The following is a 72089-nucleotide window of genomic DNA, read 5'->3' on the forward strand; positions in this document are numbered from 1 at the left end:
GGAGACAGTTATTATGTGGGAACAGGTGGTCTTGGTGGTGGGGCACTTCATAAAGACTTTATATTATTTTATCAGGATGTCAGTGTGATTGACTGTGTAGAAAACATCCTCAGCCAGTGTAACATCTTCCTCTTCTTCAGGTGAATGTGTGAAGGTAGTGCTACAATGATTTATATCACTTCTAGTGGTACAAAGTGGTTTTACGAGGCTTGATGGTCTGTCCTCATGTGACACCACATTATTTTCAGTCTTCTATCAACACAGGGGGCAGACTTATGTGTCCTTAACATAGTGTACAAATGGTTGGTTTTTTTATATACTTTTTTATTTTGCATATAAATATTTGAATGTTTAATTTCTACATATGGAACCTTTAACTAAAAGCGTTCAGGTAAATTATACCACGCTTTAGTAAAATTGTCTGTCCCAGCTTGGCAACTTCTGTATACATGTACATTTAGACAAACGTGGAAAAACTTGTTTATTTTCGTTTGGTGGCTTGTTTTTGTTTCCAATGCCGTTTTAGACATTTACTTCTTGTCCTTTTTATAAATACAGCAAAGGAATCAAGTTTGGGGTTTGTATAATTCATAGAGCCACAATGGCCACTTTAATTGGTAGGATGACTAGTTTAAATGTAGTTTCAACATATATTTTATTGTATACATTTGTTACTGTTTCACCTAGGGTTGCCAACTCCCTGAAAAATAAATAAGGGACACCTCATCAGCAGGGCCGGCCAACCCGACCGATTGCCTTCACCCTTCCTGGCGTGGTGAATTTTTTTAGTCCCTTTTTTTGTGAATGAAACTCTTTTTTTTAACAATTTGACTAGAACCTGAATTGAATTAGATGCATATTTTTGAATGCCATGAACACATGGAAAACAAATTATTATCCAGCAATTCACTTTAATACAAAATAACAAAATGAACTGAATAAAATAAGTATCTTTCTTAAACAGAAACATGTCCTGCTTAACTTAAAATTGTATAAATGAATATAAAACAATAGAAAGAAAGCAGAACATCCATTCTGTAATAGTGCACCTTTTTAGTGCAATAACAAAAATGCAAACAGAAAGTCTGTAGAAAACTTGTAAACATATTTGTGCCTCAAAAGCCATGACTGTAGGCTACAGTTGTAGTAAAACAGAAAAAAATAACCTATGAACTCAATAGCTCAATGCCATTTTCCATTGGCATTTTATGACTATTTTTTGACTCTCACAGTAATACGGGACAAAGTGCGTCCCTTTTCAGCTCAATACGGGACGTACTTTAGTTTATAAATACGAGACAAATCTGTTTTTCAAGGGACGGTTGGCAACCCTAGTACCAACATATGTTGTTGTCTTTAATATATCCTGTCCTTAAAACAAACATATTCAATTAATTAATTAACAAACATTGTAAAAAAAAAAACGTGGAAAAACCTTTTTTTTTCATTTGGTTGCTTGTTTTTGTTTTCCAATGCCGTTTTAGACATTTACTTCTTGTCCTTTTTATAAATACAGCAAAGGAATCAAGTTCGGTGTTTGTATAATTCACAGAGCCACAATGGCCACTTTAATTGGAAGGAACTAGATGACTAGTTTAAATGTAGTTTCAACATATATTTTATTGTATACATTTGTTACTGTTCTTCTTCTTCTTCTTCTTTTGTGTTTCCAGCAGTTTTGACGCATCCAGGCGTATTACTGCCCTCCTCTAGTAGTTTGGGGCTGAATTAGTTCACAATGGTCACTTTAATTCTCGAGTAAAGCCCAGTGGCATGCAGAAGATGTATGACTGCCCTTGCTATCAGTTGATGGTCCTCATGTTGGCCGAGTAATATTCTAACAGAAAAACAAGATATACCTAGATCTAACAAGGTTCTATATAAAATACTCCTTTCTGCAGAATACTTTCTACACTCCATCAGAACATGTTGAACTGTTTCCGGCCTCCCACACTCACACAACCCACTTGGATGTTTCCCTACCACAAATAAGTTCTGATGTAGCCAACAGTGCCCCAGCCTCAATCGGGTTAATTTAACCACGTCAACTCGACTTCCAGAATAATGATATGAAGTATTGACCTTCGGCTGAATATTAAAAAAGTGCCTCCCTTTTTCCTCCTTCTCCCAAATTTCACTCTCTCCCAATTCCCTCCTTGATATTACACCTATACTCAGCCTTTCCTAGTGGGATCTCAACATCCACCACGTCTCGCTTTAGTGCTGCTTTCGCCACCCTATCAGCTAATTCATTCACTGGAACCCACATAAATTTCACCATGCACTGCAGTTTTTCAAGTCGAAACAATACTAATAATATTTCACTTAGTACATCTGGTCTAGACTGACAACAACTACTAATTTTTATGGCTTTCAGGGCTGCTGCAGAGTCTGAGCAAATCACCACTCCCTCTGGCTTACTCTCCTCTACCCAGTATAACGCCCAAAGTACAGCTAATAATTCAGTAGGGAACACAGATACATTTTGTTACTGTTTCACCTAGCTTGTTTGTCTTACAGTTTTTCACAATTGTTTAAACACATTAATTGGAACATCAGACACAATGTGCACAACCTGAAACCCATGTTTGACATCTAGAACCAACAAAAATATAAAAACAAAACGTCCCGGACGAGCCCCCAAATATTACCGGCGCCAGAGCTAGGGGTCTCTGGTCCGGCAATATGAGCCACTCAGGCGGCGGGCACTGAGCGGCTGAGCTACGGTGTGGCTAACAACTGCAACTGTGGATCCAAACACAAACATGACATGATCATACTACTGCTGCTCAGCAGGTTTATTCTCTGCTTAATATTCATATTTCAGAATACAGAACACTATAAATAACGTTTCATATTTCAGAATACAGAACACTGTAAATAACGTACCAATTACTTCCTGAAAAGTCTTAACAAACAACAACTCTCATTTACGGTTATGGTCGGAACTCGGAACTGTTCACACACACGTACACATTCACTCTGGCTCAACCGACCTCTGTAGACGGGGCCGACATAAACTTCGACGATAAAGTACATATTTGAACATTCTACCATGCTTAGCTTCACTTCGTATCTTCATTATATGTTGTTATACAGTTTAACCAAACACAAATATACAAATGACAGTTTTTCACAATTGTTTAAACACATTTCCTGATAGACTACCTCACTTTCTCAAAACTCTAAACACAAATTACAAAACTCACACACAAAATGCAAAATCCTACACTTCTCTTGCAAAAGCACACTCTACCCTCAAAACAGTGTTAACTATTCACTAAATGGTATTTCCTTCTCAAATGCCAAACACATACATCATTTGAGTAGACATTTCTAAGCACCCACTGAACACTGATGTGCAGAATGGAAGACACTATAGTATGAATGGAAAACAATATATGAATGTCTCAGAATCATGCATTGTATGTTCAGTGTTACACCTTCAGCTGTTGGATGTAATATATCACCATATAGTATTCTTATGTATAGGCTACTCAAATAGAAAACAACACACAATTCTTTACTGTAACAACAAATACGTAATATTTTACAGTATGAGTAGGAAAGCTAGAAGAAGTGCAGTGTTGTAGGGGCCAAGGGTGGCATGGTGATGGAGGACGCCGTGGTGATTGAGTCCAGTTTGCCAGTTTGAGCAACATTTATTTATTTTTCTTATTTATTTACATTGTTTCTTTCTTTCTCTCATATATATATGTATGTATGTATGTATGTATGTATGTATGTATGTATGTATGTATGTGTATATATATATATATATATATATATATATATATATATATATATAAATATGTGTATGTATATATTTTTTTTTCTTCTCATGTTATTTTGTTTTGTTTTTTCAAATCTTGCACTATAGTGGTTACATTGTGTTACTGTAAAAGGGTAGACAAAATAAGCTTTGGCTTCAGTCTACACCTTTTGGTCCTTGTTTGATATACATGCAAAAAAAACAACTTTGTATTGACTACTGACTTCTATAACGTGACCAAATAAACATATCAAATCAAATCAATCAAATTGATGGCAGCACACATTGTTATGTTCCCTCCACGTTGGCCAGGGACCTCTGTGATGACACGCTGGCCAATGATATTCCTCCCTCGGCACCTTCTTTTTACAAGGTTGAACCCCGCTTCATCAATGAATATGAATTCAATGGCAAATGGCTGATTGCATATTGCACAACAGCCTTTGGAGTTTAGAAATGTGATTGACTGTGTGTTCTGTGTGAACAGCAAGAGAGGGAATTCAGGAAGAGTGTGCAGGATATTGTGAATTGTGTGTAGTGTTGTGAGAAATGTGTGGTATGGAATGGGAATTTGAGTCTAGAGCAGTAAATGTGCTTGGAGTTCAGCAGGATTGGTTAAGTCACCTGAAACATGAGTTTCAGTTTGTGCACATTGTGTCTGATGTTCCAATAAATGTGTTTAAACAATTGTGAAAAACTGTAATATATTTTACATACCTGTGGATCCAAACACAAACACGACCGTTGTTAGCTCATACTACTGCTGCTCAGGAGGTTTATTCTCTGCACATGCGCAGTGCAGAGCAGAAACTACTTGCCTGGATCCACTGGTGTTAAAGCACCACCTACTGGAAAAATGAAATGGTAATGTTTTTTGTTCATACGGATTCAAATAAAAGTTTATAAATAAAAAAAATACAAGTTAAAATGAAAAAGAGGGGGTGTCTGTTAATGTGATAACTATAACTAGTGGCTATTCCAGACCCACTACACTCTCCCCTGCTTCAAGAGATGTCTCCGGACATCTAGAACCAACAAAAATATAAAAACAAAACGTCCCGGACGAGCCCCCAAATATTACCGGCGCCAGAGCTAGGGGTCTCTGGTCCGGCAGTATGAGCCACTCAGGCGGCGGGCACTGAGCGGCTGAGCTACGGTGTGGCTAACAACAGCAACTGTGGATCCAAACACAAACACGACCGTTGTTAGCTCATACTACTGCTGCTCAGCAGGTTTATTCTCTGCTTAATATTCATATTTCAGAATACAGAACACTATAAATAACGTTATATATTTCAGAATACAGAACACTGTAAATAACGTACCAATTACTTCCAGAAAAGTCTTAACAAACAACAACTCTCATTAACTGTTATGGTCGGAACTGTTCACACACAAAATGAAAAAGAGGGGGTGTCTGTTAATGTGATAACTATAACTAGTGGCTATTCCAGACCCACTACACTCTCCCCTGCTTCAAGAGATGTCTCCGGACATCTAGAACCAACAAAAATATAAAAACAAAACGTCCCGGACGAGCCCCCAAATATTACCGGCGCCAGAGCTAGGGGTCTCTGGTCCGGCAGTATGAGCCACTCAGGCGGCGGGCACTGAGCGGCTGAGCTACGGTGTGGCTAACAACAGCAACTGTGGATCCAAACACAAACACGGCCGTTGTTAGCTCATACTACTGCTGCTCAGCAGGTTTATTCTCTGCTTAATATTCATATTTCAGAATACAGAACACTATAAATAACGTTATATATTTCAGAATACAGAACACTGTAAATAACGTACCAATTACTTACAGAAAAGTCTTAACAAACAACAACTCTCATTAACTGTTATGGTCGGAACTGTTCACACACACGTACACATTCACTCTGGCTCAACCGACCTCCGTGGACGGGGCCGACATAAACTTCGACGATAAAGTACATATTTCAACATTCTACCATGCTTAGCTTCACTTCGTATCTTCATTAGATGTTGTTACACAGTTTAACCAAACACAAATGTACAAATTAATACATTTTACATACCTGTGGATCCAAACACAAACACCAACGTTGTTAGCTCATACTACTGCTGCCAGCAGGTTTATTCTCTGCACATGCGCAGTGCAGAGCAGAAACTACTTGCCTGGATCCACTGGTGTTAAAGCACTACCTACTGGCGCGAAATGGTAATGTTTTTTGTTCATACGGATTCAAATAAAAGTTAATAAATAAAAAAAATACAAGTTAAAATGAAAAAGAGGGGGTGTCTGTTAATGTGATAACTATAACTAGTGGCTATTCCAGACCCACTACAACTACACATAATTCCCAATACCCTGCACACTCTTCCTGAATTCCCTCTCTTGCTGTTCACACAGAACATACAGTCAATCACATTTCTAAACTCCAAAGGCTGTTGTGAAATATGCAATCAGCAATTTGCCATAAAAGGGTCACAGGTGAGCTCCTCGTTTGTTTGGAGAACAATGGATGGTGGCAATATTGAGAGAGGTGAGCAGCTTGCTGTGATGTCCAGTGGACTGCACATTTTGAGTCCAAATACTGTAAAATATTACTGTATTTGTTGTTACAGTAAAGAATTGTGTGTTGTTTTCTATTTGAGTAGCCTATACATAAGAATACTATATGGTGATATATTACATCCAACAGCTGAAGGTGTAACACTGAACATGCAATGCATGATTCTACTGAGACATTCATATAGTGTTTTCCATTCATACTATAGTGTCTTCCATTCTGCACATCAGTGTTCAGTGGGTGCTTAGAAATGTCTACTCAAATGATGTATGTGTTTGGCATTTGAGAAGGAAATACCATTTAGTGAAGAGTTAACACTGTTTTGAGGGTAGAGTGTGCTTTTGCAAGAGAAGTGTAGGATTTTGCATTTTGTGTGTGAGTTTTGTGAGAAAGTGAGGTAGTCTATCAGGAAATGTGTTTAAACAATTGTGAAAAACTGTAACTGTTAGCAAACTAGCTATCTGTTTGGCTAGCTGTGTTTTCGCCACGAATTTTATTTTGAAAGAGACGGCCGGAAGTCACGTGTGGTCCCGTTGGTGTGACGGGTGTTGGAGTCAGCGCGGCTGCATTCCTCCCTCTCTCTCTCCCTCTCTCTTTCTCTCTATCTCTCCCTCGGAAAGAAAGAGGGGGAGAAAACACATTATTATTCACAACCGTGCTGGATTTTTATGAACCACGGAGTCGACTCACACCGGATACATCAGGCCACGAAAACGACCCCCTTCCAGACGGTTCATCCGGACCCGAAACACCTTTTTCAAAAAAAAGACGTATTTTTTTATTTTATTTCTTCATTTTCCCGTCAGGACTTTGCGTTGAAGTGTGTGTGTTTAGGCCGGCTCTCGAAAAGCAGCTTCGCTGAGACATTTCCTACGGCGGATATCTGCTTTTTTCTCCTTCTTCTCTTTTTTTTTTTTTTAAATGAGGATTTGCAAGATGGCTGATGACAGCCAGCCCCGGCCAGCACGGAGCCGGCCCCTTTAAGACCTGCTTTATCTGTGTGTTTCTCCCAGTTAAATGTATAAATATGGCTGCCCGTCACAGCCATGACCACAGCTTATATTACCGATGAGCAGATCCTCCGGGCCGGCCTGTCTCCGGGCTTTACATCCGTATATCCGAGCTAGAAAATGGTGAGGTGACGTCTGAGATCATTTACGCGATTTAATCGAGATGAGGAAGTAGATAAATACGATGTTGGCTCAAGGCTGCGGCTCCAATAGGCAAATAGAGAGGAGACCCAGGTAAAAGCAGAGCTACACGTCCTAAGGATGGTGATAAGCATCTGTGTGTGAGGATATTAGTGGATGTGTCGGGGGGGAGCAGCATTCCTGCGGAGCTAAAACCCTTTGTTTTGTGCGCAGGAGCTGGACCGGACCATTAAAACCATTAACTATGCAGTAAACAGCCTCAAACGATGGCCCGGGTATGATTTTGAGTTTAATGAGATTATAAGGTCTTTGTTGTCGCCAGCAGAGCGGCGGGGGAGCGAGGCCTTGTGTACAGATATGCAGGCTGTGCCACATAGCAGGCATTTATCCAGCAGAAACTGCTTTATGTCTGACTGAAGGAGCTACCTGTGTTGTTCCCCCTCCCCCCGTGTTGATCAGTACCACAGTTTAATTATGCCTAACAGGCCTGTGTGTGTGTATGTGTGATTAAAGTGCTGATCGAGGTGGCTCGGATACTTATTTATGATTCAAGGGACAAAAGCGTTTGCGCCGCGTTGTGATTATTGAGCGGATCAGGCGTCCTTGAGGTCCGGATGAAACAGATTCAGGTTTAAAAAAAGAAGGAAAAAAAAAAAAGCTTTGTGTGTTTGTGTGAATAGTAATCAGGGTGTGGATTCCAGCAGTCCTTTCTCGTTTTTTCATGCTTCGTTTGCTGGTCTGAATTGGTCCACAGTCAATCATAATCCGACGTTTAAGAGGGGGGGAGCTCTTAAGGTGAAGGCCTGGACAGGCAGCAGATCAAGAGTCTTTTCATGTGTCACGCAGAGATGGATCAATCGCGAATGTAATTGTATAGATAGTTAATTCTCTGTGCCTTGTTTGCACTTCATGGTTTACCTGTAGCAGATTGGCTTTTTTGCTTCCCGTAGGCCTATGAACACACACAGAAGCCGTGAAGGCAGGCCCAGTGTGTTTGAGCTTGATTTAGAGGAAAGGAAAGCACCGTTTCCTGTAATCTGAATAACGTCAGCCCCTGTTTTCATCTGGTGAAAGCAGCACAGTGTTGTCATCTTTGCCTGAAGCCTCCTCTTGGTCAGTTTTCTGGAATTTGCCTTCATGCTGCATCAATAAGCAATACTCTTCATCTGTCAGGGAGACTCGTCTTGTTTGGCCACAAAGGTTAGCATATACAGACTGATCCTTCAGGACGGTGTCGGGTCCTTTTATCTTTTTCTCACGACTCATTTTGAGAGAGAGTTGGGTTTCATTCGAGAGACAGAGGCCTAGCGGTCTGGACGAAGTGGGGAAGTGTTAGTGTATGGCTGCCTACACCATGATGGCCTCTGACATGGCTGAGACGTGGAGGAACTGTTTTGAGGAGGAGCTCATCTGCCCCATCTGCCTGCACGTGTTCTCGGATCCCATCCAGCTGCCCTGCAAGCACAACTTCTGCCGTGGCTGCATCAGCGAGGCATGGGCCAAAGACTCCTCGCTGGCCCGCTGCCCTGAGTGCAACCATGCTTACACACAGAAGCCCAACCTGGAGAAGAACCACAAACTGTCCAACATAGTTGAGAAGTACAACGCCCTGAGTGTGGAGAAGACGACCGCGCCGGCATTACAGTGCATCCTCTGCCGCCGAGGCCCGCCGCTCCCGGCAGTGAAGGTCTGCCTTCGCTGCAACGCCCCGTGCTGCCAGTCCCACATCCAGACACACCTGCAGCAGCCGTGCTCAGCCCTGGGGCACCTGTTGGTGGAGGCGGAGGCGATGAAGGCCTGGACCTGCCCGCAGCACGACGAGTACAGGCTGTACCACTGCGAGGCCGAGCAGACAGCGGTTTGTCAGTACTGCTGCTTCGCCCGCTGCCACCCCAGCCATGGCCACGCCGTCACCGATGTGGAGCTGCGGCGCAACGAAATCAGAGTAAGATATACTCTGCACATACACTAAACAACCACATGGTTATCTTTAATCGGTTATTATTTATGCACCCATCATGAAAAAATAAAACAAACGCAGCACAGTGTCAGACATCTTGCAAGTGGAGCTGAGCTGAGTTATCTATTAAAGAACACATTTTCAGCTTTTCTCACTCATATATATGTGATTAAGGTTTTTTTTCTAATAAAACAGCAGTTTTGGCTCTGCTCTATGAAACTATGACACCTTTTTTTTTAAATTGCAGTCCTAGTTGGAGGAATTTGTCTATTCATCAGTGATCAATAAGCATTCCTTTAAGTGCCTTTATAATGGCAGCACACCACACAGGCCAGCGAGGACCACTCAGCCGATCTTTGTTTTATTGAAGGGTCATTTTTGTGTATATTTATTTAAAGAAAAAGCCATTGTCAAATGTCTGTATGTTTCATAGAAATTTAAATAATAATTTTTCCACTTTTTGTAAAGCTTTCATTTGACTGTTCGACTCTATCTTGCATTTCTTCAGTTGTGATCTATTCCAGCCTCCGTTCTCGTCTGTTGGAATGACAAACAATGCCGTCGAGGGTTGAACAATGAGGGGCCCTCAGAGGGCCTTATCTCCCCAGCACAGGTGCATCCGAGCTCAGGGATCGCCAGTTGTGAAGGGGGTGGGGGGGCCGGTTAGGAATGAAGTCGAGGGGAAGGGGGATTAAAGTGATTTGTCACTTGCTTCTGCGGTCTACTTGGGGTTTTTTATTAACCTCTTCTCTTCCTGGGGGTTTGGTGTGCACCGTCTCCACTACAACAGAGGTTGGGCTGGTTTTCCTTGCCCTTATTTTAAGGGGTGTGTGGCGCAATATTTTAGTCCGGAGGAGGGCCATAGAGGCGTTGCCACTAACTGATTCATTTAGTTAATGGAAAACCCTGTTTAGGTGTCAAACATGACACGGTAGGGCGTAGTTCCTGTTGGTAATGCTATGACTCAGCTTTATGTATAGTTGGAGAGTCACCACCTGTGACTCGTAGTTGGTTTCCTTTTAGCAAAAGACTTAACTTTTTGTTTGGAAAATCTTAGTTTTTCAATCTAATGTTTCTTTTTTGGCGCGGATATATCCAACAAACAAACAAAAAATCTTTTTGATCACTTAAATATTTGTTCAAAAGAATTATGCTTACGATGCGTAAGTCATTTTGAATGTGACTTTTTGTTTGTTTGTTAATGTTGACTTGCCACATGTCTCTTTGGACTTTCGTGCCGACTCTTAGATGTCATCAGAAACTACTGGGATACGAGTTAGTTCCTGCTACAGTTATCTGTCCGTTTAAGAGTCGGTGGCCTCATTAATATAGAGATTACTTGGGAAACGCAACAAATTCTGTCTTCATTGGGGGCAAACATTTGTACACACTGGACTCAAATTTGATGTGGGTAAAAAACAGGACAGGATGTGACTCCTTTCGTATGTACAAATATGCACACAGTTGAAATACGTTGAGCAAGTTGAAAGTCGACCTGCTGACATATGCTCATTGCAAAATGTTACCAAATTTACAGCAAAGACATGAAATCGGTCACCTGTTTACAATTTGTTTGCATTTACAAGGAAAGTTTTGATGTATTTTCCAGTCAATAATGCTGTTGGGTCTTTTTATTTAGAGGCTGAGGAAGTGTAATTATAGTTGTAAGTCTCGCTTAGAACTATAATATAGTATAGTACTATAGTATAATGTTGTATTTATCACTGGAGCGGGAAACAAGATTGGTAATTATGACTAACTTGAAGGACTATCCACTGACGAGTGAAGCATGTTGGATTTATTGAACTTTGATGTAAAAATGTTGAAATTTTGACAGTAAACTGAAATTATGGATTTATTAAAATATCAGTCTAAGTAAAAAAGATTTGGGCCAATTATAGCAAATTCTATTGAGCTGCTCAAATAATCCCTTAGACGTTGGCCAGAAACACCAGCCTCACCGTGGTAATTATTTCTCAATTACAGTATTTTTGTGGCCATCCAGAGCCAAAATTTTAATTGCATTTTTAAAATTAAATCAATTGCACTTCCCTAATTTTACAGATAAAGACTTGCTTCGTTACGCTAAGCAGGGTTGGAAAACGTACATGGGAGAGAGGGAGTGTCAAAGGATGAAGATGGGAGACACAGGCTTTGAGTATTATTTTAACACTATTAAACTATTTTGCTAATAAATTATATTATCTTATACTGTGTACATATGGGCACAGATTAAATGATCCTATTGTTTGTAGCTCCTAGCCCTACTACCGAAGTTCAAAGTAAAGGTCGTCCACTTAAATTTAGGCTGTCTAATTTTTGTTGTTCTGTTTTTTTAGGTTTGTTTGGTTATTTTTTCAAAATGGTGTCCAAAACATGGTTGGGCAGTCTTCTGTCTAAAAGCCTGTCCCCTAGCATTCACAGCCAGGAAGTCGTGATCTACACAGACATCTTGACTAGGGATGGGAATTGATAAGATTTTTTCGGCTCTTTATCAGATTCTCATTTGGAAAAAAAGGACAAGAATGATGCAAATGGTGCTAATATGATAGGCAGTGTTCATTAGTTAATTAGTTACCTGCTGTATTATTAGTGAAGAACATGCTAACATTGCTGGTGCTGAGTTGAGAATTACTGACGTTGGTCTGGAGTGGATTGAAAATGCAACATTCATTGATTGTTGTTTTACACACAAATGTTTTAGCGTGTTGGAAGTATTTCCTCCCTTTGACGAAATATCTACTTGGCAAGTATTGCCAGTTGTCCTTTTTTACTGAAATGTAACCAGACTTTCGAATGTTTGTATCGCTTGGGCGCCATGTTTACTATTGTTTGCATTGCATACGTAGCAACGTGCATGATGACGTCATTCGTGCCCGCTGGAATTTAATTGAAACACTGGGAACCGGTTCTCCATTCCCATCCATTATCTTGACACTTGAATGCAAACTTGTTTTTTCCAAACAAATTGACTGCTTATTATTTGACAAGCAAGCAGGTTTTCTCCGAAAACCTTCTGGACAAGTTCAAATTTTTTATCCCAAATGAGACGCACTATAAACACCAGAAAGAAGAGATTCACAACTAAGCCGAAGATCACAGAGTCTGGTAGGAAATAGATTGTCCGAAGAGCGTTTACAAATGCGCGCGCTGGGTTCGTGGTTGGTTTTGTCGTGGCTACTGACATTTTCTGGCCGCCAATCAACGGATTGTATTGTGTGAAACCAGTAGCTTTGCCCTTACCGTACCCTGCCATTTTTCTTTAAGCAACGGGGGCCCAAAAATGTATGATATGGTTCGGTTTAATGGGACCATTTTATAATGGAAACGCACAAAATAACATACCGAACCGCTCAGTGGAAACGGGGTTTAAGTTGTCAAAGAGAAAATCCAAGTGTGCCTTTAATACTTCAAGCCACACAAGAATATCCTCAACGTTTATTGGACAGATCTGTCTGCTGCAAGAAATAAAAACTGTAAATATAGGGGAAAACATCCTGTTTTGGAAGATACAAGGATGCAGCTGTTTGAATGGGCTCTTCTGGTGATTCTTTATATAGCTTGTATTTATCAATCTTTCCTAAATGTAGTTTAAAAATGAGGTATAAGCCACTGGTCCCTCCAGTTTGACGTGTGGTACTGTGAGCTCTCAGCAAGGTAACACATACTCTCTCATATAGCTAGCTTTCAGCAGTCATTAAATGTATTTTATGTCCAAATTTAAATTTGCACTGAAGCACAAAGCTATGAGACCAATTTCCAAAGAGACACACCCCATAGAAGAGATTGTCGTGTCAACTGATTCACATCGCCCCTTTAAAGGTGTGTGCTATGAGCAGAGCTGCAGAAAGACAAAGACAGAGCTGGGAAGAGAGCTGTGGTACGGCAATCCTGTGGTATGTTGACCAAAGCATGTCAGAAATGTCATCAAAACCTCAGGAAATTGTGTGAACTTGTGTTAAAAGGGGCAGAATATTTCTGCTTAAGTCCTTTCAAACAGGACTAAAAACCCAAGTTCAGTGGGGGAAAGTGTACAATTGATGCTCATTCACAAGATGAACGAATCTGCAGTAGTTGCCAGTATTTATTGGCTCTGAATGGCCGTCATGGCAACATGACACTCCTGTGGATGTCGCTGCTCTCATGCAGGAAATGCTTGTTGCTTAAGTCAGTAATTACTTCTGTCTTATTTGCCTTATCAAAGTTTACTTGCATATCAGCTTGACCGTTATATCTTTTTACCATTTTTAATAGAAATAGTCAAGCAAACTTGTTTACTAGCTGTAGGTAAGGAGTTTCCCTCTTTCTAGGGGTGTAACGATACACTAATCTCACGATACTGTACGATACACGATATTGAGGTCACGATAACGATACCATACGATATTATAGCAGTATTTTTTTAACAACCTTGAATGAGGAACATATGACTGGAAAAAATTGTCTTTTATTTGAAAGACACAAAATACAAAACAATGCTGTGCGTTTGCAATATTGTTACAGTTTGTAATGCTTTATAACAGTTTAAGTTTTAAAGGGAAAGCCAGGCCAACCATTTTCCACAAACTGAACTAAAAGTAAATGTCAGGTTTGCATTATGCATCTTCAGTTTCATACAAGTAAAAATATTTTGCCACAAACTGAATAGTTTCTCTCATGTATGATGTGACTTTTTTCTTTTCCAGAAATTTAACAACTAAAATTAAATAAATAAATAAAAGTAAATAAATAAACTATGAAAAGTCCCAAACTCAACATGCAACATGACTGTTATTTAGCTTATGACAGAACTAAGAGCTTCAGCCACATGCTCGCAGCCTGAGGCCGTAAGGTGAACCCCGTTATCGTTTCATCCCGCTCCCACCTTTGTGGACGACACAATCTTTACATCATAAAAAAGATTGATTCATGCTCACCTTATAAGTAAAAGTTTGGAGCTCAAAACCCCGCAAGAGTCCTGTGATCGGGACCGCAAAACGGTGCTAGTTTCTTCTGAGCGTAGTAAGATTTGGGTCCGCGGGTCGAGGCGCGGTCGTCACGTGATCCCGCTGCACCAATAGGATGTTACTAGTAAACACAATATATGAATAGCCCAATATCGCGCTACAGTTTGTCACCTCCACGACACGTATCGTGACGTTTTTGTATCGGGAAATTTCGTGGCACGATATATTGTTACACCCCTCCTCTTTTCCCTCTGTTATTTTTTTTTTTTTTTTTGAATTGTACATTCATTTTGTTGCCAAAAGGTATCGGCACAATTATCTTTAATAAATGCAGGAAATCGTATTGACAATTCAGCTGTAAGAATGAATGATTAGAATCGTACGTTATCTTCTCAGTTAAATCAAGAATCATAATTTACTGTTCCTCATGATGTTATCGAAAGAGCTTATAAAAAAACCTAATCATTGCAATCATAACAGTTGTGAAGGTTTTATATGATGTTGACAGAGGCTAACTCATGTTAATCTGGATAGCTAATTTTTAATCATTTAGATTAGTTAGTATTTTATTTTATACAGTAAAAGGTCCTAGACTTCAAATAATTCAGAAAAGGTGTGCATAATACCCTAAATGTTCCTGCTTGGTTTATTTGGTCACTGCGAGGGGAAAAAATCTAATAGGAAATTCTTTTATTATTAAAAATTAATTTAATTTAGGGCTAAAAAAATCCCTCATGCAGGCAGCTTCAACATCTCATAACATATTTCCCAGGATAATCATGTGGGCAAATTGCAGAAAAATGTTCTAATGGCCTCATATCAGCTGGGCTCGATTCAAAAACGCTTTTTTTCTCCCTTTTTTTTTCTTTTTCATACGGATTTGCCATCCTAGCAGTGATCTCCTACGCATCCTTCATGATGAATGTTATTAAAGTGCACACATGCAGCAGCCCACAGCCATCACCCCATTCTTCCATCATATCAGCCCCCAACCAAATTTGCTTCTCTCTCACTATTCAGCAGCCCCCCCAGCAAGGCCCGACCTTCCCCCTCCCCTCCCCTCCAGCTCTGATGGCTCTGATGGAAAAGACACTGCGGGGAAATGACAGCTAAAGAGCACTCTCCTCTTTTTTTTAACCCCTTTCTCCCCTCCATTTCCCTCCCCCAAAGGTATCCCATAAATTTAGTTGAAGCCCCCCCTGCAATGCCCGGGGTCTTCTAACCTACCACACACACACACCCCCACACACACACCTCACTCCCAGCTTCTGCTCAGAGCCTAGCTCAATCAGTCAGCACAACCAGGTCATCGCCCTGGATCTAACCATGCCAACTGTGTGTTTGTGAGTGTGTGTGCGTGTGAGGGATATCTAGGGCAGTGATTCCCAACCATGTGCTGCGGAGGCCCAACAGTCTGCAGGTTTTCATTCCAATCAGGCTCCAAAGCAGCTGATCACTAATGATAAAATCAGCTGTTGTTGGTTGGAATGACTGGATGATGGTATGTTATCAAAGCTTCAGTCCGAGGAGCATGACTGATCCTTCACAAATGTCTTTTCACTCCGTTGGATGTTTGTCAATAGACTTAGGACCCTCATTTTATCTTATTTTCTTGGTGTAGGAGTCCTGGCCCCATCTAGAACCCTGAGTTTTGCATATGTTTTTATTTTGTGAATTATTTTGCCTAAGTATTAGTTGAATTGTAAGGAAGACTGGTGCAGATATCATTGTCTTATCCTTGGAGCATTTCTAGAACTTGAAAATCGATTATGATGTTGTTTTGTACAACTCTCTTCCGTTTAGTTTTTAGTAAAACTGTTAAGAGTCAGTTGTGATCATCAATTGGCAAATTTCAACAATTTGAACAAAATATATTTTGTTTACCGTACTTTGCCTAATAACATTTCCGTTTTTTTTCCAGAAAACTGTATTTGCTTGTTCCAGCCTTGGTTTTATGGAAATCTTCCCTTGCTTAATGCGATAGTTTAAAAAATAAAATAAATCTGAAGATATTCCTCTAGACATTTGATAGTCGACTTCTCTGATTACATTTCAGTTGTGGCAATTTAGATGTAGCAAATTTATCAATTCAAGAAATCAGTTAACCTTATACGTACGCTGTTGTTGAATTAATCTGATTTTGCAGCCTTGTTTTGTTGCCATTTAGGGAAAAAACAAAGGGATTTTCAGTGGATGATAGCGAACGTTAGAGCATGGGGTCTAATGTATAACGCTGAAGTGTCACCGTTGAGCTTCATTAGAGGAGGTTCGACAAAGAATTTTTCCTGACTTGCTTTATGTGCTTTTGGGAGACTGTACTGATATTATAACATTGCAGAAACATGACGATGCAAGCTGGATGCTGCTAAAGAGGATCTTTGAGTTAACGTTCAGAGTAGCTGGTTGTACATTCAGGAATCGTGAAACGATAAATTGAATAATTTAACCAGTTCTGTGTTTACTGAAGGCAAGTATTTGATGCAGACAGCTGAAGCTCAGTGTGGATAAAGTTACTGCTCGCACGTATTGGACGCATTATAACATTACTGTCCACTGATTTTGAACATTTCATTATATTGCATGTAAGCGTTGAGAAAACTTTTCAGGCGTCTACTCGGTCAGCCAGAAGTGTTGTGGCTTTCATCAAGCGTTTAATGGCATTCATATTTATCTTTTGAAATTAGGGAGAGAAGGATCCACTTTTATATCGTTACAAAGTGTATAACAGTCTCCTTAAAATTAATGAAACCTGTTCTTGGTTCGGAAGGTCAAAATAAATACTGTTTGCAGAGTGGTTTTTGTTCAGGTCATTTTGTGGTTTATCGAGAGGTTATTTTGGGACTTTTCTTTGGCTGGAAAAAATAAAAAAAAAACCTACCAATTAATTGATCAACCTCTAATATCATCTCAGTATTTTCAGTGGATATCCATAGCAGATTAATAAGAGGCTGCTGATATTTAAGGTAACTGACTTATGATTTTTAGACACACTCCTGTTTCAATATATTTCAAAATGTTCAGTTAATTTGACAAGTTTTATCAGTAAAATAAACTGCCTTTGTGCAGATAGCTTGTAATGCGTTTTACATTTTTAACACTTTTTTGAATAAACTTCTTACAACAATTATACAAATTAAATATACACTTGGCCTTCAAGTTTGCTTTTCTTAGAAATACAATACTATTGAACACAGGACTGAATACTGGTTACTGAATAAGTTGAGGTGAGAATTGGATTTAAATAATCGTCCAGTCTATTTATCTCAGATTGGCAAAAGGTCCTCAGGTAATCAGCTGATTTATTAGTCTGTCCTGTGAGTTTGTTTAGCGGTGAGTTACATATAAGTGTATATCAGCTCTTCCTTGTGTTTTCAAAGAACCTGCGAGCCACAAAGGCGAGGCCCGCAGACAACTGTCCAACCAACAACCGGCACCTCATTCAAGTGGCCACTAGGCCCACTGCATGGCCGTAGACACGCTGATGGTTCCTGCACCATCAGTGTGCCTGTCGGCTGTTAAATATTTAACCTAGACTATTAATTTTTCACGTCATATTATAGCAGCATGAGCGTTTACCAAAATCTGACCGGTTGAGCCAGTATGGATCAGTTTCTGGTTTCTGGCCTGGGTGAATGCCTCTCTTTAGCAGCGCACTCGTATGCTGCTGTTCACATGTCATCATCAGCCCAGAAATAACAGGTGCTGTTGCCACAACATTGCCACGGCGCAGAGCGGCCTCCGCTCGGTGGATCTGAGCCTCTCAGTGCCGGACGGGGGAGAGGAGGTGCAGCGAGGGGGAACGCGGAGCTGCTCCAGCTTTTTCTGCCCATTCATCCATCTCTGCTCACTGCCCACGGCTCCCCCAACGCTGGTCCTCACTCACTTATGCAAACACCAAATATCTGCTGGTTGCTATGACAGCACCCAGCTCCCTCCTCCCCCGTTGGGATTGTGTGTCCGATGGAGACTAAATTAGCCAGCTCCCGGTTTCTAATATCTGTGGTACTGGGAGGGGATGTTGGTGGATTACTGAAATCACAACTTTTCTTTCCCCTCCTCAGCAAAACCTGCTGCGGCAGCAGGAGCGCGTGGAGGAGCGCGTGCAGGAGATCGAAGAGCAGCTCTGCAAACTGGATTCTGACAAGTGTGTGGTGGAGGTATGTTGAAAGGGCCTCGCTCTGCGAGTAGCGTCACATTTTCCAAAGAGAACGCACTTTAATGTCGAGTGGACTCGTGTCCGTGTTTGGCCTTTTCAGGACAGGGTATGTGAGCTGAAGGAGGAGGTGCGCATGCAGTACCAGCGGATGCACCAGCTCCTGGAGGAGGATCTGGGCCGTACGCTGGAGGCCCTCGATCGGGCCCAGGCTCGGTTTTGTCAGGAGAATGCGGCCCAGGTTTTGGCTCTGGGAGAGCAGCGCCACGAAGCGCAGAAGCTGCTGAGCTCCATCCACACGGCCTTCAGTAAGGCAGAGGAGCTGAGCTTCATGAAGAACACCAAGCCTGTGAAAATCCTCACAGACAGGTCAGAGAACAGCTGTTTGCAGCCTTTTTAAAAATAGATAAATGGACAATACACTTTTTTTATTATAGTTTTGTGTTATACAATACACGTAATTCAAAATGCAGCAAAAATTCAAAGAACAAGATCAGTTACTCCTTAGGTATGTTTCATCGTGTCATAAATTATCAATTTTTCCCATTTTTCCACAAAAAAACCCCCTTCAGTCTAAGTTGATAGGTCATTCTTTCCATAATATAGATCTCTCTTATGATTTCTAGCCACTGGTTTATATTAGGGGATTCAGTCTTGCACCAGTTTCTTGTTATTGCATTCTTGCTTGTGATCAATAATACTTTAGCTAGATATTTATCTCTGTCACAATCATTTATACTTCCCAGGTACATGACTTTACGTTCCTTAGGTATTGCGTTGGACAATGCACTTTTAAGCCTCTGGGTCCGTCAGACTTGGGCAGAGCCGTGAAGCAGAGTTGTCATCTCCCGCTTTTCCCTTTGTTGCAGGTCTCAGGTTTGTGTGGGCAGCAGTCTCCCTCCTTACAAAGTCGGGAATTTAAACTCTAAGCTATTCCTCTCTGAGATCTCCAAAAGGGAGAAGAGCTTGAAAAGAACACTTGAAGGTAGACGCTAAACTTCATCTTCCGGGCTTCAATCGAACACATGACTTTCACTGATCTGCTCTTACTTCACGCTACTTTTTTTTTTCTCCTTTCCCAGCTCCCCTCACCCCTCCGTCAACGTTCCTGCAGTCTGTTCCTGCGTTTCCCAGCGGCCAGAGCTCCGGCTCTGGAGCCGAGAAGCGGAAACATTCCACTGCCTTCCCAGAGGGGAGCGGGAGCGCTGGAAAAAACGCCGCTCCAGGTTTTAAGGACTCATCCTCTTCTTCCTCGTCTTCTTCCTCATCACTAGCCAAGCAGCCCTACCTGGGCTCGGGTTCGGCCTCCGGGGAAGGCCAGTCCTCCAACCCGCCGCCGCTCGGCCCCTGCGCCCCGCCTCACATCAGCGAGAGCGGCGGGACGGGAAGCGGCAGCGGCGCGCTGGCCAACCACCATTCAGGCTCGGTGTTCGGCTCGTCCCACTTCCCCCCCGGGGGCAGCACCTCGTCACACTCCTCCCAGCAGGCGGTGCTGCCCCAGTACGGCGGCCGGAAGATCCTGGTGTGCACGATGGATAACTGCTACTGCTCCGGGGTGCCCTCCGTCTCCGGCCACCGGAGCCACCCTCAGTACCCGCGCTCGGGCTCCTTCCCCTGGGTCAACCCCCCGGACTACCCGCCGCCCCCGGGCCTCACGTCCGGGGCTCCGTCCATGCAGGGTCTGGCCATGAGGGACTGGATAGACGCCTCACAAACACACAGACATGCAGATTTCTACGGGCTGTACGGGCAGCCGTCTACCAAGCACTATGTCACCAGTTAACAGAGCAGATACACACACTTTATTTAGAGACAGGCACAAATACGGCACACCTTTACCAACCTAATAACCCTTAAAAAAAAAAAGAAAAAAAATTCTAAAAAATGCAGTCACACTATACACACGTTAAAATGAGTGTTAATATCCGCACCTACGGATCTAGAATACACGTTCGGGGGCAGGGTTTATCTCTTTGTGTTTCTTTCTCTTTCTTTTCAATCAGTGTTTTCATGTAGTGAATTATAGGTGAAACCGCAGCCACTACTCATCACTCTGGCACAACTTGTCTCAGCATTTTACGTGTAGATGATGAATGATAAAGTGGGGCCCGTAGAAGGGAGGTTGAGATGCATCTTTTTATTTATAGAATAGGAAACTGATAGAAAATGAACTCTTACTAGAAAATCTTTCCACTGCTTCTTCAAGTCTTCTCACTGAGTCTAAAGGGAAAAGCGATGCCGTGCGGCGTTGAGCGTTCCAGTTGTAGCTCACATTTCTCTGTTATAATCACCCTTCCAGTTATGCTGAGGCGTGTTGCCTCGTGTTATTAGCTTCGTTTTTACTCCTCATAGCTGACTTTGTTTCGTAGATCCTTTTTAAAGAGGGACGCCGAGTCCCGTCGTGTCACTTGATTTTGGTTTAATCATCTTGGCACTTCTTCCTTTGCTGAGTTCAGGGATGGATCATACAGCTTAAACACAAAACGCTCTTCCATGGAAAACCCACATGCACTTGTGGATGCCTTCCTATACCGGGACTTTAAATGCGGACCCGTTGGGGGGGCAGTAGAGCCGTATCTGACCGGCCGGCCGACTCTGGTCCTCTGCATTTTTGGCTCGTATTCCTGGCACTCCCCTCCTCTTGCCACAGACGGACAGATATATTACAAAGACTGTTTCTGTTTGGTGATTACAATGGCTTTGTGTTATTTGGTACATCTGTAGGTATCATGCTTGTCTACGGAGACTCTTTGATTGTGAAGAAAAAAGGTGACTGGACAGACCAAAACCAATCAAGTATCTGGACGATCTGACGATGCTGTAATTGTACTTCCTGCAGGGCAAAGATGTCACTTCCTCTCAACAAGCACACAAGCTCTCTGCTTCCTGTTTGCAGCTGGAAGCGTGCAAGGAAGGGGATTTCGTTTCTTGCTTTTTCTTTTCTTTCTTTTTTTAAGCACTATGGACAATAGGGGAAAAACTGTTAGCTGTTTTAAAATGAGTGGAAAAACGTGGCGGGAGGAACTTTTTTCATGAACTTTTTCTAAAAGAACAAGACTTGAGAGATGTGAGCAACGGACACGTCCTAAAAAGGAGCTGTCGCAACAGCCGCCATTAGGAGGGGAAAATAATGAGTATCTTTTTTTTGTAAATATTTTGGGAAATGGAAAAAAAAAATACAGTAAGATTTGGAGGAGGGTTCGAAATAAACAAATTTAATCTGGTCTCTGGTTTAATTGTCCATATGCAAATCCCATCACCTCATCTAAAGAAAGGTAGTGATAATCTATATTTTTGTTACTGTAAATAAATCCCATAAAAAAGGCCCAAACCAGCAGTGTGTTGGTACTTGAATGCATCCCTTTTTACCTTTGTGCCGCAGCGAGTTACGTCTGTTCACGCTGACGATCCTCGGAGCAGAGAAACGCTACACAGGTTGGAAATGCTAATCATCAAATGTCAGGATTGTTAAAACATTGTGACAATTATTTGTGGAATGCTCACACACCGAAATATCGTGCTCACTTCACATACCAGGTAGTACATAACTACCATGTTTCTTTGCTCACTCCTTTTTTTTTTTTTTTTTTTTTGCAGTGAATTTTACAGAAAAACATTACTAAATTCCAGGGTGTTAAAAATAATAATTAAAAAATGAAAATAAGTCTCAGTTAAAAAAAAAAAGATGTGTACATACATATATATATATATATATATATATATATATAAAATAAATAAAAGTTCCTTTGTAAAAGGTCAAGTTATAACTGTCTTGTTATAACATATTACAGCTACAATCAGAAGCAAATTGAACAGTTGAGCACTGGTGGGTCCTTTTATTTATTGTCATGGCTCATTTTCTTAGACACATCCACGCTGGACTTGGATTGATTTTTAAAAATAAATATTTTGGCTGCAGAGAGCTTCCCTTCACCCATGAACGAGGGCCTTTGCTGTGGGAGCAGTCCATCCTTTGTTTCTACTGTGTTGTCGATACGAAGCAGTAAGAAGATGAGTCATGCCCAATTTATTGTTTTATTTATTGTCCTGATTTTGTGCGACATCACACTATAGCGTTCAGCTCCAGGAACAGGCCACTTCTAGACCGATGGTCCGACGCTCACGCAGCAATACTTTTCTGAGGAGGAAGTGTTTCCTGTCACTTCCACTTGTAACGTTTACAGTTTTACTCTTTAGTCAGACAACTGAAGGGTGGTCATTTTATTTTAGGTTGCCCGCTAACTTTAATAACGCGACCGTTTTTAGCTGCTCAGTTTTCTAGAAACGGACACTTTCTCTCCAAAATGCACCCCAGATCTCAAAAACTATGCCAAAGGTCATGGAGGTTCCCCAAGGAATGACCAACATTTTGCATGAATTCACAGCAAATGGAAACGATATCTTCAATTTCAATGGATGATTTAGGATTTTAAAGAGACAGCACAGCGTGTCAGGAGTTTGGAAATTCAAATCAGTGAACTGAATTAGTTCTTTAAAAACAAATTGCTGACTGGTTAATATATATTCCAACAGAAGTGTGATTAAGGTTAAAGTAATGATGTAAGCTGCTTTTACAAGGATACCAGAGACGTATCTGAGCCCAGACTTGTCTTACATGTTCATCCAGAGTGGGCGGTTCTCTGCTGGAGGGGTTTTCCTCGTACAACAATGACTTCCTCTCAGTCTGTACGTAGACCAACGCTTCACTTTATCCGTCCACAGACTTTCGTTGGGTTTTTTGCTTCATTTTGGACGTCACCACCGTGTTTGTGACGGATACTCTTAATCATTTATGTGTTTTAAATCGCTCGGTTGTTCGATTTTAAGAAGGTCTGTAGCCACGATGGACTTTCATATCACGGAAATAAATGTCCTTCCAGACGTCCTTGAGTCTGCTCTTGGAGCCGACCCTCGTTCGTCACTTCTGGCAGCTAAAATCGGAGATGCTGACTGATTAAAAGCTGAACGACGGCCGAGGAATCAATACCTGATGTCAAAATGTCTGCATCCATCATGTGCGCACAATCTCTGAACAACAGATCTGAACAGACACAATGTCAGAGCTGAGGTACACGTGTAGAATAACCCACCTGGTATCTGGTAAAATGGGGTCATGGTCTGTGGGAGGTCGCAGAGGTCGGCCATCACAGACAAATAATACCAATATTAACACTTTTGGAGGCGCATGAAGAGAATAAGTAAGCCCTTTAAAACTATTAACTGAAACAATGTGAGGAGATAATAGAGCCATGTAATGATTTGTCCCCTGTTTAAACTGAGCATGTCGATGGAGATGTTTACAAGCTCTAAAGCCATGTTCATCATAGCAATACGAACCAAAGTCCATTGTTTTATACAACCAATGTGGTGATTTATTATCGATGTTTCAGGGCCTCATGATGCTGCAAGCGAGGCTCAGAGGGTTTTGTGACGAAGATGATTCATCTAAGTCGGATCCCTCTTGGTTTTGGCTTTTTTATGGGCTGTATAAACAAAATTTTCCCAGTTTTATTTATGTTGAATTCAGTTCCTCACCTCTTGCAGTAACCTTCACACTATCATCTTTTTACGCTTTATGTAACTTTTGGTAAAAAAAAAAAAAAAAATCCCCTCGTCCTCCCACTTGTGCCCTGCAATGTAACACAATCTCAGCTGTGTTCTCTCGAAACAAATAATCCGCCTGGCTGCACTTTTCAGTTTAAGCTGTTGGTATATTAGTTTTCTCTCAAAAGACACGTTAATAGTGGAGTGGATAAAAAAAAAGGCATTTAGACAAAGCTTTAAACATCTCCGAGTCCACTCAGTGCAAACAGGGCTCATGAGTATATGGGGGTGGAGGCCTGTGGAGAGAAAACAGGATGGAGAGACTTGAGATGACTGCTCAGAGTGTGTGTGTGTGTGTGTGTGTGTGTGTTCTCCCCTCAGCCTGATTAAGCCGTTGCGTTACCACTTTCCCCGACCCAGCACTTTTAAGCTTCAATCCCATTCACACAGCAAGGATGATCCACTTGTTTGTGCAGCGTGTGAACTACAGTTTCCCAAACAGTTCCTTTAAAAAGTCATTTTTGTTGCAGTTTTCTATCCAACCGTTGCCTCTTAAGTGTCGTGTTCAGACCTATAAATGCCAAGAGGAATCAAAATATGACTTTTCTCTGCTGGGGAAGGGCATGTGATGCAACGGAAACCCAACAAAAAGGGGTCATCCTTTGTTTCCAGAGCGAAGTTTCACTGGGTTTTGTTTTTTCACGACGCGGCCTTCATTCACACGCTTGACTTTCTGAATGCCGTGTCTGTCACTCTAACAGCAGGCAGTGGTTAACGTCCACGTAAAACTTAACCTCTCAGTCATAGTGCTCCTCGCCCCCCCACTCGTCCTCCTCCCACTTCTTTCCCCTCCCAAGCCGGAGCGCCGCGTCGATGTGCTGCCTCTTTTTCTCTCACGTCAGCAAACCTCAGCAGAGACACAGGCAGCCAAGAGCTGAGGGGTCGGAGGTGCGGCATAAATTACAGCTCTGCTTCTCTTGCCTTTCTCTCTGACACACACACTGACAAACACTCCCCCACCCCCTTTATCTCCTGACACACACATTTTCTCACACTTGTGCACACAGCTGCTGAACAGCTGCTTTCTCCGGGAGGAGGGAGACGGAGGCCGTAATCTGATTGCTCATATCTCCGATATGTATCACACACACACTCTCTCAAATGGAAAAAGAAAATAAATCAATAATTAAATAACCACAGATTGCTTTGTTCCCTCACATAAAGGCTTCAGAAGACAAAATATTTCAAGAAAATGTTCAAAGAAAACTGATAATTATAGTCATGCTGTGGTTTTTTTGATCAGCTATATTGACTTTAGGAATAGTTGAACTTTTATGAAAGTATCTGTCCTTAATAAGAAAAGGAAAGGGGTCAAATATAACTAGATGTTACCTGATTAAAGACCTTAAAGTGCACATATTAAAAGATATGCTTGAAAACCTGTATTTAGGTGTCTGAAATTGATCAAATTAGAAAAAAAAAAACAAAAAAAAACATAGTAGTCATGTTGTTTGGATCTCTTCCTTCATTTGCTGTGCCTCTGAAATGGGCAAAATTTAGCTCCACTCCTTTGAGGCGGCTGCTATAAACAGAGATTAAAAGATGTGGTTGAAAAGGGCACTTTTGTACTCTATCCCTGTGATATGTTGACCGAAACATGTCACGGGCATTTCACAGACGACTCAAGGAAAGGAAAAGCCTCCTGAGCCTCTCTACTCCACGAGGCAGAGGATGATGCTGAAGCTGGATGCCGTAGAGGTGGACAGGTCTGATGTCTGATGTCAGGGTGTGGGGTTTAAGCTGTAAACATACAGCCAGAGTCAAATGACACCCAATTTACGTGGCGCCTCTGGCAACAACAGGGAGCATGGCGCTGATGCAGGTGCCTGACATCACCGCTGGGCTGCGGTGGCCTCGGCCACAGGTAACTTCCTTATCTTAGTTGACTCCTTTTTAACAATAATTGGAAAAAGGTACATTTTGATCAGTGAAAGCAACACAACCATCCGTGATCTATATCCTCTTATTCCTACTTTAGACCACAGGCAGCATAAAAGACAGGGCTGTTTTCTAACTATGTGAAGCCTACATTTATTGGATTATCGGACATTAATTTGTTTTCCAGAGGAAAAACCTTGTGGTGGAATTGCAACTCATCATTTCGGACCTCAAGTTCAGGAATTAGGATGGGTTTCCAGAGCAATGGCTGTAAACAAAACCTGGGGTTAGTTTATTTACCGTATTTTGTACTTTTGTCTTTTCTTGTGTTTAAGTAAGCCCCCGTCCACACTACTGCACGGCTTTGTCCTGTAGGCATGTTTTCTGCAGGGTTTTTATGCCTGAAAAAATACCATGTAGTCCAGCGGGAGGTCATATCTGCTGAAGGTGGCCATCTTGTTTGTCCAGCTCGGTGATATTGTGGCAACTGAATGCATCCAATGACTTAACTTCTGGTTTGACCCCAACTCAGAAGTAAATTTAAAGCCTGGTAATAATAAAAAAAAAACAACTGGTTTGGTTGCCACAGTTAGATCTCACATCCATGGCAACTGTGTGTGGGGGGGATTTATTTTTTATTTTTTGTTCCATGTCAGGTGAATTTACCGTACATAGAGTCATTTATTAATAATATGGAGCATAGCTTTTGAAAGCCGGCTTAGCAAAGGGCGAGCCATTATACCTTCTTCATCACACTATGCAGGCCAGCTGACAGTCTTGCCGGGGCCCCGGACAAAATAAGATGGGCCCCCCTGTGCCCGGATCTCTCCTTCTCCCTCTTCCTCTCCTCTCCCTCTGCTCTTCAGGTTTTTATACAAGCTAATGGACGTTAACATTAGACCTAGCCAGTTAGGTTAAGTTACAAGGTTGGTAAACGTTGGCTGCACTGTTTCTTACCTTGCTCTACGCTGACTTTATTAATTACAGCTTCACCGTCACCACCTTTTTTAAAGTATTTGTGTAGAGCAGTGGTTCTCAAATGGGGGTACGCGTACCCCTGGGGGTACGTGAAGGCACTCCTGGGGGTACGTGAGATTTTAAAATATACATATATTAAAAAAGTAGCATCCATGCAAAAATCCTTTAAAAATAAATATTTCATAAATAATTGAGGAAAATATAAGTCTAAATTCATAAAATTAATTTTATCTTCAGGAGTAGGCTATTTAACTTATTATCCTAAAACCCCAGAATATCCCCCACACCAGGATGGTTCCACCTAACCTGTCAAATGCCACCTGGCTTCACCTGTCAATCACTTGGACCAACGATGGAGTCGTGGAAGCATAGCAGCAATATTTGTATGTTTAATAAATCAGTTACTGATGGCACAGTGCTCTGTTTTAGGTCTTTTTTTTTAACAACCATAAGTGCTTTGCGCTGGTTAGGGGGTACTTGGCTGAAAAAATATTTCACAGGGGGTACATCACTGAAAAAAGGTTGAGGACCACTGGTGTAGAGAATCTCTGAGGCCTCTATTTTCTTCTTCTCTTCTTCTCTTTTCTCTTCTTTTCTGAGCACCGGACTTGTGCTGACCGGACATTTTGACCATTCTAATGGTTGAATTAAATGATAACATCAAATTTTGATCAGCGGCCAAACCATTTTTGTGTTGGGGGTTCTTGACCACAAGAACAATTAGGAAGAAAACAAATAACAAGCTTTTATGTAACTCAAATACATCTTTTTTTTTTCCACAAATAGGCATATTTTGAAACATTTTGAAAAATGATTCCATAATTTAATGAGAATTAAAAAAATATATATATATTTTTTTTTTCTTTCAGTTCTGACCCCCCCCCCCCCCCCCCCCCCCCCCCCCCCCCCCCTTACCCTGGGCCCGGGACAACAGACCCGTTTGTCCCCCCCCTATCGTCGGGCGTGATACTATGAAGCAGCTACGAACCACCGATAGCTTTGCGTTCATGGCCGGCGAGATGCCTTGCAGACTCAGAGCAGCTCCTCCAACGTGCACCGGCTGAAGAAGCTGATTGCCACAGCTAACTTTGATACTGGTGGATGCGGTGTGATCTTTGCACCGCACATTTGTATAGCGGCACCGAGCAGCACGGGAAAAAAGAAGCTTCAAAGTTTGTAGTCAACTCATTAAGCTTGAAGTTCAGGCTACATGGCACATAATAGTGATGTTCGATACCACCGACTTCCTTTCCGATCCGATATTGAGTAAAATTCAGGCTGGTATCGGTGATACCGATTCCATACCGATACATTGTCCAACTAATGTGCCCAGTAAATTAAAAAAAGAATTGGTGTATTTTGGATAGCTTAGGAATACAAGACATCAGAGTCACTTATTTAGCTACTTATTTTAAAGTCAGAAGTATAATTATGTTATATATAATGTATATATATATATTAATAATATATACATTATATACCAGTAGGTATACTGAGGTAGCGGCCTCATTCACAACAGCTGAGCTGTTACAACAACAGAAAAGCCAGAGTGTTTGAAAAAGGTGTTTCTATCACTAAAAAAGATCATAAGTAAAATAATAAAACCATTAAAATAAATAATAGAATAATAAACAAAAGTAAGAACTACTATAAAAATGAAAATGAAAAAAAGTAGTTCCTACCAGCAGCGTGTCATTAAGACAAAATCTGAATAGTTTAGTTACTTTCCACCGTATTCCTGTTAATGATATACATCACAACAAATGACTGAAGTATCAAAAGTATCGATACTTTCATTCGAGAATTGATTTTAGAGCATACAGATCTGGTGTCGGAAGTATCGATATTTCAGTATCGATTCGCACATCACTAGCGCATAATAAAACCCACTTTTGCCCAAAGTGGGAAAGATCAGCCTTATCTTGGTCGTAGTGATTACTATTACATTTTTTAAGTAAACATTAACAACACTTGACTTAAATCAAGCTACTTATCTTCATGCCATCTCATCTTATATCATCTAAGAAAGGAAATAAGCATATTTTGCAAGTTGCTGAACATGTTCAAGTTTTTGAAAAGCATCTCTCCTGGAAGTTAATACTTTCCGCAGCACTTTGTCAGTTGCATTTTAAAGTTAAAGGAAACTCAGGGCCAGAAACGCGGAAACAAACTTGTACATTCTGTCTGTGAGAGAAGAGAAAGACTGAACAACGGGAATCTTTGTCGGACTAAAAGAAGAGGCTGTTTGAAAGCCTCCGAGGCCCTCTGGATCAGTCGCACACAATTTTACACAAAGTAAAACACACGGCGCTCTGTTCCTCCAGCAGGAGTATTCTGTTAGACATGTAACACCTCTGAATACCTTTCAGGCTGTTTCTTATGGTTTTGATGTGGTTCGGTGTCTGGTATTAAGCTTATACATGACAAAATGTTCTCCTGAAGGCTTTAAAATGAGAGCAGGGTGAAAACTAATCAATTAGAACTGATTACAGATGTCCGTGTTCCTCAGTACATTTAGAGGTTAGTAATTCTGCCACAAGTAAAGACTGTTCCTTATAATAATCTTGGGTTTTCAATGAATTTGATAACAGTTGCCTATGCTAATGCTTGAATACAGAGCTTGAGTTTATGCAGTGAGATTCCAGTTTTGGGTGGACTGTGATGTTGTGAAACAGATGCCGTCACCCCTCACGCCCTTTAAACACGCAGGTGGTCTTGAGTGAAACAGCAGCTCTTGCAGGCGGACGGGTTTTTGTTCCCAGATATTTGTTGCTGCAGCCGAGGGGGAGCTTCTCCTGCTCTGCGTCGGCCCCGAGGCTCCCGCCAGGACAGGTGGACGCGGCACCGCCTGCCTGAACAGCTCAGATAGCAACTTTAGCTCCAGAACTGCACCCTTGCAGGGATGCAGCATGTTTGTGTCAGATTTTGGTAATGCGGGTACTTGCTGAATTATTTTGGAGATTATGTAAATCAAAAACCCACGCTGACAGATATGAGTAGAGTGGGCCTGCATTTCCTGTTTAACCAGACCCTGAAGGCATTTGCTGCTACAACAACCCGGCCAACCCGTCTAACATACACTGTAAACGGGCTGAATCCATATTGGCCACCGTGTAAACTGCTTACTTGGGTTTGCATATGCGGCCGGCCCAAGTGGGACCCTGATAACGGACCCAATTTGGGCCCATGCACCAGAGCAGAACCATTGCAAGCCCTTCAAATCGGCTCCCAAGGGGCCCCCTTTCATATCCCAGATTCGCCCCCCGTGCAAATGTCGGTGGGGGCCTGGCTTCAGCCTGGCTTGTGCTTGAATTGCCCTTGAGTGACACGCTGACAATTTGAGGGGCACTTTAAATTACGCAGACTTGACGAGACATGAAAGGACGTTTCTTTCAGCCACGATCCCCAGTTGAAGACCTATAATGCTGCCGCTGGAGCCGACGCTGCTGCTGACGGAGCTGCCGGTGCGTTTCATCAAGCCATCGCTGCCAATCATTTCCAGCCTGGATTGTGTGTGTGTGTGTGTGTGTTCAATGTAACGATCCAGGTGAATAAATAATGCTTTATAAATATGTATTCTCCTGTTGGTCTCTACTTTAGAAACAGCTCCCTGCATTGGATGAAATTGTCTCCTTTCAGCTTTATCCCCTGAGGGGCCACAGTGGATCATCCTGTTCCACCTTAACTTGTCTTCTGCATCTTCCTTTTACCAGTTGGTAAAACAGGACTTGTGTTTGGGTGGTGCATGGGCCTAAATGAGGTTAAATATGAAGAAAACTGGTGAAAAGAGGGAGATACAAGGCTCAAATTGTTGAAGAAATGCTTGCTAAGTGTTGCCTGGATCAGCTTAAAGCAAACACACAGGTAAAGAGACACCTAGTGGCTGATTTGAAATATTCTGAGGACGTAAATTGCTGCAGGTTAAACCACAGACGCTAACGGTGCAAGACACCGAATGACTTTTTACGTCACAGACTTGGTTAAACTCTAACCCCTCAGATAAGGTCATGAAAGATCAATTGGTCATTTCTGTTTAGGAGCTCTTGTATTTGAAATTCTGTTTTTCCTCATGCAGCATTTTGCTCCTCAGGATCACTGAACCTCAGACCCGTCTCAGAGACAAGAATGTTGCTGTGCGTTTTGGCAGCAAACAACTCATTTCTGCAAATTTCTTCAAACACTTTAATTATGTTTTTATTCACATACATTAACCTGCATCTCAGATTACATTCAAGAATATCAAAAGGAAATGCTGAAACAGTGAATTCCTCACTAACCCAGGGAGCACGTAGAAATGCACTGGAACATATAGTACATGGACCTCTGTTAGAAATCTGCTAGCACATATTAGATATGCAAATGTTATAGACTATAAAGTACAGCAGGGTGACAAATACTCTATAATATGTGCATACCATGACATATAAACACAGGGGTACACTATTTACAGTTGGTCCAAAAATGTATTCTCTTACTTTTTAATTTAATCTTTGTTTTTTATACACAAAAACTTGCAGTATTATTCTTTAGCAGGGAAGAGTTGGACTGATTCTCACACGAGCAGCTGTTTAGTAGAACAGCACTCTACTGCACCATAAATAAAGCAATTACAAAAATATACCTCACTTCAAACAGACTCTTAGCAAGATAAGCACTTACAGCCATCGTGGAATGATTAAAAAAAAGATAAAAGAAAGCATCGATACATAGAAAGGAGATGGAGGGCAGGAGGAAGTGAGGGATTCAGTTTCCAGGAAAGCATGTGAAAAAGCTTAAAAGACATGTTGGAATTCCTGTGAAAGACAGCAGCTTACTGGGAATGCGTGAGGCTGCGGGTCGTGGCAGCGCTCGGCCGGGACAGGAACAGTGACACGGAGTAGCAGGGGGGGTTTCAGTTTCCTGGGACAGGTTCCGTTTCAAGGCAGATGCCCCTCCTCTTCATAGAGGCCGACTCAGAAAGATGTGCCAAGATTAGAAAACATCAGCGATGCAAGTGGTGGTGGGGGAGTTTAAAAAAGTCCACGTTGGATTAGTAGTGTGTGTACATTCACAGGTAAATCCCATCGTACTAAGGCTCAGGAGGTGCGATGTGTGTCAGTATGTGTGTGTATTTGTATCTGCTGCTGTTGCTGCTCCTCCTGAGTAGTAGAAGACTAGACGCAAAGCTACTTTTTCTTGGAGTTGACGCTCTTGCAGACCCAATTCATGCCCTCCTGAAGAAAAGAAAACAAGGATGAAGCCGAGCAAAATGAGACGGGACAAAAAGAGGAGCTGATCTCGCGCGCTTACCTGGATCCCCTCGCCGGTGAGGGCGGAGCAGGACTGGATCTGCCACATGCGATCCCGGATGGTGTGCAGATTGAGGCCCTCGGCGATCTCGGAGGCTGGAGCTGCCGTCAGCAGGTCCTGCTTGTTTGCAAAGATCAGCACAGGAACGCCGCTCAGCTTCTCCTCGTCCAGCAGCTCAGCCAGCTCCTGCAGGGAAGACGCACATGTGTTGATCAGACGCCCGAGTCCGCCGACACAAGCCGGGCTGATTCAAGTGCTTCAGCTTTCACTAAAGCCAGAACTTCAGATGAGGAGCTGACTACTGGTAGACATGGCGGAGTATTTCCTTTACACTTGACTCAACTTGGATATAAAAACACAAGTACTCCGATTCCCTGATTCAAATTCCTGATCCATACAAATCCAGATAAAATTTTAATTATTGATCCTAAGTTGACAAATACCATAATGCAACATAAAAACAACTAAATACAACATTTAAAATCAAAGTGAATGGGTGTTCCCTGAGAGTAGTTTGCATATTCATACACACCTGACCCGTTTCCTCAAACCTCTTTCTGTCAGCGCTGTCAATGACGTAAATCTGAAATGAGATGTGACAGATTTACTTGTACAAAATTATATCTTCTGGCTTTTTTTTTATTAAGACAAAAAAACAATATTCTTACCAGTATATCAGTGTTTTCAAAGTAGTTTCTCCAGTATGGCCTGATCTTCCGCTGACCTCCAATGTCCCAAACATTCAGTTTGAACCCCTGAGACTGCACGCTCTTAATGTTGAATCCCTGAGGGAATCAGACAACCTCCCACTGGTTATGCATGATCAACATATACAGTAATGTGCAAAAGTTACTTCCCCCTATTTTATTCCTGTTTTTATGTAAAACCCACAACAATCATCTGTTCCCTTAGTAACTACAACCTTGGACGAACAACAGAATATAACTTCTCACTTTTCCATTATTTATTCAACAAAAATAAAACCAAAAAGAAGAATAAAAACAAGCATGTGGGAAAAACCAAGTACCCTCTTACTGCTGTTATAGGATTTAAGAGGGTACGTTGAGGCCAGTTACTGCTAATCACCAGCCCTTGATGAACTGGTGATCAGGTCGTACAGACCTCTACAAAAACAAGATTTTGGTGTTTGCTGGTCTGGAGCGTTCAGGTATTTATTTATTTATTTATTTCCTTTAAAATAATGCCAAGAGGGAAATCTGGAATGGGTTATATAAGCATTTAAAAATATATTTAGAATTAAACAATTCAAATTGAGAAAGATTATTCACAAGTGGGAAGCATTCAAGACAGTTTCTGATCTTCCCGGCAGCGGATGTCCCAGCAAATTCACGCCACGGTCAGACCATGCAATGCTCAGCGTGTTAGAGCCCCGTCAATCACTGAACATGTTAAATGCTGCAGTCCCTGACAGCACAATAAGAAAAGGACAGAACAAGTAGGGTTTGTTTGGAAGGACATGCAGCACACAGAAAGCCTCCTCTGTCTAAAAAGAACATGGAAGCACAAACTGAGGTTCACAAAGCTGCATCTGGACAAAAAGACTTCTGAAACGGTTTCCGCAGAACAGATTAGAGCAAAATTGAGTTATTAAAGCTTAATGCCGAGTAGCAAACAGAATTTCACATAGGGTGGAACTATTGATCATTTTACTAATCAAATACTATGAGTTATTTCACTGATTACCTCAATTATCAGATCAGAAATAAATGTGCCTTATTAAAGAGCACATACAGAAGAGAAAAGATCTTAACACGATCAACTACTTGATAACACACATACTTCAGTCACATTCATCTCTACTAGCAACCACTTTATAAACTCTTCATGACATGCTAGATGTTTTTATTTACATGTTGATACTTGTACACCAACACAACAGTCCTATAAACATGTACATACAAGGAACTACATTAAGACAATTCACCACTTCCTGTATGTGGCGACTACCGGCAGCACTGTTGCAGGTAATGTTTTAGTTTTATAGCACATTCAATGTCCTAGCTGCACTGCATGGGACCAGGTAGTGCCATCGAAGGCAAGGCCTAACATGTGGAGAACAAGACTGAGCACAAATGGTCTGTGTTACAAAAGAAGAGAGCAGTATTCACTCTCATCTCTGGGATTGAAATAAACTGAATTTGCTTTTTTTTTTTCTGGCTTCTCATGTTGCCTAGCTCCATTTTTCAATCCACACAAAAGAAAAGTTGTCTAGCCCCTCCATAAATCATCCGCATCAAACACAGTGACCATGAAGAAATATTCAATTTGCATTGACGATTTTTCTTTTTGTAATCAAGTTTAGCGAGGAATCGTTTCCACTGAAGCATATGAGCCAATCTACATATACATGGCTGAAAATAATAAGACTCAAGGTCATTCATTCCTCCACAGTGATGTGAGAGGCTGATAAATTCATACAGGACATAACTACCACAAGTTATTTCTGCTTACGGTGGCGCTACACGCCACTGAATCATGGAGGTACTTTGTGCTGTCAGAATGATTTAATTTCCCTAATTTTGTTAAATAATGGCATGGTATAAAACAAATGTGTTTGTAGTTCGTATAAGGTAGTATTTGCATTATACTAAAGACCCACAATGAAAAGGTGATTTTTAATATGCTTTTACACTAAAGAAAATCATATGATGAAAATAAGGGGTGCTAACTTTTACACAAATATAATATACAATACACAAAAGCAAGGTCAGCTGTCAGTGGAGTGCAGCATCAGTGTGACCTCCCTGGTGATGTGAGAGCACTTACCTGAGTCGGGGTGATGTGGCTGATGTCCTCAGATGCCAGCTGTTTGAGCAGAGTGGTTTTCCCACCATTGTCCAGACCCAGCAGCAGTATCCTGACCTCCTGGTCCGGCGTGCTCTTTAGCTTACGTAGGATGGACAGCAATCCCTGCAAAAAAAAGCAGTAAAACCATCCATATGGGGTCAGGTTGCCATGGAAACGGGAAGATTACTCAACCAGGGGCAAATTCTAGGGGCCAAAAGAGTTATGGGTCCCTTGGTGTTATCCCATAAATCTAATATGTAACCCAGAAAGAAACACAAAGTTAGTAAAAAAAAATTGATATGTGAAAAAGAACATGGAAGCACAAACTGGGGTTCACAAAGCTGCATCTGGACAAAAAGACTTCTGAAACGGTTTCCGCAGAACAGATGAGACCAAAATTGAGTTATTAAGCCTTAATGCTCAGTGGCAAACAGAATTTCACATGGGCTGGAACTATTGATCATTTTACTAATCAAATACTCTATGAGTTATTTCACTGATTACCTGAATTATCTGATCAGAAATAAATGTGCCCTATTAAAGAACACACACAGAAGAGAAAAGATCTTAACACGATCAACTACTTGATAACACACATACTTCAGTCACATTCATCTCTACCAGCAACCACAGTTTGAACACGACAACAACCACAACAAATGCAAAATCTCATTAAATGATCACAAAAGACACAAAAAGATTTGACAACAAAACATGTGCACACTTATTAATATGAATGATACACAACCACCAAAGCTAAGCAAAGTTAAGCTATAAACCAAATGCAACAGTGAACAGCCATAAGGGGATGCAGGATACACTGCATGATGCAAAGATACACAGCTGGTGATGCAACACGTTAAAGTGGATTTCAGCATGGCCTATGGTCACATTCAGAGGTGTCAAGTAACCAAGTACAAATACTTTGTTACCTTACTTAAGTAGAAATTTTGGTTATCTATACTTCACTGGAGTAATTATTTTTCAGACGACTTTTTACTTTTACTCCTTACATTTTCACGCAATTATCTGTACTTTTTACTCCTTACATTTTAAAAACAGCCTCGTTATTCTATTTCATTTCGGCCTTTAAAAAAAACTATCCAGTTAAATTGCTCCATCCAGATAGAGTGAATTTGGTTGTGGTTGTTTCAGATGTTCTTGTCCAGTTTTGTTCTTACATCCGTTCCCTCAGATTCCTGCAACTAAACTTGGATGTACATTCCAATAAAGGTTAGGATAAATGATAACATGCCTCTGAAGTTTGACTTTTTGCACCATTACAATACTTATAGGCAACTAGTCATCATATCTCCTGCTCTCTGAAACACATGTTAATGCTCAATAGTACACATATAGGGTTCTTTAATATATTTGCATTATAAGATGCATTCATTTTCAATGGCTTTTGTCCTTAATGGCTTTTTTCCCCCTTACATTTCTTTTACTTTTATACTTTAAGTAGTTTTGAAACCAGTACTTTTATACTTTTACTTTTTTTTGTGATCAAATTTTTATTTCTTTTTTCCGTTTTCTAACATAGTAACATGGGGCATATATATGATATTTTAACAAAAAAAAAACACTGATACATAACAACAACAAATGAATAGATAATTGTAATAACAAAAAGCAAATACAAAAAAAAAAAAAAGTAATGCCCATATAATTAAGTATAACAATGCAAAATTAACACATAAATTAAGGGCAAAAAATAAATAAATATATAAATAAATAAAAATAAAATCATAACCCTAGAAATTACCCACCCACCCTCTGGATCCTATTGAACAAACCCCATTAAGCAGTTTTTATTTTTGCTTATTGAGGTAAAGGGGGGATTTTAAGCATAACTGGATAACATGAATGTTTCACATCAGTAAAGCGATACCTAAAGAACCTTAATCACATTCAAATTATGTATGACATTATTTTATATGCAACATCTCCCAAAATAACCTATGATTCCTGGGAATATGAACCCATAAATGTTATAGTCAAAGTTCCTCTGGTTAGTTTTGGGTGCAAATTCTCAAGAAAAGCAAATTTACATTAGAGATGGCAGTTACTACCAAGTCATTTAGACAGACCACTAGAAAATAAAAAATGACGTAGTTGAAAACCGATAACCATAATAGTCTTTTTCCATACATAATATTTTTGTATGACACAAAAAAAAAACTAAATAAAATACAGATCAATCATCATCATCAGGGTGGGGGTGGTGGTGACTTTTATACTTTTACTTGAGTAAAAAACTTCAGTTGATACTTCAACTTCTACAGGAGTATTTTTAAACTCTAGTATCTATACTTCTACCTGAGTAATGAATGTGAATACTGAAGACACCTCTGCTCACATTGTTGTTTTTGTTTTCTGGTTGTGTGTTTTGGGTTCCAGTCTGTGAGTCTGTAACCCCACTGTGCCCTGGAGCCCGCTGTCCTGGACCAGGATCTGGACCAGCACCTGGACCAGGACCAGGACCAGTCCTGCTGCAGACCCAGCTCCTCCACCTGGACCGGCCTGCAGGCCGAGGATGTGCAGCCCTGCCGCCTCTGGGGCATGAACCACTGATCCAACCAGACAGCAGATCAAGCAGTTACGTCGCCTCCTCAGTTTTGTTCTTGATCCTGCAGCAGCAGGTCCATGAGTGCTGGTTCCGCCACGCAGCTGCAGCTAGCGGCTAAGCTAATCCCTGATCACTGGAAACGCTTTTATACAGAAAAGTCAGGTCTAAACGGCAGGGGTGGTTGTACTAGAGGAAGGGGGAGTGAGTGCTAGTAAAGACCGGTATTTGAACAGGGGAGGCATGATGCTGACGCGTCACGGATACAGAGTTAGATAAATTAAACTCACCATCTTGTTCCTTCTCTCCTGGAGACGCTGCCGACGGTTACTAGGGCGGTGACGTCAGCACTCGTGGTGCGTTCAGGGAAGCCCGTACTTCATCTCAGCAGTGTTGGCCACGAATTATTTGCATTTGTGCATGTGTGACAGTTCCTACTTTGTAATTGTAACAGGTTAATAGCTCGTTTTAGTTGTTTTATGTAACATTCTAAGGTTCTTTATTTTTATTTTTTATTTATCCTTTAAATGTTTTCCCCAAAGCCATAACCGCCCTGAATAAAACGTGAATGTCTTCGTTACCGTTTTTTTTACCGTGCAATACTTCTCCCGGACTATCTGTGCAATATTCCACTACATGTGTATATACTATCATCTGTAAATAGAATCTCAGGTCTTCACTACTCAAATCCACCTTAACCTTTTTTATATTTTTTTTATATTATTTACATTTCTTATATTCTTATATTTCTTATTGTTTGCACTATTGTTCTTATTTGTCTTGCACTGGAGAGGTGATGCTGCTTTCATCTCACTGTACCCAGGTACATTGACAATAAAGTATTCTATTCTTCTATTCTATTCTTTATTTATCCAGGAAAGTCCCATTGAGATACAATATCTCTTCTGCCAGGGAGTCCTGGTCAAGATGGCAGCAGAAAAATAAATTCAGTTTCATATAAAAGAAAATACATACAAGGACAAGTAACTTTACAAAAAAAATAAAAACATATCAAAACAAGAAACAAACAAACATAAAACATACAAGGATCAGAAAGCTAAAAAGGAATTCATGACAAATAATGACGCTTGATTAAAAACAATGACATTGTTCTGTGAAAAATTATTTTAAGAGAAGGTAAATATTTCAAATTGAGTATGTGTTGTAGCCAGTACTCGAGTTGTAAAATAAAAATCAGGGGGGATGGTGGATTTTATCATATGGGGACAGATAATTTGTGCTGATTACAAATAATATAATATATTACAAATAATAGCACTGACCAAAACACCTGCAGAAATACTGCAGGAATGACATAGCAGCAGTTAAATACAGCCTTCTGTAAGCTTTAAATATCCACTGGGCTTACATCAAATACATCAAAACACAACAATAAAAAACAGTTTTCTGAACTTATCAATATGACTCTGTCCTTCACAGGATAAGTAAAATGGATCACTGCAAAAACTCAAAATAAGAATATTTGTCCTATTTCTAGTTAAAATGTCTCGTTTTAGTAAAAAAAATCTTATTACACTTACAACAAGACTCATCACTGGAAAAAACAACAATTTTCACCTGTTTCAAGTAGATTTTCACTTGAATTAAGTAGAAAAATCTGCCAGTGGAACAAGATTTTTTTGCTTGTAATGAGAAGATAAATCTTGTCCCACTGGCAGATTTTTCTACTTATTTCAAGTGAAAATTTACCTGAAACAGGTGAAAATGGTCAAATAAGTTATTTTTCTGGTGTTATTTTTCTGGTGATGACTCTAAATGTTGAAATAGCAGTAAAACCACATTCATTGATGAAATGACATAAGGGGTGGAAAGGAGGGATGGCAGTTTTACAGGGAGGATGATTTGGATCGTTTTTATTTCAGGGGGGATGCCATCCCCGCTCATCCCCCTTCAACTCCAGTACTGGTTGTAGCTCATTCCAAGCTTGCGGTGCATAAAAGGAAAAGGCCGATTTCGAGTGCATGGGACCATGAGGAGAATTTTCTCTGATGATTTAGCGTCGTAGATGACCTTTAGATTTACAATTGACTCATTTTGGATTTCTGTCTCGTCTAAAATCAGTGTTTTTTTGTGTTTGTTTTTTTTTTTACAGCTGCTCTTCCTCATTTTAGTTATGTGGAGGAGTTTAAATGTGTTTACGTGCCTTCTTTTCTACGCTGTATGGGATAATTGGAAACTGTGCCAGGTTTGTTTTCAACGATTTACGTTGAACGCAACATCAAGTCAAATATGGAGGACGAGTTTAGTTAGCTACCTGCTAGATGTTTAATGAGTAGACAGAAATACCACCACATTCTCATTTTGTTGGCCATACTTGCTCATATGTGTTTTGAGTTACAGCACATACACTTGTGAGTCTCTTTTTTTTTCTTCTTTTGTACATGAAATGGAGGCCAAAGCTGCCACAGAGGTAGTCAGCCCACCAGCAGGGCTCCCCTGGGGGGATAGCTGCAAACTCCCAGCAGTTACACGTGTGTTTGCTTTAGAATAACCGATTATAACGGGACGGATTCGGTTTTCACCGGTCACCACGCCGGGATCTGCCCCGGGCTGTGATTGGCTGACGGGCGGTCACGTGGTCAGCTCTGCCCCGGGCTGTGATTGGCTGACGGGCGGCCACGTGGTCAGCTCTCCCCCAGCGCCAGCAGCGCAGTCACCTGCAGGTCTGTCCACCTGAACCTGTGCTGATCGTCTGTCAGGTAGGTTTCCAGTCGGTGTCGGTGTCGGTCCGTGCTCAGCTCGGTCGTGATCCTCCTCCTCCACCGGTCCGACTCTGCTGGTAACCGGATCTCTAAATTGCATCACTGTGAGCTCCGTGTGACCACGTTTACAGCTGTTTTCAAAGTGGACTTCACCTCCGGACTCCAACCCAACCACTTTATACACGTTTTACAAACCGCGTGTCTCCAATTTAACTAGTTTCCTGCATGCATGAGCATATGGTTGTGCAGAGTAAACTTGTCCAGGCGTACTGGATGTCCTGGACGTGGTCTGGCCTGCAGATCAGTCTGCCAGGAGTCACTTAAGTCTGTAAAAGCTCCAGCTCCTATTGAACACTACAGTTTGGTGCTTTACTACATTTCTATATGCATATTATTGTTTACTTCTGTTCCACTACACCAAGGCACAACTGTAGCTACTAAGAAGGATCTTTGCAATCAAAAGTTGTTATACTTCTATCAAGAAACAATGAAGGTCACGTGGTGGTTTTCTGTCAATAGAGGGATTTTCTTTTCTTTTCTTTTTGGCTTCTGTTCTCTAACGTTTAGCATATTTCTACACTGATTGGTTCACTCTTGGATTATTAATCAATCAATTGTTTAATACATACTGACAATGATTGTCAGCTGCAGCTGTTGGCATTAAACTGAGTTGTACTTATTTTAGTAATAACAGAGTCATAGGGGTCTGCTGGAGCGTCCCAGCTCATTAATACGTTAATACAGCGATAATTAAAATAGAAACTTAATGTATTTTTTATATATTTTTTACAAAATTTGTAATAATCAGATTGCTCTTTTCACTGATTGAGTGAAGTGTTATTTAATGCTTTACTTGTTTATTTTCTATCGATTTATAAATATGACCAGATTAATAAGGCTCCTATAGACCTTTTATTAGAGATATACACTTGATTCTTTCTTCTGGTTTCGCTTGAACTGTTAAGGTCAGACAAACGTGACAATTCATCTATTTCTTGAATCACTTTTTTCAAAGGGAATGTTGTCACTATTTAGTAGTAAATTACGTATCTGTGGTTTCTGTCTGACCGAAATATCAGAATAATCAACAGATTCATTAAAGAAGTGATTGTTGGTTGCAGTTTTGCAGTTCTCCAGTTCTTAGATGTAAATACTAAATGCACAGAAATGAATTGATCAGTTTAATAAAACACAACTTCAACAAAGTTACGGTAAGTTCAAATGACATTATATTAAGATCTATGCTTGCTATTCTGCTTTATCAATGTTAATTGAAATGTAGTATTCTGTTAATATGATCGTGCTAATGTGTAGTCCCTCTAAAGCTCGCCACTGCAATGTCCAGGCACTTGGACTTTGACACAAAGAAACACAACAATTCTATTTGAGCAAACACCTGGCAACTGTGGGAAGAAAAACAAAGATCTCCCAATAAAACCAGACCCAGAGAACGGCCATCAACCTCAAGGGGATGAGGATGAGGGGACAGGAAAATAGAGAAGAAAAAAGGCACGTTACGAATAAAGGCCACACTCATTCTTAGTTTCCAAAAGCTGTAAATGACCCATCATTGAACATTTAGTACTATTTAGGGAGAAGCCATCTTGTTATGTTCAAGTACTCTACAGATAACTTTTTTATTTAATTGTGTGATGAGTTAAATGCTAAAAAAGAAAGCAAATAAACACATCTATTAATTCATTAATTCCCCTTCAGGGCTTAATAAAGTATTTTGAATTCAACTGAACTGAGCATCTCAAGTATGTATATATATTTTTTGTTTAAATAATCAAAATAATTGGAAGAAAATGAAATTAAATTTCATTTATTTAGCATCTATTAGCATCAATACTAGTTGTCTCTATAGGTGCTTTCCAGAGACCCAGAACATAAACCCCCGAGCAATTATAACATAAACACTGGCAGGTTAAAACTCCCCTAGTGGGAGAAAAACCTTAAGCCGAACAGTGGCAAGAAAAACTCCCCTTTAGGAGAGAAGAAACCTGGACCAGGACCTGGATCTTAAGGGGGGACCGTCCTACCGGAGACCAGTTGGACAGAGCAGGAAAAGGGGGGATAGGAAAGAGAGAATGAAGAACATAGAAAGGAGAAGCACAGATATGTCAATGGTACAAAAGGGAAGCTATATTTAATATTAATGATCTTTTAGCTGGAGAACTAAGAGTTCTATGTATGAGTGATACATGGTTAGTTGATGGACAACAGAGGCGAATATATAAACAGGTGTAAACAGCAGAACCTGAGGTGGCCAGAGGGAGGACCACGGGTCAGCAAATATCCAGCTGAGACATCTATGCAGACAGGTGGAAGTAAACACTGGGATGGTCAGAGAGTGGGACTGGAGGGAAACCTTCCAGAGAACTGACTCTACCTACTACGCCACGGCTGCTACTGGAAATGATTGGTTGAGATTAGGGCTGGGCGATTTTGGACAAAAAAAAAATCCAGATTTTTTTCCCTGTAAACCCGATTTTCGATTTCGATTTTTTTGGTAAAACTACAAAAGACAATGGAATAAATTGTTTCAAATATTTTATCTTTATTTAGAAAAATAAACAAATTTCCCTATTGGGAATGAAGTGCAACTGAAAGATACTGTAAATCCTCCTTGAGTTTAGTAAAGTGACAACATTTACAATCTTCTTGACCAAACAAAGTAAAAAATCGATTTTCTGATTTTCCTTTTTTTAACATCGTCTTGATTAATAAATCCGATTTAGATTTAAAATCGATTAATCGCACAGCCCTTGTTCAGATAGTCCTTTTCCTTTTATAATAGGTTAATTGTTGATTTTCAGTAGAGGTCAGCTTTTTAAACAAGGATTTGCTATTTTTTGTCTTTAAAGTCATTGTAAGCTCATCTGAGTATTTCAACAACGAAACAGGATACTGCAGTAGGTTAAGACTGTGTCCTTCAGTTGCAGTTATAAATGTCATTCTGTCTCCTTTGTTTAAGTTTATCCGTATGAATGTGTCCTAGCAGAGCCCACATTGGCTTTCGGCCTGCGCTCCGTGTTCCTCACCCGTGTCTGCAGGCCTTTAACCTAGTTTCTGAGCAAACAGCCCTGGAAACAATCCAGTTCTAGCCAGGCTGAGCCTCCAGAAACCACTGATAACCCAATCTTTCCTAATATGTCCTATATTTACATTTCACCTAAAATAAACAGTGAATTCAGAAAGTTCATAACATAAGGTGTGCAGCAGAGCAGGGTTTGATTTCTGCAACACTGCAGCTGCAGAAAACCAAACGGACCACCTGTAGAAGTATTTACCAGGAGGTACTTGTTTGTTTCTGGAGATGTTCAGGAAGAAACCAGAGTTTGAGTTTGTGCAGTGACGTGAGAGTATGCTGGGAAACAGCAGCGTCCAGAAGCCCCGTGGGTCAGCTGTCGAGAGCCGGAGCTGTACAACTGAAACTTGTCCTAGATATTCAGAATAATGGCGTCTCAACAGGGTGTGGAAGAACCACGCTTTAATTTTGTGTAAAAATGGGTACTTTCCTTTTATAAATGTGCAACAAAAATGAATTAGATTTCCTCATGTTCAAAGATAGAAAAATCACTACAAGGGTTACTACAGAATCTTTCACAGAGAAAGAGTTTTAATTAAATATTGTTAAAGAATAAAGAAGCCGTTGACATGTGCGGCTTGTTGATGAAAACTGCAATACTAAAGCATCACTGTGTTTATTGCTCAGTGATTTGATTTCGGTATTTATTTAACAGGGGTGGAGCACAATTGTTATAATTGCCCCAGTTAACCAGCAGCTCATTTGCATCTGTGGTCACCGAACAGACAAAACAAACAACAAATGAACAAAACGGCGCTGTAAAAACACAGACAATGACTACTGGGACACAATGATTTAGTTTTCTTTCAACTGTGATAATCCATGAGCAGGTTTTTTTAGTAATGTGGGATGTACAAGAAAAAAAAAGAAAGGTGGTATACAGCATTTGAATATCTAAAAAAGTCAACATTTCACGTGTTTGTCTCACAAATGAAAGGTCTGCAGTAAACTTCTGAACAGATGGGAGGGAGTGGATCCCTTCTTCTGTCTGTCCTCTGATCGTTGCGTCTCTACACTCATACTCACACTTTTGTCCATGGCAAGTTCAAAGGTTTAGTAGTCCGGCTCTTTCTGACCCAGAAAGAAAAAATCATTATACATCAGCTTAAACCAGAGCAGGACAGCGCCTGCAGATCCCCCGTTAACTATCAATGATTAACCTGGAACATCTGACGCCTGTCTTCATGAAGTCTTTATTATTCACAGGACATTCAGCGAGTTATAGTATTCGTCCGTGTTTCTGCAGGTTTTGCCCGCAGCCGCCGAGGGACCTGCAGAGGAATCACGGTGACCTTTGAATGCATCACGCTGCCTTCTAACCAACACGATGGCTTTGAGGTCGTTTGACATCGACGCGCCACGATGGGACCAGTCGACCTTCATGGGCAGACTGAAGCACTTCTTCAACATCACCGACAGCAGAACGGCGCTCTTACCTGACTCGCGGCTGGATGAAGCCAAAGCTTTAGTAGAAAGCTGCAGGTGAGAAAAGACGAGCACGATTACACCTGGAGCTCTAAATCTGAGGACTTCCTGCTCGTTTAATCACTTGAAAATAAGGATGGCTGATCTTGAAATGGGAGTTTTCATCCAAGAATCTCTATTCTAATCCCATCAAGTGCAAAAGTCGACACAAAACAGACGTTGACGGGATGTTTCCGAAGGCAGCTGACGGCCTGGATGTGTGCATCCGTGTATTTATTCTGTGTTTTTGGCCTTGGTGGTCGTCTGCAGGGCAGGATCTTTGCCTCCGGGAACCACAGAGGACCAGCTCCACTACGCAAAGAAGCTGTACGACTCGGCCTTCCACCCCGACACGGGAGACCGCATGAACCTGATTGGCCGGATGTCGTTCCAGGTCCCGGGAGGCATGGCCATCACCGGCTTCATGCTGCAGTTCTACAGGTAGGGAGGAGCGGTCACCACTTTTCAATCACATCGTCCCGCTTAACAGAGGAAGCGTCAGAGGTTTTGTCACGGTCTGTTTCCAGGACAGTTCCAGCGGTGGTGTTCTGGCAGTGGGTCAATCAGTCCTTCAACGCGCTGGTCAACTACACCAACCGCAACGCTGCCTCCCCCATCACTCCAAAGTAAGATCCTGCAAAAGTAAAAAAAAAAAGATCTAAAAACGAACAAACACACACACACACACATGTCCCCAGTTCTACAGTTTTGTATATGAAGACATAAGATCACCTGGTTGTCACCAGGTCCTTTAGTAGGGTAAACCCAGCCTCAGCACAATAACACGACCTGCACACAGTTGGTCCGATTAGGGATTCTTTAAAGTCCAGGGGCCTCATTTATAAAAGAGTGTGTAGGATTCATACTAAAAGTGCACGTAACCCAAAAGCCGAAAATGGCGGGCGCAAAAAAAACCGTGCGCACGCACACTTGCACGCAATGTTCGCTTTATAAATCACAGTCCAGCTGGAAGGTTGCGCAGGTGAATTCGCCTCATATCCCGCCCTCTACACGCCCACTTCATACCATAAATGGGCAATGCAAACTACACGATGACTGTATTTGCATATAAATAAGCCTGCTGAGCATGCGCAGCGGCTTCCTGCAGTCTGTTTCTGCTGCGCGTCAGGATGAATGAGACGTGTCGAGCAACCGTGCCACTAAATTTCACGGAGACTGAGATCGAGATGTTGTGGATGAGGTGGAGGCCAGGAAAACCACATTATTTGGTGGTCACAGTAAAAGTATAAATAGTATAAAATAAAGCGAGTGAGTGGCAGCATGCCGTTGCTGCGCTAAGCGCCGTGAGTGCCACGGACAGATGGTGCAGAAAAAAAAAAGAAGTGGTGTGATTTGAAGGTGCAGGCCAAGAGGTACCGCAGCTGCAGCAGCAGCAGCACCAGAGTCCTGACTGACGCTGTGCTTCAAACACAGAGGGACACGATCAGCGCTATTATATTATATGATGATATGTGATCTGACATTAACAGTATGACTTGAATCTGGCTTCATTTCACCACCTCACCGTCTGCATCGCCAGTTCCCCATGTCTTAAGACTGTTCCTACGGGAGGCAGGGGTGTAGCACCAAATTCTGGGCCCTGTACACTCTCAATGTCAGTGGGCCCCTATCCATGCCCGCGAGGCGCATGAGAGAAAAAAAGGGGGGGGGGGTTGTATTTATACAATCTACTACAATCAACTACAATCAGATCAGATTATATTGATGAGTGGTTCTGAATTGATGCATTTGGCCTAATTGTGCTCAAATACCTAAAACATTAGGCTACATCTGGTTTGTGTACTAACATTTTGATCCATGACACTCGTGCAAATTTTGATGATCAAATAAGCTACATTCCTTTTGTAATGAGAAGGTACAGTAGAAATGAACAGAAAAATATTACGTTTCAATGTGAAAAAAATAAGTTGTGACTGGTTTCTGCTTTTTACATCAAAGGCCTATGTCATCTTATCAATAGAGCCTGCAATAGTACAAAATGTCAACTGTCAAATTGTTTTTCATCTTGCAGAAAAAGAAATAAAGGCTTGCTGACATGACATGTAAAGATGTAATTTACATCCCACTAAATACCCACTGACGGGTCTTTTTGTTTGCAAAGTCATTAATAAGATCTGTAAAGTCCAATTGTTTGGCTAATTGGCTTTCAATCGACAGAATGGCAAGGCTGTTCAGTCTATCCTGGCCCATTGTTGATCTCAGGTAGTTTTCTAACCAGCTTCAACTTGCTGAAAGCCCGTTCACCCCCTGCAACTGTGACAGGACTTTGCATGATGACAAGCTAAGTTGGTTCACCTTTGGGAAAGAAAGCAATCAGCAGCTGGCTCCCCTCGTTCTGCCGTCTTTCTTTTTGTTTCCTCTTTTTCTTTTTCTGTTAGCCCGATTTATGTTTTTTGGGCAGCATGATGTCCTGCACACAGGTCTCTGATCTGGGCGCACTGTCTGACCTGTTGCCGGTCGCTGTTGGGCGGACTAAACCATTTTGCATCTCCAAGAGGGGGGCCCCAGAATGTCTAATATGTTGGGAGAACTGTGACATTAAGTTCATTCTCTCATTTGATGTTATCAATATATTTGAACTAAATTATGATACCAATTAATTGGAGGGCCCAATTCATTCAAAATAAAAACATCACAAAAAAAAAATCAGGATTTTCATGGGCCCCTCTCTCTACTCGGGCCCTGGGTAGTCAGGTCCACTTTTCCCCCCACTACCACGCCCATGACGGGAGGGTCAGGGTTGGCGTAGGGATACGAACATTTTTCGGTTAGTTTTTTCTTTTTAAATCCCAACCTTTGCGTAGAAGGTGGCTTGCGCATCTTTCAAGCCCTGTTTTGTGCGCAAGCAAGCTTTATAAATGAGGCCTCTGGACTGGTTTTACTCTTCAGTCTGATGAGAATCTTCTTCTTTATTTCCTTCAACATCATCAGGATGTGTGTTCATTTGCACCTCCGCAATCATTTGTAGTAAAGTTCACAGTGATTTCACTGACAGCCCTATGGAGCCTGTACTCTCTATGGAGCAGGGATGGAGGGCGAGGAGCAGGTTTTTGGGGGAGACTGTTCTTCTCGAGGATCCTCAGAAAGTCCCGTCTCTGCAGCTCCTTGGTGATGGCGCTCCACGTCAGGTCGTCCTCCAACCTCACGCCCAGAGAGCTGAACACTGAAACCCTCCCCACACAGGCCCCGCCGAGGGAGCGTGGTTGGATGACAGATTTTTCCTGTAGTCAACAACCAGCTCCTCCCTGCATGCAACCTCCCCCGCCTCTCCAGAGATGAGTCTGACTGCCGTCGTGTCATCTGCAAACTATACATACTTGTTGTTGAGGTGGGTGGAGACACAGTCGTGCATGTAGAGGAGCGGGCTCAGTACACAAGCCGGGGCTCAGGCTGACGGCAACCTGACCCTCTGGGAGCGGCCTGATGGGAAGTCCAGTATCCAGCTGGTTGGGTGCTGGAAGCCCGAGGTCCGCCAGCTTGGACACCAGTCGTTGTGGGAGGATGGTGTTAAATGCTGAGCTGAAGTCCACGAAGAGCATTCCCACATGGCTCCCTTGCCGTTCCTGGGGGGGCAGCGTGGTGTGAGGTGCTGAGGAAACGGCATCCTCCGAGGATCTCTTGCTTTGTCAGCAAACTGAGAGGGGTCCAGATCAGATGGCAGGCAGGAGATGATGTGACTCCGCACCAGTTTCTCAAAGCACTTCATGATGACACGTGTAGGCGCCACTGGGCAGTGGTCGTTTAGGGCACTGTCTCCCAACCTGGGGTCCGGGCCCCCCCTTGGGGGGGCGCCAGAGATCTCTGGGGGGGGCGCGAATCTTTGTCTGCTTTGAAGATATGCAGTTGTAAAAATTATATTTGCGCACGTTAAATAAATAAAAAAATCATAATAACACACCTAATGGAATACTGTAATCCAAGTCTGTATAAACCCACGTAGTATTTTATTTATTCATACTACTACTCTGACAGGTTGTTGAAGAAGAAATGTTGCTCTCATATTAAAAGACACATTTTTCAGAAATTATTTTATGTTTTTGTTCATATTTTATACATTGGTGACACAAAATGAAGGTGAGAAAAAAAAAAGTCGTATCTGTACAGGGTAAACCAAAGAGAAATGTATCAAAAAAACATAATTAATATTAATTTTTTTCAATTAAAGATTTGTAACGAATCACTTTACTCTTTTGCTGCTAGTACGTACGGGTCAGGCCCGGCTGGTCTTAGACACAAGTAGGGGGGGCTCCAAGGAAAAAAGGTTGGGAACCACGGGTTTAGGGTATTGATGCAGGGTTTTTCTGGGGGTGGGACAATGGTGGAGGACTTAAGGCAGGGAGGGACCATACCGTCGGGTCCTGCAGCCTCCGGGTTCACCTTCTTCAGCACCCGCCTCCCCTCACATTCCTGTACCGTGAGGCAGATGTTGGCGAGGCAGATGTTTGTGTCACCTCAAAGCGAGTGAAGAAGATATTCAGCTCTCAGCTAAAGAAGAGTCGCCCTCAGCGGCCGAGGAGTTATTGGATGTATAGCCGGTGATGTGCCGGACCTGTCTAGTGTCGTTGCTCCTGATTGATCCTCTGCCCTCCTCCTGTCTGCTGCCTCGGCCTCGCGGATATATATCATATGTATTTTTAAAAAGAGGCTCAAGACCTTCTTTTTCAGTTTTAGCTCAAAGCTGATTTTTATTTAATTTGTTAGTTTGGTTTAGTTTATTTTATTTAGTTTTCATTATTTTAGATATTTATTTTTCAATTATTTGATTGTTACTTATTTTTTCATGTTAACTTTTATTTTACTCTTAGGTTTATTTTAAGGTTGTTTTTACTTTTTTTGGGATCTTCCTACTTGGCCTGTGGGCTCGTTGCTGTTCGGGGTGGCTGGGGGTCCTGATCTGGACGGTTCCCCCGTGGTGACGCCCTCATTGGTCGTTGGTGGGCTCGTGTAGATCCCCAAGATATCGTTCCTCACCGCACCGTCAAGCTAAATATTTATGATGTTTATGATTTTTTTTGTGTGTGTGCTGTGTGGGTATCAATGCGAGCATATGTGTGAAAATGACCTGATGTGTGTTTTTAACCATGAGTGTGTGAGTTTTTATATCTTGATTTTATTATATAAAGCACTTTGTGCTACTGTTGTACGAAAAGTGCTTTATAAATAAAGTTTGATTTGATTGCATTGTATCACCCGTTGTTCCTCGTACCCTGTTGAACAGGGTAAATCTGGATTCATTGGACCACATGACCTTTTTCTCATTGCTCCAGAGTCCAAACTTTTTGCTGCCAAACAAATTACAGCCTTTTTTCTCCTCGATTAGTCTCACTGATAAGTGATTTTAAGGTTACGCAGCTTTTTACTTCCAATATCTCGTCTTCTTATTACAGTACCCTCACTTTTAAATCTAACTGTGACTTCTGCTGCTGGTTTTGTCTCATTAGATTTCACCAGACTTTTAAATGAGCTCACAATGCGATCTTTCAACTATATTTTACAATAAAGTTTCCTCAACAGAGCAACATCGTTGGAGGTTGATGTTTTCAGAGGACTTGTCTTCGGATAAAGGTGTTTTAAGGAGTGAGAAGCGCTCTTAGGATCAAAAACATTGTTTTTTTCCAGTCTAAGTTTCTTTCCTTTTGCTTTGTTAAATCCAGGTGTTTATTTTATTCAATTTTATTTTATGGATAAAAAGGAGGAACAGATGTTAGTTCATGAGGACTTAACCTCATCAACTAAAATCTGTTAGTTTATCTGTTGTAACCAAAACTTTGGACATTTACCAGATGACTTTAGATGCCTCACAAACAACTAAACTAATAAACGAGATAAATGTGTGCAAACATGTTTAAAAGCATCTGCACAGCTCCAGCTTTAGTGTAATTCTTAATACGCCCCGTTGTAATAAACAACCATCTTAAAACTGCTTCTGTTCTGCATTTCTGGTGTTTCTCAGGCAGATTGGAGTGGCCTACGCCACAGCAACCAGCACAGCCCTGGCCACGGCCGTCGGACTCAACCTCTACACAAAGGTACAGGTTCAGACTTTTCTTTTTAAAAGGCCGACCTTGTATCGTTAGCAATGAACTTTAAGAGAAGCACATCAGCCAGATTTGAAAGCCTAATCATCATCTTGTGAAAGGCACTTGGACAACAAAAGAATCTTAAATCACGACCCACTTACGAGGAGGACGAGATTAGAGGGATTTATGTGATGACTGATGATTTTCCTCTTGTGCAGAAAGCTCCTCCTCTCGTGGCTCGCTGGGTCCCCTTCGCAGCCGTGGCCTCAGCCAACTGCGTTAACATTCCCATGATGAGGCAGCAGTGAGTCCCCCTTTGTGTTACTCTCTCAGCTGTTCAAAATGCAAAGCCCACGTAGTGCAGATTTTATTGGAAATTGCGAGCTGGAATCACAGCGGCTCACCGAGTGCATGTGTGATCAACGAGAGCTCGTTTCCTGTGATAGTTCTCCGGACCGATCACAGGAAACGTGGCCCCTTATTCATACTATAAATTCAATGTCACACAACATTACTGATGTAAAGATTACTGATAAAGGTGAGACGTGCTGTAGTTGTAAATGTGTTTCAAATATGAACCGTGGTTAAAGTGGTTTAACCAATAATATGGTATTAACCATTAATATATATGCAGACAAGGGAAGGAAAAAAAAAAAAAAACTCTTGCAGATTTCCAGGGCTCGTGTGCTCGTTGTGCGTTTCCATGTGTTTTTCGCGTCTTGGACTAGTGAGGGACAACGTCTTTCACTCCACATTTTAGTGTTGCAGTATGTGTGAAGCTATGCATCAAGGCCAAAAACATTTTTATTAGGAAGCTTCCAAAAATTACCAAGTGTGTCAGTCTCACCACTGCAATTTATGAATTTATTAGGATCCCCATTAGCTGATGCAGTACATCAGCTACTCTTCCTGGGGTCCACACATAACAAACAGACATAACAATATACATTTACAAGCACAGAAACAATATGATCCATACTGATATTCCCTGCTTAAGTACACTTAACAGTCAAATAAAACATTAACAGTAATAGTAATAATGCATGATAAACTCAATAACAAAATGAGATTAAAAAGTAATAATAATAATAATAATAAAATATAAAATAAATAAACATAATTATAAGTGTGTGTGTGTGCGCGTGTGATAGTATCCTATTTGTATGTCTACATGTGCAGAATTGTTGCAGGCGTAGGGCTATTTGACGTTGTTTCAGTTGTCTTTTAAAGCTTGCTTTTGTTTTTTCTTTAGTAATATGTGAAGATGAGTCATTTATTATGAACGCGTTCTTTCAGGATCAGTCACAGGAAATGTGGCTCCTGTTCAAGATGTTTGCTTTGATAAGATGATTTCAGCCCACATCTTCAGTAAAACCGGCACCATGTGCCTCCGCCTCGGCTTTGTTAAATTTCTGTGTTGGATAAAATGATCATGGTTATGTTCTTTAGCCCCGTATACACTTGAGTAATCCAGTATAACCAAATTTATCATTAAATTCATTATTTTTGTTGCCTCTGATAGTTCCTCCAAAGGTGCAGGTAAAATGCCAGCCGTTCCACCCTCGGGGGTTGTGGACAAAGCGGACATGGGGCATCTTATCACAGTAAAGCGTGCTTTGTCTACAGGGCTAAAGTATTCACTGTTAATACGTTTCCAGTCCAAAAATGGTGTAAATATTGTAATAAACAATGTAATTAGGCCAATAGTGTGAGGGGAAGAATAATGGAAACACCTCATTAAGACTGCCAGTACTAGTTCCTTTAGTCCGGGGGCAGGAGCCACGAGGCAAAACTACAGGACTGTCTCAGAAAATTTGAATATTGTTATTTTCTGTAATGCAATTACAAAAACAAAAATGTCATACATTCTGGATTCATTACAAATCGACTGAAATATTGCAAGCCTTTTATTATTTTGATATTGCTGATCATGGCTTACAGTGTAAGAAAACTCAAATATCCTATCTCAAAAAATTAGAATATTCTGGGAATCTTAATCTTAAGATAAATAAAGAACTTTATCACAATATTCTAATTTTCTGAGACAGTCCTGTACACACCAAACTACAGCATTGCATAAACACCAGGCACTGCGACTGGTATCTGGCTATCAAGCTTAAACACTGCGAGGTAAATCTATGCACCTGATCCACACGTGGCCCCACATGACAGGCATTAGGCGCCCCCCCACCAGGGCTCTACACTGATATTTAGAACCCCTTAAAAGGTTTACACATTCACACCAGTATTCATTACATTTTACTTTATTGAAGTATACTTAAATTATACTTTTGAGCTCCAAACCAAATTCAACCTGGCTTCGACGTACCAAATAGAACGTCAACTGTTGCGAAGTAAGAGCTTGTTTTACATTCATGGTGATAAATCAGAGAAATTGTTGGCTAGTCAACTGAGGGGACTTAAATCAAAGGGGCACATAACAAAAATTCAAATGGAAGATGGGACTATCACTTTGAATCATGTAAAGATCAATAATACATTCAGGGACTATTATTCCAAACTTTACACCTCTGAATTTTCTAACACTAATTCAATGAATTATTTTTTTTAAATGACCCCAGTATCCCTACACTTTCCACTGATAACAAAATGAAATTAGAGGAACTGATAACAAAAGAGGAGATTGTTGCAGCTATCCTTTGCTTGCAATCCGGTAAATCCCCTGGGCCCGACGGGTTTCCAGCAGAATTTTTCAAGGCATTTCCCCTCTTCTTTCATCTCACCTAAGTGCAGCTCTATCTGACTCATTCAAACAAGGCAAACTCCCGACTTCATTCTATGAGGCATGTATCACACAAAAAGGACAAAGACCCGACTGAGTGCTCATCTTATAGACCAATATCTTTATTAAATGTTGACACCAAAATCTTGTCCAAAGTCTTGGCCCGTAGATTGGAAAGCATACTACCATCAGTCATATCGGAAGATCAAACTGGTTTTGTCAAAAAACGACAGTCATACTTAACATACTATGGGCCTGATTTACTAAAGGTTTGCGTGCGTAAAAACGTGTGAAAACTTGACACTCCTGCAAAGCAATGTGCAAGCTTAAATACTGGGAGAGGAAAATGCAAATATGTCCATTTACCACGCGCAATGAGATTTACCAAGCCTGAAAGTTTTTGCGGGGATTGTGATTGCGTCTGTATTTAATACGTTCGAAAGGAAGGTGCTAATCTGCCCAGCATTTCGCACCGATGCTTGTTGGTGCCTGATTTGACGACTAGTGGGGATGGCTCAATTTATTGTGAGGATTCTCCACATGCAAAAGGAGAAATATTTTATTTGAATGTTAAATCGAGTATTATTCAGAAAAAGGTTGCCACAGGAGGCACATTCATTGTTTCATTTGTGATAATAAATAAATTACGTGTTTTCATGGAGAAAAAAGTGTTTCAGTGTTGCAGTTGGCTCTAGCGTGTCATACCCCGGCAGGTGTTGTGCCGTATTCAGCACCCCTGCCGTGAAAAGCACCCCCTCGTGGACATATATTACCCACAGATCTCTTATTCACAAGTAAATGTCAAAAAGGACTAAATGCCCATGTTTAATGTACTACAAATGACAACGTACACACAATGACAAAAATGATATTCTCATTCCGTGTCACGTTCTGTTTAGTGTCCAGTTTTGTATGATTCATGTTTAAATGCGCTCATGGATTCCACAATAGTCATACTTTCCCACAATCACAGTCACAGATAACAAAAATCGGGTAAATGGTTATTGATGCCATTAATTAATAGCCTGCTTACTGTGTTGTCTTCCATAATATTTGTAAATATATATAATATAAACTCCTAAGTATGTGTTTGTGTGAGTGTGTATATATAAATATATTGAAGTGTCAGTGTGTTTTTTTCTTGGTCTACTTATCATTGAATATACGAGGGGGTGCTTTTCACGGCAGGGGTGCTGAATACGGCACAACAATTTGCCTCCTCCACTAATATCTCTAACTCCAACTCGTCAAATTTCATTTTGCGCTTGCGACTATCCTGCTTTCCATCCAGACTCTCCATGGCGCAAAGTTTGCGCCGCAAACCGTAAGACACGCAACACCTCATTTAAATACTGAGGTTTGCACCTGTTATCAATTGCGCACGCAATCTTAGTTGATCACCCGCAAAACACACAACAACAGCACGTGCAAACTTTTTCAGTGCACACGCAATTTAGTACTCTTTATTTAGGATCTTAGTAAATCTGGCCCTATGTCGTCTGTTTTGACATTCTGTACTCTCCCTCCGGGGGGCTCCTGCATGTTTCCTCTCTCTGGATGCAGAAAAGGCGTTCGACCGGGTAGAGTGCGCAAACTTATTTGCGACGTTAAAGAGATTTGGCTTTGGTCCTAGTTTTATCACCTGGATAAAACTTTTATATTGATGCCCTGTCGCCTCAGTCCTGACCAACTCGCAGCTGTCACAGCACTTTACCCTCAGTCGCGGAACCCGACTGAACATTGTGTTGGGCTGTATTATTATGGTCTGTTGCTGCAGTAGCGTCTTTAATGTAAAAGTGGGAAACGGAGCTCACCTTGACGTGTGTGTACAAGTCAGGGTTTTTGAAGCATTTCCTGTTTTCTAGTAAATGATCTTTGACACAGTTTGGAGGGAAAAAAATGGTTTTACAAGTTTTAACGCAAACATAAAAAACTGGTTCTCAAACGCTGGATCTCCCGTTACTGTAACTGCATTTTCCATGATTACATGTGTTGTTTTGGTCCATATTATTATTATTATTATTATTATTATTATTATTATTATTATTTATTTTTTTTATTTTTTTTATTCAGTTATCTGAATACCACAGAGAAGAAAAAATAACTCTCACTCCTCTCAGAATTTCATTATCAAATTACTACCGAATTATTAGCTCCTGTGAATTTTGGCTTATAAAAGTTGGAAAGTGCATCACTGAGGTCACTAATGGCGCTTTTACACTAGTACCTACTCAGCGCGACTCTACTCGCCTTGCCCTCGTTTGTTTTTAGACACACAGATGAGAAGTAGGCGGTTTGGAGCGAAGCTGCTGTGACGTATTTCATTGTGTGATCTAAACCAGTGATTCTTAACCATAGGGCCGCGGCCCACACTTGGGCCGCGAGCGCCATCTAGTGGGCCGCCAAAAAAATTCAGTTTTGTACGTGTGGGCCGCGAGGGCCGCGGGACTGCATAGCAACTCCCAACCAAATGAGGAGAAGAAGACACTCAGCTAGCTGTACGTGTAATAGTAAGAGAAATGGTGTGTATTTACAGAGAAAATACTTAATTTTGCACAGAGTAGGTTTAGATCCGCCAGGATTAGGGATCGATTACTTGGGTCTGCGCCCAGAGCGAGCGCGGCGTGATCATTTATCCTGACGCGTCCCCGCGGCAGGGGAGGTCGGCTGAGGCTGCCGCTCGGGCGGTGGCTCCGTCGTTAGTGGTGAAAGGTGGTAGATTTAGATGCGTGGGCTGTCGTGTCTGCTGGACTGGACTGTTCGGGCTTTCGAAAAAGCATCGGAAAGTAACTGCTGCAGCGCGACCAGAGAGCTGCGGTGCGGGCTGTGCCCGTCGCAGCTGATCAGGCTCCGATGAAACCCGACACACTGAGTCCTGACAACTTATTAATGTAAATAACTTAAAGTAAAATCAAACTAAGTTTTGTCCTCGCTGTATTTTTAAATATGCAACCCGGAATGGACAAATTCATCCTGTTCAGTCTTCCCACTGGGACAAAACCAGTGTCTCATACGTTCAGAGACCGTGGCGTTCAAAGTGCGAAAGTGAAACGCCACTGAAACAAAACACAAAGTTTTTCATCAAACATATCCACTCAAGTCTGAACTGAAGTCACAGAAAAATAAACTGACCATCTTAAAACATCCTGCCCATGTCTGGGTCCAGATACAGCTGTGAAGCAGCTTTCTCCACAGTGAACATAATTAAAACTAAATATCGTTTCAGGCTCATCAATGAGCACCTCCACATGCATATGAGAACCTGACACCATCCAGCCCAGATTTAAAGTCCTGACAGGAGAAATTAGAGCTCAGTTCTCTCACTGAACAACAGAAAGTGGGGGCATAAGATTATAAGAGGGGAAGAAAGAAAAACTGCAAAACTGTTAAATTGTTAAGATGTGTTTATATTAATTTAGTATAAAAATGTGTTGAGACAATTAACAAAGAAAAGGGGAAATTCAAACTGCTGGTAGAGAAATAAAATAAGATAGCATTTGAAAAATAAAATAAAATCTACTTTATTTTTAAGAGAAAAAAATATGTTTAATTCAAGTTAAACATGTTAATTGGCAAATATGTACTTTTTTTTAATATAGATGCAGATGCAGATGTTGATACAACTATGAGGCTACTTGAATGAATATATATATATATATATATATATATATATATTATATATATATATATATATATATATATATATATATACATACATATATATATTATGATGTTCTGGACCTTCGCTTGAATAAATTTTCTCTAAATGGACCTCTTAAAGTTTTAGTTGAATACCCCTGCTATACAGTGTTTATATTTAATGGGCCCCGGGCCACTCTGTACTGAAAAAATTGGGCCCCAAGGTCAGAAAGGTTAAGAACCCCTGATCTAAACGAAGAAGACAACAACACTAAAGATGTAGAACCTGGAGGAGATGATAAATGTGCTGCTGGGTCTGTGGCTTGTGTTTGATATCAAGTTAAAAAATGAAAATGAAAGAAGCTTCAAGCGGTGACGCTTTTTTTTGTTTGTTTGTTTGACTCGGCGCTGCTGAAAAGTCAGCTGGAGCAGCTATGAAGTGACAGAGCTCCTGGTAAATCTGGTCGTTCCTTATTGCCCGTCTACATCCCTTTTTAATTCTCTCCTCAGCCACCAGGTTTATGAACATCTGCACCTCAGAGTTGGATCACAAAACAAACTTTTGCGCTGCAATTGCTGGTCAAAGCCGCAAGTCGCTCCTTCACTGATTTCGCCTCCTGACTCAGACGTCTGACGGCCCCCTGACCAATCGGTGGCCTGTAGTGTGATGATGTCAGATACATGGCCGACTCAGCCGCTTAGAACCTCAGCAGAATAGATACAGAAAAAGTATCTACTCGGCACACCTCCACCCGCCTTCACCCCTAGTGGAGAAGCGCAAAATCGGGGCGAGTCGTGCTGAGTCGCTTTACTAGTGTAAAAGCGCCATAAGATGATGAAGCTGTTTATGGTAAACTTAAAAATATCTGCAGACGTGTAACATCCTGGGAAACTGGGTGATTTAAAACAACCTTGCCTTTTCTGTTCAGCTTCACCTTCTCTGCTTTTCAGGGAAATTCTGAACGGCATCGCTGTCACCGACGAAAACGGCAACAAGCTGGGCAATTCTAAGGTCAGCAGGTCACCCTCACGCTGCTCTGAAAACTGTTGACGCACCTGTGATAAAACAACAGGACTAAGGCTGCCTAAGATGCCTCCCAGTATTGTACATGTTTTGTAAAGTATAGTTTACCTTTTACTGTTTGAAGATGTGCTTTAAATCTGCTTTAATCTCCTACAGAAAGCGGCAGCAAAAGGCATCACGCAGGTGGTCGTCTCAAGGATCACCATGGCAGCGCCGGGAATGAGTATGTCAAAGAGTTTTATGAGAAAAGAAAAGAGTTACTTTTGTGAATACTACACTTTTATTCTCTTCCTCTTTTAATCTCTTTCTTTACCGTTGTAGTAATCCTCCCCATCATCATGCAGAGGCTGGAAAAATTCAATTTCATGAAGGTCAGACCTCAGTCGACCGTTGTTCTCCTGATAAAGTCACGTACATGTGTTCATTTGATCCCAATTTTTCTTTCGTCTGTTCGCAGAGAATCACATTTCTCCACGGGCCAATTCAAGTCATGTTGGTGGGAGGGTTGTAAGTACAAAAGGTCACCGAGTCGGAGGAATTTTAACATCCTCGTCACTGTTTTTATTGGTAACTTTTGCTCTTTTTTTCAACTTTTTTTAAAAAGTTTGGTCTTCATGGTGCCGGCGGCCTGCTCCCTGTTCCCTCAGAGATGGTAATGAAACCGCTCGTCTGCATCCACCTGCCGACACAAGATCAAATAGTTTCAATTACGTCATCTTTTAGCACTGTAGGTCTGCCGTGTTGACTTAAGAAAGGAGAGTTTGGGTTGCGCTTGCTGTCGGTGCGTGTTTCCACACAGCAAGCCGGTGACCTCAGCGTCTTTGATAAGAGTGGCGTCTTCCTTCTTGCTGGCTCGCCGCTACGTAGATGCTCGGTTCTGTAACATCCTCTGCCGCTCAGAGGCGAACCAGCAACACATCAGCTTTGATCTCCGTCCCACATCTGTACAAAAAACCCCCACAAACATCAGTGCACAGCAACAGCGCCTTGAGTACGCTGGATGGAAATGGGTTTGATACGATGCAGAGCCACGTCTGCTTGGTCCGTTTGGATTACTAATGCGACAACATCTGTCTTTATTGAGCGTCTACAGGCAGTGTACGTGCGAAAAGGACTAATGACACTATCACAGATACAGGTGGCTAAACTGAGTCTTTGAAAATAATTTCTATAAAAACTGAGAACCTGCAGGGGGTCCAGCTCTGATCGAAAGTCAGTATTTATTGTTTGAACGGAGGCAACGTTGCCTTCTTTTAGTTTATAAAAGGTCGTCAAATAGTGATCCAAATTTTGATTTGATTTGATTTATTTTTATTTTTGTACATGTAAAAAAAAAAAAGAAACAACACTTCATGAGAAGTTTAAGAAAACGACAACAAAACAAAACAAAGAATTTCATCCTTTAAAACTTGCTAACTTGATTTACATGTGCCAAAAAAGGAGTAGGAAGAAGTGTAAACTTATTTAGTCCTACCCCCATTCACTGATCATTTAACCTGTATTTATAATTATTCCCAAATTGTACTCACACTGGTAAGTAACATTATTATTATTATTATTATTATTATTATTATTATTATTATTATTATTATTATTATTATTATTATTATTATTATTATTATTATTATATACTGTAATTATACTCACACACATCCTTATACATACATACATACACATAGTTGCATATTTCTCTATATTTGTACACATATGCCCATATAGATATTTATATAAATATACTTATTTACTATATATACAGTATATATATATATATATATATATATATATATATATATATATATATATATATATATATATATATATATACTTTGCTGCCCATTTCTGTACATAAATATACACAGATCTACCCATTCACCCAATAGTGTTATCTGCAGGCCCCTAAAGGCTGCTAAACCCCTTCCTCTTTGTACCTCGTGAGAATCATGTTTTTATATTTGTTTTAAAAAAAATATAAAAACATGATTCTCACAAGGTACAAAGAGGAATTAACAAAAACTGGGATTTGGTCATTTGAAATTATGTAAAGCTATGGATGTTATTTCATACACAGGTTCACACACTCACCCCCCCAACGCGGTCCCTGACAACATGTGGGTCCGCCACTCATTTCTGCTCTTTGAGTCAGTCACCTCACTAATCTACGGCACATCAAACACCTCGGTCTTTCACAGTCGATTCTACAACAATCTCGTCAATCTCGTCATGAGACCCAACAAGGTTTACGTGCTCATCTCATTCATCATTTGATCAGCGGATGGTATTTAGGGATTGAAGTACACGATTCAGCCAATACGGTTCTCCTCACGAGGCCCGGTGAGGGCTTAAAGCTGTGCGGAAAGCTGGCGTGTGATTGGCTGGGACACTACCTGCAGTGACCCAGAGCGGTTGAAAGTGAAGCTCTGTCTGGACCCTGCAGTGATCATGTAGGACGAGACTGTCTCACAGCTGTCATCTAATCGTCCTCATTCCCTGGAAAGATTAGGTTATTCAGATGAGATAATTCACACGACACACAAGTTTAGAGATTATAATGTGTTCTCTTTGGCTCATCTTTTCATGAAATACTTGATTATGACCCGGTGTGATCGTCCAATCTTCCTCCCGCAGCTCTATGGCCGTGTCGAAGCTGGAGCCCGAGCTGAGAGACTCCATCGTTTCCCAGTACGGAGAGAAAGTGCAGCTCGTCTACTTCAACAAAGGCCTTTGAGGCCAGGAGGCCCCGCCCCCCCGTTTACGCTGTGACACAAAACAACCCAACACACGTGTCTTCGCGCAACATTTTCAATTTGATAATCAGGATGAAGTGTTTTGGGTTTTTCTTTTTTTCCCTTTATTTCCGTTCCACGTTGGTGCTGCTCTTCCAGTCGTCAGTGTTTTATCTGCTTTTCTTTCTCTTCTTTTCATAAATTCTTTCTGTAAACACATTAGTGGCAACACTGTACTCCTGTTCAGAAACCAAATGATCTCATCCCAGGAACAGGGTGTAGCTTTGCCAGATCAGATCGCCTCATGATGTAACTCAGTTGTTTTCATTGGCTGTTTGTTACAGAAATACACCCGCGGTCTGCAGAGCCTCCTTTCAGTCTGTGCCTTTTTTATTACAAATATGCTGGAGCAGTCCTGCTGGACGTTGGTACCTTTTGTCTTTTAAGTGATATTTTCTTAACTGTGGGACGTGAAAATGCTTCTACGCACGACTCGGGTTGCAGAAGTCCCTTCAGTGCGGTGGAGGCTGCTGCCATCTTCTGCCAGAAAGGAGGAAGCTCTAAGATTTAGGGATTTTCCTCTTTTGCCACTTGGATAATCTCACTGTACAAACTCTGACCTCAACAGCAAACAAAAACAAAAATAAATCATGAGATGAAATAAAAATGGACTCACTTGAAACTTGATGCTGGTGGGGTTTTTTTTATTTAAAATTTTCTTTGACGTTCCTCTGCAGGCTGTTTGAACTGTACTTTTTATTTATTTATTTATTTCAAATCACATGGCTGCAACACATGCTAATAAACGTTATGTGGGTAATTTAGTGGTAAGACATGTAAGATGGTTAAAAAAAAAACTAAAACTAAAGACATACTTTCAAACAGGTGACAGCAAGTGATTGTAATGATTTGTTACGAGATGAAACTCCTCTAGATTAAAGGAAGCTGTTAATCTTCTCAAGAGGCTGCGTTGACGTGACGCCGTTTTTAACCATGGACCCTCACACAATGAAAGCCTGTCAATCACGAGTCCACACCTTTCCTTAGAAGTGCTGTGTGGTCCAGACACCACAAAATGACTTGTTTAATCTTGTCATGGAAGAATTAAGACAGGGAAATGTTTTTAGAGCAACACTGCTGCTTTCAAGATGACTTCTTTTTCTGGAAAATTTCTGCATTTTTCACATGGTCAAAGCTCATTTTTCAGGAGTTACGTGGGAATTGCTGAGTAACGAGGCTACGAGTACTGCACCGGCCTGCCTGCAGCCCCCACCGGCTCCCGATGGAGGAGACGGGAGGGTTTGAGCTGAGGAAAAGCCAACAATGACTCAATACTGCTGCACACCTTCAAGATTGATTTGCTGCCAGAATAAAACAAAAATAGCAGGACCAGACTTTCTTAAACAATGGAATCCAAATTAATATCACTGCAGACATCTAAAATAATTAAATCTGTTTGATTCAGAGTGTGGCCACACTAAACACCCACTTTGGCCTGTTCATTCATGTTCTGTGATTTCATTTACCTGCAAGTCAGAACTTTAATTGACTTAAATTATGACTACTGCAATAGTTAATTGCACCTTCAGGGATTAATAAAGTATTTTTGAATACTGCTAACTCAGCAGTGTCTAAACACAGCAGTAATTTCTGATTTCACCACCGAAATAATATTTGAAACAGGATATCCAACTGCCTGTTTGCAGTACTAGGAAGAAGCTTCATCACCACTCTCCAGAAAACCCATGTGACTGAGCAGGGGCGGAGCAGGGGTCCCAGCCTAGGGGGGGCGAAGCATTCTAGATGGGCCCTTGTGGCCTAAACATCCACGTTAAAACATAATCGCTAAAAAAATGCCACAGATCAGCTCCTCTGACCACAGCACGCAGGCGACACGGTCAGAACCATTCAAATTAGGTTCTAGCACCATGGATTTTGCCACTTATTATGCCAAACCTAATTATAAGCCTAATGTAGACTTTAAGATATAAGTATCAAACTGGAGATAAAAATCAAATGACATCCAGTGATGTCTATGGAAGCCCATTTCCCCCAGTAAAAGAAAAAAATAAGATGAAATCTTAGCCTTAAAAATAAAAATATCCCCACGGTAAGTCATAATTATGACACAAAAAGTCATAATTTCAACTTTTTATCTCATACTTTCGACTTTCTATCTCATAATTATGACTTTCTATCTCATAATTTCGACTTTCTATCTCATAATTTCAACTTTTTATCTCATAATTATGACTTATCGTGGGGATATTTTTATTTTTAAGGCTAAGTTTTCATTTTAGCCATAGATGTCGGATTCGCCGAGTAGATCAATTCAGACACGTGTTCAACCTACACGACAACAGTTTACAATGTGCAACGACATGTATTTAACACAATCAGACACGGCGGTCAAACAGCAACAAACAATATATGAAAGGCCATATATTCAGCGTCATGACAATGTTATCAGAAATAATTAATATTATGACAGCTTACCATTGATGGTTTCATCCAGCGATGGGCAGAAAACCACAACAACAAAATATATTTCCACCCGGGGGGGGGGTACACAACTGGCTAAAGGCTGATTTATGGTTCTGCGTTACACCAACGCAGGCCTACGGCGTAGGTTACGTGGCGATGCCCACCCTACGCCGTACCCTATGTTGTAGGCTCTGCGTTGGTGTAACGCAGAACCATAAATCATTCTTAAAAGTAAACAGACAACATGCGCGCACGTACCCGTGCATGACAGACAGACACACAAGGGGAGAAGGGTATATTTCTTTCATTTTTATTTTTTAAACAACTTTATCCTTATGAACGCAATTGTTATATAATCCAACTTTCCTTATTTTATTCAGAACACTTTTTTTTTTTTTTTGCTCTTCGGCGTGAGCCCCCACGGAGCAGTGGGCCCGGGGTGGCCGCCCCCGCTGCCCCCCCGCCTGCTCCGCTAGTGTGACTGAGGGTTTGTCCAGTAATTACTGCGTACAGTTTATGCGGCCGATGCAAGAACTTCTAAATTTCTGCCCCCATGTGGTCAGAGGCGGTGTTATTACATACTGTAGTTAGGCTTTAAACTTTGATGAACCAGCAACACTTTTGGATGTCTTCTACTAGATTGAAAAAAAGTTTCAAGTTTCAAACTTTATTGTCAGATATGCTATATGTTCGACATGCAACACAAATGAAATTACAGTCCTCCCTGACCCACGGTGAAAAATATAAGTAATAAAATACAAACCTAAATATAAGCACAAAAAATTCATAAAAAAAAACAAACAAAAAAACTGTTTACATTGTATGTCATACAATGTGTACGGTGTACCTGTTCCGCTCCACTAGGGGGTGTTATTGATTTTGTAGGGGGGGTAAAATATGATTGGTGACGTCACAGCCCATATAAAAATGAATGTCCCCTCTTTCAATTTCTCTGGGCCCTCTCTCAACCTGATGGCTCATCAAGAGCAGTTTTGTTTGCCACAATAAATATGCCGAAAAGGCAGAAGAGACATTTCGTTTCGTCTACTTTTCTATGTCGAACTATTCTGCTGCGTGTTAGTAGTGCACCTGCTAACAAAACACAATTTAAAATGACATAAACTAAACTTTCAATTCAATTCAATTCAATTTTATTTATATAGCGTCTAATACAACAAAAGTTGTCTCTAGGCGCTTTCCAGAGACCCAGAACATGACCCCCGAGCAATTATTACATAAACAATGGCAGGTAAATACTCTCATAGTGGGAGAAAAGCCTTAAGCCAAACAGTGGCAAGAAAAACCTTTAGGAGGGAAGAAACCTTGAGGAGGACCAGGCTCATGTGGTGACCCTCCTGCCGAGGGCCAGACTGGGGGTCGGGGACGTCAACAGCACACAGCAGGCAGGTGGAAGCAGCAACGGGATGACCGGGGGTGGGGACCGCAGGCCAGCATGCAGCTCCCGAAGCTCCGGCCCAATCAGCAAGCCCCAGGTTAGGTTCAGGGTCGGGGAAAGGTTGAGAAGGGGCAGGGCCAGGGAAAGGAGTCTTGACGGACAAACCTCTCCCCCGCCTGCCCGGGCCGTTACCCTGCCCCTCTCACTCCCACGCTGCAGGTTCCGGTGTTGTGCATTCAGAGATGCTCTTCACCACTGGCAGAGGATGCTGCACCATGTACAAAAGAGAAAAAAGAGAAGAAAAGGGGGGGCCAGCACAAGAAACTACAGGAGCGACTCTAACACACTAGAGTTTACACTACCTAGAGATTTACCAACACCAGCTAGAGGTTTACTAAACACTAACTATAGGCTTTACTAAACAGAAAGGTTTTAAGTTTAGTTTTAAAGGTGGAGGTGGTGTCAGCCTCCTTAAAGGGGACCTATTATGAAAAACACATTTTTTCTTGTTTTAACATATATAAAGTGGTCTCCCCTCACCCTGCCAGCACAGGGGAGACAAAATACCATGGAATTCTGCAGGGTCTGCTCCCCCCCCTGACTGAGTCTTCCAGTGTCACGTGACCTTTTTTTGAGCCATTCTGAATCTGCGCCTATGGTGACGTCACCATAGGCGCTCATTTCCATAGGTCGGCCTCCGCTGCTGAAACCACGCCCACAACCAGCTCGCTCCGCAGGCTGGAGCGGTCCATCCTTCAGCCAGTCGGTTTGATCACCGGTAACGGGCGATGCGCCGCGGATGCGCTCCGGAGCTTATCTGTGCGCCCGCCGTGGGGTTGCGGCGCCCGTCGCGCAGCATCCGCCGGGCAGATCCGGCTGAAATTCCGCTGGTCGGTCCCCGGGAGTCCCTGCTACCAGTCCAGGTGGGTTCCTGCGGTCCCGGCCGCTGGGAACCGGTCAAATTCCCTGGTTGAAGTCGCGGTGATGCGCGCTGCTCCAGCCTACTTCCTGGTTCCCAAACCGGGTCCGTCCGACTAAATTGTCCAGGTTCCCAGCCGCTTTGGGAGCAGGGATTTCTGGGGTACGTCCCAGGCTGGATCAGCTTCACCCTCCGAGATTTTCAGCCAAATCTGTCGGTTTGATCACCGGTAACGGGCGATGCGCCCCGGAGCCATGCTGGGCGCCCGGCGTGGCTCCGGGGCCAGCGTTCAGCATCCGCCGGGCAGATCCGGCTGAAATAGTGCATAAATGTTATTTATATACAACTCATATTTTATTTTTTTAACAATAAAGTTGCCATTTGTGAAAATTCAGTGTTGTATTTATTTACAGGCTCGGGCTGCTCTGGCGGAGCGAGGTTTATCCTCCTCCCCTGCTACACGTCATTCAGGGAGCCAATCAGCACAGAGCCTCATTATCATACCCCCCCCTTCCCTAAAAATGAGGCGCAGAAAAAGGGGTTAGAAGCGGTAAATCTAGTGACAGGGCCCACTGGCTGGATTTATGATTTATGTAGAAAAAACAAGCTTTAGATTGTTTTTAAGACATTCAAGGCCTGTTTAAAATATACATTAAATGCCATAATAGGTCTCCTTTAACCCAGATTGGAAGTTGGTTCCATAGTAATGGTGCCTGATAGCAGAACGCCCGCCCTCCAAATCTACATTTAGATTCTCTAGGAACTACGAGTAAACCTGCACTCTGAGAACGGAGAGCTCTGCCAGGAACATAAGGCACTATCAGGTCTTATAAATACTGCGGAGCTAAGCCGTTTTGGGCTTTATACGCAAGTAATAAAATTTTTAATTGGATTCTGAATTTTACGGGTAGCCAATGGAGCGACGCTAACACAGGAGAGACGTGGTCTCTTCTGTTGATTCCTGTCAGTACTCAAGCTGCTGCATTTTGGATCAGCTGGAGCCTATTCAGAAAATTACTTGGACATCCTGCTAATAACACATTACAGTAATCTAGTCTAGAAGATACAAACGCATGAACTAATTTTTCTGCATCACTCTGCGAGAGGATTTTCTCACAGTTGCACTGGAAGCCATCGCAACACCATCTAATCCCTTCCTAAGATGCTCTGGACCAAGAATGATAACCTCTGTTTTATCTGAATTTAGAAGCAAGAAATTTCCGGACATCCAGTTCTTGATGTCCCTAAACTTGAATATTTAGAGGAGTATTTATATGATGGAATGTTTTTTTTTCTTTTAATTAAAAGAAGAAAATTACTTTTTATTGTCTTTTAGTGTTTTGCTTTAATAGATATTGAAACCTGGACAGAGTCTAATTTATACAAATTTTTCGTTCCAAGCACGGCTGGAGATGCTCCATCCCTGGTTCTGCAGGTACCGGGTATGAGCAGGCTCCGGGCAGCGGGCCCCCGCCGGGCCCTCGGGGCTCCGCAGCGCCCCCTGCCGGCCCCCCCGTCACCGCCGGGGGGGAGGAGCCGCGCAGCCCGCTTTATAAAACCTTCCCGACCCCTGAAATAAAAACAGTCTAGACGGACAGACATTAACCGCCAGCGGGTCAGGAATCCTCCGTGAGACTATCTCCCCCTCCGTCCAACCTCCAGCTCCACACCGGGGCAGAAGCAGCGAGGAGCCCGGCTGTTGTTGACGCGTGTGTCGGGCAGAGACGCAGGGAGGACGCCCTGCTGGAGCCGCACCGAGACGCATCTGCGCAGCTCTGACGACAACAACCACAACAACAACACCACCAACAAGTCAGGGGCTGAAAAGCATCACAATGCCGCTGTCCGTGAACGGCGTCCTTTGTACGGCGGCGCTGCTGGTGCTGTGGCGGGCGGAGCAGCTGGAGGCGTGCAGCTGCGCACCGGTGCACCCGCAGCAGGCGTTCTGCAACGCGGATGTGGGTGAGTGGGGGACCGGGGTCCGCTGGAGCTGCTGGGGGTGCTGGTGTTGCTGTTGTTTACCCCACTCATGCACAGCTGACCGGAGCCAGAAGTGGGTCGGAGGGCTGACAGAGCCTGCTGGAAACCACTGGAAACCACTGGAAACCGCTGGAAAGCCTGGCTGCTGTGTGGAGGGGCTGGGGCTGGGGCTGGGGCTGGGGTGGGGGGTGTTGCTCCACCAGAGCCAAGGCCATTATTGCTCACACAGTTGGCGCTGCATCCAGGCTGCACAATCCTAAAAGCTCCCACATCACAGTGACACATTTCATTATCTTTTATCAACCTTAGATTTCAAAATAAAGAAAAATAATGCATATTTTTGGTAGCAGAGAAATTTAGAATATTGAGTTGTGTGGAGAAATTGTTGGCATGGACACAAACAAATACATGCTTATATTGAAGGACGCATCCCAAAGTATACATATGGACAGTAGTTCAGGAGCAGGGCATCTGTGCCCCTCATTGGTGTGTACTCTTGTGTCAGGAGGGTTGGACTAGGACGTAGAGGGAGGTCTGGGACCATCGTTGCAAACCGTGTCTCAGCTCTGAAGTTTTACCTTCTGCAGCTCAGGGATGAAGCTCAGATTTTGCAGGGCAACGTGGCACCAAAGAGGAGAAAGGACAAGGAGGGAGAGCAAAGAGGAGTACAAATGATGGAGCGTGTACAGATGGGGAAGGGGGGGTTGTTTAAACCACAGAATATGTCACACCACAAGCTTTCCTCCTTTTTTTTTTTTTTCTTCTTTTTTTGAAAATAAAATTTCCATTCCTGTCCAGTTTCTTCTTGCACAAAGTGGTGCTGGAAGGAATTACAGGAATGTTTCTGTTTCTGGGGCTTTCCCAACTTCGCTCCAGTTGCAGCGCAGGGACACACACCCGCACATGCACTTTCAGGGCCCAAATAGACAGCTGAAGGAGTTATTCTGTGCATGGCAGACTCATACATGCTGGCTGGTCCGGGTGTGTTTCAGGAAGGGAGGGGAGAAGGAAAATAAGACAATAAAAATGCCAGTGCAAGTACAAATATGCATGGTATCCTTGAGAATAAAACCAGACAACTGCAGCTCTGACTTATTTTCCACGTTTCAACTCTTTTGACTCGCACATCTTCCAACATGCGCTTAATTCTGATCGGTACCAGCTCTATTTACAGGTGTGAGTCAGTCTTTGGCTGAGCGGGAGCCTGTTAGGGACAGGATGTCTCACAGCAGAGTTGCATAGGTGCGCTCGTCTTGTTTTTGAAGCAGGTATGATTCAGAAATGGTTCTGTTCAGCTCTCACAGAAGGGGGATGTGCGTTAATAGCTTTGGAGACCACTAAACAGCAATAATAGTCGGTGTCATGGTCGGGTCATGATTGCAGGGCGGATCAGAGGATCAAGCCGCAACTCAAAATAATCCCAATCTGCCGTGAGAAGTGCACGGATGATACACCGCGGAGGCAGAGGTGTGGAGACATGAGTTTGGATGAGGTTTTCAGGGCTTTTCAAAAGCAAAACGTCAGAAAAGAGCCGGCTGAAATGTGGCCACAACAAAGAGGGATTGTGGTCCGACCATTAAAAGTTGTTTTGGTGGAAGGGAGTCCTGTTCTGTGTGAGTGTGTGTGAGATCGTCTACTTTTCACGCAAAGTGATGCTCCAAGTCAGACCACAAGCCAAAAAAAGTTGTGCAGCGTCATGCATCCACCCCACAGTAACACGTGCTATACACCATGTGCGGACACAAACATCCTCTTTTCAAATAAATCTGCTGCCCTCAGGGGAACTTCCCCTGCCCTGCCCAGTCAGATTGTCCTCAGACTGGCTGGCGGTCTGGAGGATCGGAGTCACCCTGCTGTCAGCAGAGGAGCAGCCGTGGGCGCCGGGTGGACAACGGGTCCTTTTTTTTCAGAGTCAAGTTGCCATGGTGACGTGTACTTGAAGTCCAGGTAAATGAGTAAAACAGCTACCATGTTTGTAAAATCAGGCTTCAAATCAAATCACATTGCTCAGATGATCAATCACAAATACTCAATGCATTAATTAATTAAATATTTTGATGAACTTTCAGCTGCAGACCAAGTTTACAATGTCATTAAACATCACTGCTTGTGCTTTGATGGTGCAGACAAGATGCAGCCAGTCTGCTGGCACGGTGAGGACACTGGCTGGAGAGGGAGGGAGCCAGACCTCCTGTTGAAACTTCAGCCAGGTGTTGGTGGAAATCCCTCCGTCACCAATGACTCTGACCAGGATCAATCCCCTGAGTGTCCAGTTGCTCCTGAAACTCTGGTCCTCCAGGCACGTATCCCTCTAACCTCTGCCTTGGGCACTGGCTCGTCACAGAATCAGTCCGAGGCGCGCTGCTCAAACACAGTTTGTTTGTTTCTTTCCGGGAGGTATGTGCACATACGATCCAGTAAATACCACTGCACACGGCTCAACCCACGGAGCGTAAATGGGATCCTCTCAGCTGGCGTGTAGCTCTCCAACATCTGTCCTGCCGCATTGAGACTTCACTTTTCACAAAATGTCTCACTATCCTCCTTTAACTTGAGTAATTGGCCACAAGGGCTTCAAATTATGTCATCCAGGAAAGAGCAGATGCCTTTTGGTGAAAAGAAAGAGCAGTTTGCCAGTGAGATGTCAGCTACAGGACATGGTCGGCCTGTCTGAGGCTAAATGCATCTCTTAGTTTGATTTATAGCTTTATGACGAAAGCAGTGGATGAAGTGCTGCTTTTGTGGTGGAATCAAACAAAGGTTAAAATACTCACGATTGCTGTGCTGTAATAGTCGGATTTATTTACTTTCTTTCATCTGTGCCTTTTTGTTTTTGTCACTTTGCCCACTTCGTATTGAAATTGTCGTCCGCCCCTTTCTGGCTGGAGCGAACCTTCAGCCAACCATCCTTCAACGCATGAAGACGTGCAACCATTAGCCTCTTTTGTTGTTGATTGCATTGGTTGAACCCTTCCCTCTGTGCAGGGTGAATCTGATGCATGACATCAGTATCAGTTTATCCTATCACATGTGATTGTTCCAGATTAACTGACTGGAGCAGCGATTTCCTTTTCATGAGGGTAAAACTCATAAACATGAGAACGATTTACGTGATTCAAGGGCTCTTTGATCAGTGTTTGAGTAAAAAAAGAATCAGGACACCTTTTTTTATAAGTCAGTACATAATAGGAATCTTAAAATGTGTTTTATAACCTACAACAAATAAACATTTGTGTGAATCTTAGTCGGGGACTTTTGAGTTCTAAAGTTTTCAGCCGGCTGGCTTTTCTCTTCACTACTCCACAATGTAGCATCTTTGCAGGCGCTGTTTTTGTGTTTTATCGCTTTCATCCTGGTCCCATCAGGTTGTTTTCAATCCAAAAACAACTCTTAAACCCCAACTATGAACAACCTGTTCAGAACAACCTGGTCGTGAACGTAGTGAAGCCAGACTGAGAGTAAAACTTTAAAACAGGTCTTGAAGTTGGACCAACTGATGACAACCAGGCAACAGCTGCACAGCGTTTATTTCTATGGTAAATCACCAGGTTGTAATGTGTCAATGGTTTTCAGATTATTTCTCAGAGTACAAGTGGGGGAAAAAAACAGTTTTTGGAGAAGAACTGCAATAGTTGCGACAGTTCAAGCACCTGCCACAAACGCTGAACTGCCTCCATTTCAGCTTCTAGTGTCTGAAGGTTTGCTTTTTTCCTCGTTGTCATTTCATAAACACGACAACAGTTTTGACTGTTATTTAGAGAAAAGAAGAAATTTTAAGATTTGACAGGAAAATCAAGAGGAGCAACCTGGCGAAGTCGTCCACTTCCTCTGGCTGATGCCGAATCGAAGTCCTGGTGAAACCAGAAATACAGAAGAAAGATTTTCTATCCCCTTCAGGCATCCAGGTCACTGCAGTGAGCAGTTACTGAAAAGTTAAGATGGTTTATTTGATATTAACCACTTGAGTCATCTCAGAGAGTCATCCCACCTCTAATTAATGTGTCACACGAAATAAAATGACCATTAAAAGATGTTTTTGCAGTTCCATGGTTAAATCCATCATGAACATGTTGAACAGCGGTTAAGGTTGTACAGATAATGGGGGGGGGGGGGGGGGGGCTTGAGCTTGTCATTATTTGTTTGTGAAAGGATGGTATCATGTCAGAAGTGGACTCATCAACTCTAGTCCCCGACTGATATGACACATTTAAGATAAAGAC

General features: G+C 41.8%; 4 protein-coding genes across 5 annotated transcripts in view; 3 read left to right on the forward strand and 1 right to left on the reverse strand.

Annotated features, from left to right (window-relative positions):
• Positions 1-6852: 6852 nt before the first annotated feature.
• trim8b (tripartite motif containing 8b) lies at positions 6853-21743 on the forward strand. Its single transcript, XM_061708836.1, has 5 exons — positions 6853-9405; positions 18428-18523; positions 18623-18888; positions 19389-19504; positions 19602-21743. The coding sequence occupies exons 1-5, from the start codon at positions 8800-8802 to the stop codon at positions 20300-20302; spliced, it is 1785 nt and encodes a 594-aa protein (XP_061564820.1). The 5' UTR covers positions 6853-8799; the 3' UTR covers positions 20303-21743.
• A 9411-nt stretch (positions 21744-31154) lies between these two features.
• arl3b (ADP ribosylation factor like GTPase 3b) lies at positions 31155-37983 on the reverse strand. Its single transcript, XM_061708886.1, has 6 exons — positions 37933-37983; positions 35056-35199; positions 32937-33053; positions 32801-32851; positions 32269-32454; positions 31155-32192 (listed from the first exon to the last, which is right to left on the reverse strand). The coding sequence occupies exons 1-6, from the start codon at positions 37933-37935 to the stop codon at positions 32145-32147; spliced, it is 549 nt and encodes a 182-aa protein (XP_061564870.1). The 5' UTR covers positions 37936-37983; the 3' UTR covers positions 31155-32144.
• A 2256-nt stretch (positions 37984-40239) lies between these two features.
• Positions 40240-61772, forward strand: sfxn2 (sideroflexin 2). 2 transcript variants are annotated; one of them, XM_061708870.1, is made up of 12 exons: positions 40240-40362; positions 44703-44938; positions 45191-45361; positions 45448-45546; positions 50895-50970; positions 51180-51265; positions 58295-58355; positions 58524-58590; positions 58689-58738; positions 58825-58874; positions 58972-59019; positions 60993-61772. In XM_061708870.1, exons 2-12 carry the CDS (start codon positions 44784-44786, stop codon positions 61090-61092), a joined length of 963 nt encoding a protein of 320 aa, XP_061564854.1. In that variant the 5' UTR covers positions 40240-40362; positions 44703-44783; the 3' UTR covers positions 61093-61772. The 2 variants fall into 2 exon arrangements, with proteins under 2 accessions (XP_061564854.1, XP_061564855.1); XM_061708871.1 differs by lacking the exon at positions 40240-40362 and adding an exon at positions 40448-40469.
• A 5656-nt stretch (positions 61773-67428) lies between these two features.
• timp2a (TIMP metallopeptidase inhibitor 2a) overlaps positions 67429-72089 on the forward strand; it is a 20508-nt gene continuing 15847 nt past the window's right edge. The window contains exon 1 of the mRNA XM_061708881.1: positions 67429-67851. Coding sequence (XP_061564865.1) covers positions 67725-67851 — 127 coding nt within the window. The 5' untranslated portion in view covers positions 67429-67724. The remainder of the gene's footprint in view (positions 67852-72089) is intronic.

Source organism: Cololabis saira, chromosome 19, assembly GCF_033807715.1.
Source record: "Cololabis saira isolate AMF1-May2022 chromosome 19, fColSai1.1, whole genome shotgun sequence".
NCBI classification, from domain to species: Eukaryota; Metazoa; Chordata; class Actinopteri; order Beloniformes; family Belonidae; genus Cololabis; species Cololabis saira.

Bases quoted from the DNA above. Each gene is read 5' to 3' on its own strand.
- trim8b (XM_061708836.1), top strand. From the start codon at position 8,800: ATGGCTGCCTACACCATGATGGCCTCTGACATGGCTGAGACGTGGAGG. The intron at 18,524-18,622 runs GTATGTTGAAAG...TGGCCTTTTCAG, and splicing joins CTGACAAGTGTGTGGTGGAG to GACAGGGTATGTGAGCTGAA. The intron at 18,889-19,388 runs GTCAGAGAACAG...CCTTTGTTGCAG, and splicing joins GTGAAAATCCTCACAGACAG to GTCTCAGGTTTGTGTGGGCA.
- arl3b (XM_061708886.1), bottom strand. The intron at 32,852-32,936 runs GTAAGAATATTG...ATCTCATTTCAG, and splicing joins TTGAAAACACTGATATACTG to ATTTACGTCATTGACAGCGC. The intron at 32,455-32,800 runs GTGTGTATGAAT...TCTTCCCTGCAG, and splicing joins GGTTTGAGGAAACGGGTCAG to GAGCTGGCTGAGCTGCTGGA.
- sfxn2 (XM_061708870.1), top strand. From the start codon at position 44,784: ATGGCTTTGAGGTCGTTTGACATCGACGCGCCACGATGGGACCAGTCG. The intron at 50,971-51,179 runs GTACAGGTTCAG...CCTCTTGTGCAG, and splicing joins GACTCAACCTCTACACAAAG to AAAGCTCCTCCTCTCGTGGC. The intron at 58,875-58,971 runs GTAAGTACAAAA...TTTTTTAAAAAG, and splicing joins GTCATGTTGGTGGGAGGGTT to TTTGGTCTTCATGGTGCCGG.